Here is a 72,089-nt window from a genome sequence, read left to right as displayed (position 1 = left end):
CGGCACTAGGAAACACACTGAGAAACCAGAGTAAAATTTACTCCTGCAACCCGTTCCTTTTCTGCTTGCTGAACGAACGTCTCTCCACATGCTCAGTTCAGAGAGATAAGTGTGTGTGAAAGCCGTCCTTCACCTAGCTTGTTGGGAACACAAAGTATCTTTTCAGTTGCAAACTGCACTCCATACATATATATGGTGAGGTAATAGCTCCAACTCGATTTTACAGTGAAAACTGCAGGAACTTCAAACCGGCACTGGGAAACAGACTGAGAAAAAAGAGTAAAACTTTCTCCTGCAATCCTTTCCCTATGTGCCTGCTGAAAAACGTCTCTCCACATGCTCAGTTCTGAGAGATAAGTGTGTGTGAAAGCCGTCCTTCACCTAGCTTGTTGGGAACACAAAGATTCTTTTCAGTTGCAAACTACAATCCGTACATATATATGGGGAAGTACTAGCTCCAACTCGATTTTACAGTGAAAACTGCAGGAACTTCAAACCGGCACTAGGAAACAGAATGAGAAACCAGAGTAAAAGTTTCTCCTGCTACCCGTTCCATTTATGCTAAGTGAACGAACGTCTCTCCACATGCTCAGTTCTGAGAGATAAGTGTGTGTGAAAGCCTTCCTTCACCTAGCTTGTTGGGAAAACAAAGTTTCTTTTCAGTTGCATAAAACACTCCATAAATATCTATGGGGAGGTAGTAGCTCCAACTCGGTTTTACAGTGAAAACTGCAGGAACTTCCACCCGGCATTAGGAAACACACTGAGAAACCAGAGTAAAAGTTTCTCCTGCAACCCGTTCCGTTTGACCTAACTGAACGAACGTCTCTCCACATGCTCAGTTCTGAGAGATAAGTGTGTCTGAAATCCGCCCTTCACCTAGCTTGTTGGGAACACAACGTTTCTTTTCAGTTGCAAACGGCACTCCGTACATATATATGGGAAGGTACTAGCTCCAACTCGGTTTTACAGTGAAAACTGCAGGAACTTCAAACCGGCCCTAGGAAACACACTGAGAAACCAGAGTAAAATTTACTCCTGCAACCCGTTCCTTTTCTGCTTGCTGAACGAACGTCTCTCCACATGCTCAGTTCAGAGAGATAAGTGTGTGTGAAAGCCGTCCTTCACCTAGCTTGTTGGGAACACAAAGTATCTTTTCAGTTGCAAACTGCACTCCATACATATATATGGTGAGGTAATAGCTCCAACTCGATTTTACAGTGAAAACTGCAGGAACTTCAAACCGGCACTGGGAAACAGACTGAGAAAAAAGAGTAAAACTTTCTCCTGCAATCCTTTCCCTATGTGCCTGCTGAAAAACGTCTCTCCACATGCTCAGTTCTGAGAGATAAGTGTGTGTGAAAGCCGTCCTTCACCTAGCTTGTTGGGAACACAAAGATTCTTTTCAGTTGCAAACTACAATCCGTACATATATATGGGGAAGTACTAGCTCCAACTCGATTTTACAGTGAAAACTGCAGGAACTTCAGACCGGCACTAGGAAACAGAATGAGAAACCAGAGTAAAAGTTTCTCCTGCTACCCGTTCCATTTTTGCTAAGTGAACGAACGTCTCTCCACATGCTCAGTTCTGAGAGATAAGTGTGTGTGAAAGCCGTCCTTCACCTAGCTTGTTGGGAACGCAAACTTTCTTTTCAGTTGCAAACTGCACTCCATACATATATATGGGGAGGTACTAGCTCCAACTCGGTTTTACAGTGAAAACTGCAGGAACTTCAAACCGGCACTAGGAAACACACTGAGAAACCAGAGTAAAAGTTTCTCCTGCAACCCGTTCCTTTTGTGCTAGCTGAACGAATGTCTCTCCACATGCTCAGTTCAGAGTGATAAGTGTGTGTGAAAGCTGTCCTTCACCTAGCTTGTTGGGAACACAAAGTTTCTTTTCAGTTGCAAACTACACTCCATATATATTTATGGGGAGGTTCTAGCTCCAACTCGGTTTTACAGTGAAAAGTGTAGGATATTCAAACCGGCACTAGGAAACAGACAGAGAAACCAGAGTAAATGTTTCTCCTGCAAACCGTTCCTTTTGTGCTAGCTAAACGAACGTCTCACCACATGCTCAGTTCTGAGAGATAAGTGTGTGTGAAAGCCTTCCTTCACCTAGCTTGTTGGGAAAACAAAGTTTCTTTTCAGTTGCATAAAACACTCCATAAATATCTATGGGGAGGTAGTAGCTCCAACTCGGTTTTACAGTGAAAACTGCAGGAACTTCCACCCGGCATTAGGAAACACACTGAGAAACCAGAGTAAAAGTTTCTCCTGAATCCCGTTCCATTTGTGCTAGCTGAACGAACGTCTCTCCACATGCTCAGTTCTGAGAGATAAGTGTGTGTGAAAGCCGTCCTTCACTAAGCTTGTTGGGAACACAAAGTTTCTTTTCAGTTGCAAACTGCACTCCATACATATATATGGGGAGGTACTAGCTCCAACACGGTTTTACAGTGAAAACTGCAGGAACTTCAAACCGGCACTAGGAAACACACTGAGAAACCAGAGTAAAAGTTTCTCCTGCAACCCGTTCCTTTTGTGCTAGCTGAACGAATGTCTCTCCACATGCTCAGTTCTGAGTGATAAGTGTGTGTGAAAGCTGTCCTTCACCTAGCTTGTTGGGAACACAAAGTTTCTTTTCAGTTGCAAACTACACTCCATATATATTTATGGGGAGGTTCTAGCTCCAACTCGGTTTTACAGTGAAAACTGTAGGATATTCAAACCGGCACTAGGAAACAGACAGAGAAACCAGAGTAAATGTTTCTCCTGCAAACCGTTCCTTTTGTGCTAGCTAAACGAACGTCTCACCACATGCTCAGTTCTGAGAGATAAGTGTGTGTGAAAGCCTTCCTTAACCTAGCTTGTTGGGAAAACAAAGTTTCTTTTCAGTTGCATAAAACACTCCATAAATATCTATGGGGAGGTAGTAGCTCCAAATCGGTTTTACAGTGAAAACTGCAGGAACTTCCACCCGGCATTAGGAAACACACTGAGAAACCAGAGTAAAAGTTTCTCCTGCAACCCGTTCCGTTTGACCTAACTGAACGAACGTCTCTCCACATGCTCATTTCTGAGAGATAAGTGTGTCTGAAAGCCGCCCTTCACCTAGCTTGTTGGGAACACAACGTTTCTTTTCAGTTGCAAACTGCACTCCGTACATATATATGGGAAGGTACTAGCTCCAGCTCGGTTTTACAGTGAAAACTGCAGGAACTTCAAACCGGCACTAGGAAACACACTGAGAAACCAGAGTAAAATTTACTCCTGCAAACCGTTCCTTTTCTGCTTGCTGAACGAACGTCTCTCCACATGCTCAGTTCAGAGAGATAAGTGTGTGTGAAAGCCGTCCTTCACCTATCTTGTTGGGAACAGAAAGTTTCTTTTCAGTTGCCAACTACACTCCATACATATATATGGGGAGGTACTAGCTCCAACTCGGTTTTACAGTGAAAACTGCAGGAACTTCAAACCGGCACTAGGAAACACACTGAGAAACCAGAGTAAAAGTTTCTCCTGCAACCTGTTCCTTTTGTGCTAGCTGAACGAACGTCTCTCCACATGCTCAGTTCTGAGAGATAAGTGTGTCTGAAAGCTGTCCTTCACCTAGCTTGTTGGGAACACAAAGTTTCTTTTCAGTTGCAAACTGCACTCCATACCTATCTATGGGGAGGTACTAGCTCCAACTCGGTTTTACAGTGAAAACTGCAGGAACTTCAAACCGGCACTAGGAAACACACTGAGAAACCACAGTAAAAGTTTCTCCTGCAACCCGATCCTTTTGTGCTTGCTGAACGAACGTCTCTCCACATGCTCAGTTCAGAGAGATAAGTGTGTGTGAAAGCCGTCCTTCACCTAGCTTGTTGGGAACACAAAGTTTCTTTTCAGTTGTCAACTACACTCCATACATATATATGGGGAGGTACTAGCTCCAACTCGGTTTTACAGTGAAAACTGCAGGAACTTCAAACCGGCACTAGGAAACACACTGAAAACCAGAGTAAAAGTTTCTCCTGCAAACCGTTCCTTTTCTGCTAGCTGAACGAACGTTTCTCCTCATGCTCAGTTCTGAGAGATAAGTGTGACTGAAAGCCGTCCTTCACCTAGCTTGTTGGGAACACAAAGTTTCTTTTCAGTTGCAAAATGCACTCCATAAATATATATGGGGAGGTGCTAGCTCCAAATCGGTTTTACAGTTAAATCTGCAGGAACTTCAAACCGGCACTTGGAAACAGACTGAGAAGCCAGAGTAAATGTTTCTAATGCAAACCGTTCCCTTTGTGCTAGCTGAACGAATGTCTCTACCCATGCTCATTTCTGAGAGGTAAGTGTGTGTGAAAGCCTTCTTTACCTAGCTTGTTGAGAACACAAGTTTGTTTTCAGTTGCATACTACACTCCATACATATATATGGGGAGTTACTAATTCCAACTCTGTTTTACAGTGAAAAGTGCAGGAACTTCAAACCGGCACTAAGAAACAGACTGAGATCCAGAGTAAAAGTTTCTCCTGCAACCCGTTCCCTTTGTGCCAGCTGAAAGAATGTCTCTCCACATGCTCAGTTCTGAGAGATAAGTGTGTGTGAAAGCCATCCTTCAACTATCTTGTTGGGAACACTAAGATTCTTTTCAGTTGCAAACTGCACTCCATACATATATATGGGGAGGTACTAGCTCCAAATCGGTTTTACAGTGAAAACTGCAGGAACTTCAAACCGGCACTAGGAAACACACTGAGAAACCACAGTAAAAGTTTCTCCTGCAACCCGTTCCGTTTGAGCTAGCTGAAAGAACGTCTCTCCACATGCTCAGTTCTGGGAGATAAGTGTGTGTGAAATCCGTACTTCACCTAGCTTGTTGGGAACACAAAGTTTCTTTTCAGTTGCCAACTACACTCCGTAAATATATATGGGGAGTTACTAGCTCCAACTCGGTTTTACAGTGAAAACTGCAGGAACTTCAAACCGGCACTAGGAAACACACTGAGAAACCACAGTAAAAGTTCCTCCTGAATCCCGTTCCATATGTGCTAGCTGAACGAACGTCTCTCCACATGCTCAGTTCTGAGAGATAAGTGTGTGTGAAAGCCGTTCTTCACATAGCTTGTTGGGAACACAAAGTTTCTTTTCAGTTGCAAACTACACTCCATACAAATATATGGGGAGGTACTAGCTCCAACTAGGTTTTAAAGTGAAAACTGCAGGAACTTCAAACCGGCACTAGGAAACACACTGAGAAACCAGAGTAAAAGTTTCTCCTGCAAACCGTTCCTTTTCTGCTAGTTGAACGAAAGTCTCTCCACATGCTTTGTTCTGAGAGATAAGTGTGTCTGAAAGCCGTCCTTCACCTAGCTTGTTGGGAACACAAAGTTTCTTTTCAGTTGCAAACTGCACTCCATACCTATATATGGGGAGGTACTAGCTCCAACTCGGTTTTACAGTGAAAACTGCAGGAATTTCAAACCGGCACTAGGAAACACAGTGAGAAACCAGAGTAAAAGTTTCTCCTGAATCCCGTTCCCTTTGTGCTAGCTGACCGAACGTCTCTCCACATGCTTAGTTCTGAGAGATAAGTGTGTGTGAAAGCCGTCCTTCACCTAGCTTGTTGGGAACACAAAGTTTCTTTTCAGTTGCAAACTGCACTCCATACATATATATTGGGAGGTACTAGCTCTAACTCGATTTTACAGTGAAAACTGCAGGAACTTCAAACCGGCACTAGGAAACACACTGAGAAACCAGAGAAAAAGATTCTCCTGCAAACCGTTCCCTTTGTGCTAGCTGACCAAACGTCTCTCCACATGCTTTGTTCTGAGAGATAAGTGTGTGTGAAAGCCGTCCTTCACCTAGCTTGTTGGGAACACAAAGTTTCTTTTCAGTTGCAAACTACACTCCATACATATATATTGGGAGGTACTAGCTCCAACTCGGTTTTACAGTGAAAACTGCATTAACTTCAAACCGGCACTAGGAAACACACTGAGAAACCAGAGTAAAAGTTTCTCCTGCAACCCGTTAATTTTGTGCTTGCTGAACGAACGTCTCTCCACATGCTCAGTTCTGAGAGATAAGTGTGTCTGAAAGCCGTCCTTCACCTAGCTTGTTGGGAACACAAAGATTCTTTTCAGTTGCCAAATGCACTCCATACCTATATATGGGGAAGTACTAGCTCCAACTCGGTTTTACAGTGAAAACTGCAGGAACTTCAAACCGGCACTAGGAAACACACTGAGAAACCAGAGTAAAAGTTTCTCCTGAATCCCGTTCCCTTTGTGCTAGCTGACCGAACGTCTCTCCACATGCTTATTTCTGAGAGATAAGTGTGTGTGAAAGCCGTCCTTCACCTAGCTTGTTGGGAAAACAAAGTTTCTTTTCAGTTGCATAAAACACTCCATAAATATCTATGGGGAGGTAGTAGCTCCAACTCGGTTTTACAGTGAAAACTGCAGGAACTTCCACCCGGCATTAGGAAACACACTGAGAAACCAGAGTAAAAGTTTCTACTGCAACCCGTTCCGTTTGACCTAACTGAACGAACGTCTCTCCACATGCTCAGTTCTGAGAGATAAGTGTGTCTGAAAGCCGCCCTTCACCTAACTTGTTGGGAACACAACGTTTCTTTTCAGTTGCAAACGGCACTCCGTACATATATATGGGAAGGTACTAGCTCCAACTCGGTTTTACAGTGAAAACTGCAGGAACTTCAAACCGGCACTAGGAAACACACTGAGAAACCAGAGTAAAATTTACTCCTGCAACCCGTTCCTTTTCTGCTTGCTGAACGAACGTCTCTCCACATGCTCAGTTCAGAGAGATAAGTGTGTGTGAAAGCCGTCCTTCACCTAGCTTGTTGGGAACACAAAGTATCTTTTCAGTTGCAAACTGCACTCCATACATATATATGGTGAGGTAATAGCTCCAACTCGATTTTACAGTGAAAACTGCAGGAACTTCAAACCGGCACTGGGAAACAGAATGAGAAAAAAGAGTAAAACTTTCTCCTGCAATCCTTTCCCTATGTGCCTGCTGAAAAACGTCTCTCCACATGCTCAGTTCTGAGAGATAAGTGTGTGTGAAAGCCGTCCTTCACCTAGCTTGTTGGGAACACAAAGATTCTTTTCAGTTGCAAACTACAATCCGTACATATATATCGGGAAGTACTAGTTCCAACTCGATTTTACAGTGAAAACTGCAGGAACTTCAAACCGGCACTAGGAAACAGAATGAGAAACCAGAGTAATATTTTCTCCTGCAACCCGTTCCATTTTTGCTAAGTGAACGAACGTCTCTCCACATGCTCAGTTCTGAGAGATAAGTGTGTGTGAAAGCCGTCCTTCACCTAGCTTGTTGGGAACGCAAACTTTCTTTTCAGTTGCAAACTGCACTCCATACATATATATGCGGAGGTACTAGCTCCAACTCGGTTTTACAGTGAAAACTGCAGGAACTTCAAACCGGCACTAGGAAACACACTGAGAAACCAGAGTAAAAGTTTCTCCTGCAACCCGTTCCTTTTGTGCTAGCTGAACGAATGTCTCTCCACATGCTCAGTTCTGAGTGATAAGTGTGTGTGAAAGCTGTCCTTCACCTAGCTTGTTGGGAACACAAAGTTTCTTTTCAGTTGCAAACTACACTCCATATATATTTATGGGGAGGTTCTAGCTCCAACTCTGTTTTACAGTGAAAACTGTAGGATATTCAAACCGGCACTAGGAAACAGACAGAGAAACCAGAGTAAATGTTTCTCCTGCAAACCGTTCCTTTTGTGCTAGCTAAACGAACGTCTCACCACATGCTCAGTTCTGAGAGATAAGTGTGTGTGTAAGCCTTCCTTCACCTAGCTTGTTGGGAAAACAAAGTTTCTTTTCAGTTGCATAAAACACTCCATAAATATCTATGGGGAGGTAGTAGCTCCAACTCGGTTTTACAGTGAAAACTGCAGGAACTTCCACCCGGCATTAGGAAACACACTGAGAAACCAGAGTAAAAGTTTCTCCTGAATCCCGTTCCATTTGTGCTAGCTGAACGAACGTCTCTCCACATGCTCAGTTCTGAGAGATAAGTGTGTTTGAAAGCCGTACTTCACTAAGCTTGTTGGGAACACAAAGTTTCTTTTCAGTTGCAAACTGCACTCCATACATATATATGGGGAGGTACTAGCTCCAACTCGGTTTTACAGTGAAAACTGCAGGAACTTCAAACCGGCACTAGGAAACACACTGAGAAACCAGAGTAAAAGTTTCTCCTGCAACCCGTTCCTTTTGTGCTAGCTGAACGAATGTCTCTCCACATGCTCAGTTCTGAGTGATAAGTGTGTGTGAAAGCTGTCCTTCACATAGCTTGTTGGGAACACAAAGTTTCTTTTCAGTTGCAAACTACACTCCATATATATTTATGGGGAGGTTCTAGCTCCAACTCGGTTTTACAGTGAAAACTGTAGGATATTCAAACCGGCACTAGGAAACAGACAGAGAAACCAGAGTAAATGTTTCTCCTGCAAACCGTTCCTTTTGTGCTAGCTAAACGAACGTCTCACCACATGCTCAGTTCTGAGAGATAAGTGTGTGTGAAAGCCTTCCTTCACCTAGCTTGTTGGGAAAACAAAGTTTCTTTTCAGTTGCATAAAACACTCCATAAATATCTATGGGGAGGTAGTAGCTCCAAATCGGTTTTACAGTGAAAACTGCAGGAACTTCCACCCGGCATTAGGAAACACACTGAGAAACCAGAGTAAAAGTTTCTCCTGCAAACCGTTCCGTTTGACCTAACTGAACGAACGTCTCTCCACATGCTCAGTTCTGAGAGATAAGTGTGTCTGAAAGCCGCCCTTCACCTAGCTTGTTGGGAAAACAAAGTTTCTTTTCAGTTGCATAAAACACTCCATAAAAATCTATGGGGAGGTAGTAGCTCCAACTCGGTTTTACAGTGAAAACTGCAGGAACTTCAAACCGGCACTAGGAAACACACTGAGAAACCAGAGTAAAAGTTTCTCCTGCAACCCGTTCCTTTTGTGCTAGCTGAACGAATGTCTCTCCACATGCTCAGTTCTGAGTGATAAGTGTGTGTGAAAGCTGTCCTTCACCTAGCTTGTTGGGAACACAAAGTTTCTTTTCAGTTGCAAACTACACTCCATATATATTTATGGGGAGGTTCTAGCTCCAACTCGGTTTTACAGTGAAAACTGTAGGATATTCAAACCGGCACTAGGAAACAGACAGAGAAACCAGAGTAAATGTTTCTCCTGCAAACCGTTCCTTTTGTGCTAGCTAAACGAACGTCTCACCACATGCTCAGTTCTGAGAGATAAGTGTGTGTGAAAGCCTTCCTTCACCTAGCTTGTTGGGAAAACAAAGTTTCTTTTCAGTTGCATAAAACACTCCATAAATATCTATGGGGAGGTAGTAGCTCCAAATCGGTTTTACAGTGAAAACTGCAGGAACTTCCACCCGGCATTAGGAAACACACTGAGAAACCAGAGTAAAAGTTTCTCCTGCAACCCGTTCCGTTTGACCTAACTGAACGAACGTCTCTCCACATGCTCAGTTCTGAGAGATAAGTGTGTCTGAAAGCCGCCCTTCACCTAGCTTGTTGGGAACACAACGTTTCTTTTCAGTTGCAAACTGCACTCCGTACATATATATGGGAAGGTACTAGCTCCAGCTCGGTTTTACAGTGAAAACTGCAGGAACTTCAAACCGGCACTAGGAAACACACTGAGAAACCAGAGTAAAATTTACTCCTGCAAACCGTTCCTTTTCTGCTTGCTGAACGAACGTCTCTCCACATGCTCAGTTCAGAGAGATAAGTGTGTGTGAAAGCCGTCCTTCACCTATCTTGTTGGGAACAGAAAGTTTCTTTTCAGTTGCCAACTACACTCCATACATATATATGGGGAGGTACTACCTCCAACTCGGTTTTACAGTGAAAACTGCAGGAACTTCAAACCGGCACTAGGAAACACACTGAGAAAACAGAGTAAAAGTTTCTCCTGCAACCTGTTCCTTTTGTGCTAGCTGAACGAACGTCTCTCCACATGCTCAGTTCTGAGAGATAAGTGTGTCTGAAAGCTGTCCTTCACCTAGCTTGTTGGGAACACAAAGTTTCTTTTCAGTTGCAAACTGCACTCCATACCTATCTATGGGGAGGTACTAGCTCCAACTCGGTTTTACAGTGAAAACTGCAGGAACTTCAAACCGGCACTAGGAAACACACTGAGAAACCAGAGTAAAAGTTTCTCCTGCAACCCGATCCTTTTGTGCTTGCTGAACGAACGTCTCTCCACATGCTCAGTTCAGAGAGATAAGTGTGTGTGAAAGCCGTCCTTCACCTAGCTTGTTGGGAACACAAAGTTTCTTTTCAGTTGTCAACTACACTCCATACATATATATGGGGAGGTACTAGCTCCAACTCGGTTTTACAGTGAAAACTGCAGGAACTTCAAACCGGCACTAGGAAACACACTGAAAACCAGAGTAAAAGTTTCTCCTGCAAACCGTTCCTTTTCTGCTAGCTGAACGAACGTTTCTCCTCATGCTCAGTTCTGAGAGATAAGTGTGACTGAAAGCCGTCCTTCACCTAGCTTGTTGGGAACACAAAGTTTCTTTTCAGTTGCAAAATGCACTCCATAAATATATATGGGGAGGTGCTAGCTCCAAATCGGTTTTACAGTTAAATCTGCAGGAACTTCAAACCGGCACTTGGAAACAGACTGAGAAGCCAGAGTAAATGTTTCTAATGCAAACCGTTCCCTTTGTGCTAGCTGAACGAATGTCTCTACCCATGCTCATTTCTGAGATGTAAGTGTGTGTGAAAGCCTTCTTTACCTAGCTTGTTGAGAACACAAGTTTGTTTTCAGTTGCATACTACACTCCATACATATATATGGGGAGTTACTAACTCCAACTCTGTTTTACAGTGAAAAGTGCAGGAACTTCAAAACGGCACTAAGAAACAGACTGAGATCCAGAGTAAAAGTTTCTCCTGCAACCCGTTCCCTTTGTGCCAGCTGAAAGAATGTCTCTCCACATGCTCAGTTCTGAGAGATAAGTGTGTGTGAAAGCCATCCTTCAACTATCTTGTTGGGAACACTAAGATTCTTTTCAGTTGCAAACTGCACTCCATACATATATATGGGGAGGTACTATCTCCAAATCGGTTTTACAGTGAAAACTGCAGGAACTTCAAACCGGCACTAGGAAACACACTGAGAAACCAGAGTAAAAGTTTCTCCTGCAACCCGTTCCGTTTGAGCTAGCTGAAAGAACGTCTCTCCACATGCTCAGTTCTGGGAGATAAGTGTGTGTGAAATCCGTACTTCACCTAGCTTGTTGGGAACACAAAGTTGCTTTTCAGTTGCCAACTACACTCCATACATATATATGGGGAGGTACTAGCTCCAACTCGGTTTTACAGTGAAAACTGCAGGAACTTTAAACCGGCACTAGGAAACACACTGAGAAACCACAGTAAAAGTTTCTCCTGCAAACCTTTCCTTTTCGGCTAGCTGAACGAACGTCTCTCCACATGCTCAGTTCTGAGAGATAAGTGTGTCTGAAAGCCGTCGTTCACCTAGCTTGTTGGGAACACAAAGTTTCTTCTCAGTTGCAAACTGCGCTCCATACCTATATATGGGGAGGTACTAGCTCCAACTCGGTTTTACAGTGAAAACTGCAGGAACTTCAAACCGGCACTAGGAAACACACTGACAAACCAGAGTAAAAGTTTCTCCTGCAACCCGTTCCGTTTGTGCTAGCTGAACGAACGTCTCTCCACCTGCTCAGTTCTGAGAGATAATTGTGTGTGAAAGCCGTCCTTCACCTAGCTTGTTGGGAACACAAAGTTTCTTTTCAGTTGCAAACTACACTCCATAAATATATATGGGGATTTACTAGCTCCAACTCGATTTTACAGTGAAAACTGCAGGAACTTCAAACCGGCACTAGGAAACACACTGAGAAACCAGAATAAATTTTCCCCTGCAACCAGTTCCATTTGTGCTAGCTGAACGAACGTCCCTCCACATGCTCAGTTCTGAGAGATAATTGTGTGTGAAAGCCGTCCTTCACCTAACTTGTTGGGATCACAAAGTTTCTTTTGAGTTGCAAACTACAATCCATACATATATATGGGGAGGTACTAGCTCCAACCCGGTTTTACAGTGAAAACTGCAGGAATTTCAAAACGGCACTAGGAAACACACTGAGAAACCAGAGTAAAAGTTTCTCCTGAATCCCGTTCCCTTTGTGCTAGCTGACCGAACGTCTCTCCACATGCTTAGTTCTGAGAGATAAGTGTGTGTGAAAGCCGTCCTTCACCTAGCTTGTTGGGAACACAAAGTTTCTTTTCAGTTGCAAACTACACTCAATACATATATATGGGGAGGTACTAGCTCCAACTCGGTTTTACAGTGAAAACTGCAGGAACATCAAACCGGCACTAAGAAACACACTGAGAAACCAGAGTAATAGTTTGTCCTGCATTCCGTTCCGTTTCAGCTAGCTGAACGAACGTCTCTACACATGCTCAGTTCTGAGAGAAAAGTGTGTGTGAAAGCCGTCCTTCACCTAGCTTGTTGGGAACACAAAGTATCTTTTCAGTTGCAAACTGCACTCCATACATATATATGGTGAGGTAATAGCTCCAACTCGATTTTACAGTGAAAACTGCAGGAACTTCAAACCGGCACTGGGAAACAGACTGAGAAAAAAGTGTAAAACTTTCTCCTGCAACCCTTTCCCTTTGTGCCTGCTGAAAGAACGTCTCTCCACATGCTCAGTTCTGAGAGATAAGTGTGTGTGAAAGCCGTCATTCACCTAGCTTGTTGGGAACACAAAGTTTCTTTTCAGTTGCAAACTACACTCCATACATATATATGGGGATTTACTAGCTCCAACATGGTTTTACAGTGAAAACTGCAGGAAATTCAAACCGGCACTAGGAAACACACTGAGAAACCAGAATAAATTTTCCCCTGCAACCCGTTCCTTTTGTGCTAGCTGAACGAAAATCTCTACACATGCTCAGTTCTGAGAGATAAGTGTGTGTGAAAGCCGTCCTTCACCTAGCTTGTTGGGAACACAAAGTATCTTTTCAGTTGCAAACTGCACTCCATACATATATATGGTGAGGTAATAGCTCCAACTCGATTTTACAGTGAAAACTGCAGGAACTTCAAACCGGCACTGGGAAACAGACTGAGAAAAAAGAGTAAAACTTTCTCCTGCAATCCTTTCCCTTTGTGCCTGCTGAAAAAAGTCTCTCCACATGCTCAGTTCTGAGAGATAAGTGTGTGTGAAAGCCGTCCTTCACCTAGCTTGTTGGGAACACAAAGATTCTTTTCAGTTGCAAACTACAATCCGTACACATATATGGGGAAGTACTAGCTCCAACTCGATTTTACAGTGAAAACTGCAGGAACTTAAAACCGGCACTAGGAAACACAATGAGAAACCAGAGTAAAAGTTTCTCCTGCTACCCGTTCCATTTTTGCTAAGTGAACGAACGTCTCTCCACATGCTCAGTTCTGAGAGATAAGTGTGTGTGAAAGCCGTCCTTCACCTAGCTTGTTGGGAACGCAAACTTTCTTTTCAGTTGCAAACTGCACTCCATACATATATATGGGGAGGTACTAGCTCCAACTCGGTTTTACAGTGAAAACTGCAGGAAATTCAAACCGGCACTAGGAAACACACTGAGAAACCAGAGTAAAAGTTTCTCCTGCAACCCGTTCCTTTTGTGCTAGCTGAACGAACGTCTCTCCACATGCTCAGTTCTGAGAGATAAGTGTGTCTGAAAGCCGTCCTTCACCTAGCTTGTTGGGAACACAAAGTTTCTTTTCAGTTGCAAACTGCACTCCATAACTATCTATGGGGAGGTACTAGCTCCAAATCGGTTTTACAGTGAAAACTGCAGGAACTTCAAACCGGCACTAGGAAACACACTGACAAACCAGAGTAAAAGTTTCTCCTGCAACCTGTTCCGTTTGTGCTAGCTAAACGAACGTCTCTCCACATGCTCAGTTCTGAGAGGTAATTGTGTGTGAAAGCCGTCCTTCACCTTGCTTGTTGGGAACACAAAGTTTCTTTTCAGTTGCAAACTACACTCCATACATATATACGGGGAGGTACTAGCTCCAACTCGGTTTTACTGTGAAAACTGCAGGAACTTCAAACCGGCACTAGGAAACACACTGAGAAACCAGAATAAAAGTTTCCCCTGCAACCCGTTCCTTTTGTGCTAGCTGAACGAACGTCTCTCCACATGCTCAGTTCTGAGAGATAATTGTGTGTGAAAGCCGTCCTTCACCTAGTTTGTTGGGATCACAAAGTTTCTTTTGAGTTGCAAACTACAATCCATACATATATATGGGGAGGTACTAGCTCCAACCCGGTTTTACAGTGAAAACTGCAGGAATTTCAAAACGGCACTAGGAAACACACTGAGAAACCAGAGTAAAGTTTCTCCTGAATCCCGTTCCCTTTGTGCTAGCTGACCGAACGTCTCTCCACATGCTCAGTTCTCAGATATAAGTGTGTGTGATAGCCGTCCTTCACCTAGCTTGTTGGGAACGCAAACTTTCTTTTCAGTTGCAAACTGCACTCCATACATATATATGGGGAGGTACTAGCTCAAACTCGGTTTTACAGTGAAAACTGCAGGAACTTCAAAACGGCACTAGGAAACACACTGAGAAACCAGAGTAAAAGTTTCTCCGGCAACCCGTTCCTTTTGTGCTAGCTGAACGAATTTCTCTCCACATGCTCAGTTCTGAGTGATAAGTGTGTGTGAAAGCTGTCCTTCACCTAACTTGTTGGGAACACAAAGTTTCTTTTCAGTTGCAAACTACACTCCATATATATTTATGGGGAGGTTCTAGCACCAACTCGGTTTTACAGTGAAAACTGTAGGATATTCAAACCGGCACTAGGAAACAGACAGAGAAACCAGAGTAAATGTTTCTCCTGCAAACCGTTCCTTTTGTTCTAGCTAAACGAACGTCTCACCACATGCTCAGTTCTGAGAGATAAGTGTGTGTGAAAGCCTTCCTTCACCTAGCTTGTTGGGAAAACAAAGTTTCTTTTCAGTTGCATAAAACACTCCATAAATATCTATGGGGAGGTACTAGCTCCAACTCGGTATTACAGTGAAAACTGCAGGAACTTCCACCCGGCATTAGGAAACACACTGAGAAACCAGAGTAAAAGTTTCTCCTGCAACCCGTTCCGTTTGACCTAACTGAACGAACGTCTCTCCACATGCTCAGTTCTGAGAGATAAGTGTGTCTGAAAGCCGCCCTTCACCTAGCTTGTTGGGAACACAACGTTTCTTTTCAGTTGCAAACGGCACTCCGTACATATATATGGGAAGGTACTAGCTCCAACTCGGTTTTACAGTGAAAACTGCAGGAACTTCAAACCGGCACTAGGAAACACACTGAGAAACCAGAGTAAAATTTACTCCTGCAACCCGTTCCTTTTCTGCTTGCTGAACGAACGTCTCTCCACATGCTCAGTTCAGAGAGATAAGTGTGTGTGAAAGCCGTCCTTCACCTAGCTTGTTGGGAACACAAAGTTTCTTTTCAGTTGCCAACTACACTCCATATATATATATGGGGAGGTACTAGCTCCAACTCGGTTTTACAGTGAAAACTGCAGGAACTTCAAACCGGCACTAGGAAACACACTGAGAAACCAGAGTAAAAGTTTCTCCTGCAACCCGTTCCTTTTGTGCTAGCTGAACGAACGTCTCTCCACATGTTCAGTTCTGAGAGATAAGTGTGTCTGAAAGCCGTCCTTCACCTAGCTTGTTGGGAACACAAAGTTTCTTTTCAGTTGCAAACTGCACTCCATACCTATCTATGGGGAGGTACTAGCTCCAAATCGGTTTTACAGTGAAAACTGCAGGAACTTCAAACCGGCACTAGGAAACACACTGACAAACCAGAGTAAAAGTTTCTCCTGCAACCCGTTCCGTTTGTGCTAGCTGAACGAACGTCTCTCCACATGCTCAGTTCTGAGAGGTAATTGTGTGTGAAAGCCGTCCTTCACCTTGCTTGTTGGGAACACAAAGTTTCTTTTCAGTTGCAAAATACACTCCATACATATATATGGGGAGGTACTAGCTCCAACTCGGTTTTACTGTGAAAACTGCAGGAACTTCAAACCGGCACTAGGAAACACACTGAGAAACCAGAGTAAAAGTTTCCCCTGCAACCCGTTCCTTTTGTGCTAGCTGAACAAACGTCTCTCCACATGCTCAGTTCTGAGAGATAATTGTGTGTGAAAGCCGTCCTTCACCTAGTTTGTTGGGATCACAAAGTTTCTTTTGAGTTGCAAACTACAATCCATACATATATATGGGGCGGTACTAGCTCCAACCCGGTTTTACAGTGAAAACTGCAGGAACTTCAAACCGGCACTAGGAAACACACTGAGAAACCAGAGTATAAGTTTCTCCTGAATCCCGTTCCTTTTCTGCTAGCTGAACGAACGTTTCTCCTCATGCTCAGTTCTGAGAGATAAGTGTGACTGAAAGCCATCCTTCACCTAGCTTGTTTGGAACACAAAGTTTCTTTTCAGTTACAAACTGCACTCCATACCTATATATGGGGAGGTACTAGCTCCAACTCGGTTTTACAGTGAAAACTGCAGGAACTTCAAACCGGCACTAGGAAACACAATGAGAAACCAGAGTAAAAGTTTATCATGAATCCCGTTCCCTTTGTGCTAGCTGACCGAACGTCTCTCCACATGCTTAGTTCTGAGAGATAAGTGTGTGTGAAAGCCGTTCTTCAACTAGCTTGTTGGGAACACAAAGTTTCTTTTCAGTTGCATACTGCACTCCATACATATATATGGGGAGGTACTAGCTCCAACTCGGTTTTACAGTGAAAACTGCAGGAACTTCAAACCGGCACTAGGAAACACACTGTGAAACCAGAGTAAAACTTTCTCCTGCAAACCGTTCATTTTGTGCTAGCTGAACGAACTTTTCTCCACATGCTCAGTTCAGAGAGATAAGTGTGTGTGAAAGCCGTCCTTCACCTAGCTTGTTGGGAACACAAAGTTTCTTTTCAGTTGCAAACTACACTCCATACATATATATGGGGAGGTACTAGCTCCAACTATGTTTTACAGTGAAAACTGCAGGAACTTCAAACCGGCACTAGGAAACACACTGAGAAACCAGAGTAAAAGTTTCTCCTGCAACCCGTTCCGTTTGACTTAACTGAACGAAAGTCTCTCCACATTCTCAGTTCTGAGAGATAATTGTGTGTGAAAGCCGTCCTTCGCCTAGCTTGTTGGGAACACAAAGTTTCTTTTCAGTTGCAAACTACACTCCATACATATATATGGGGAGGTACTAGCTCCAACTATGTTTTACAGTGAAAACTGCAGGAACTTCAAACCGGCACTAGGAAACACACTGAGAAACCAGAGTAAAAGTTTCTCCTGAATCCCGTTCCCTATGTGCTAGCTAAACGAACGTCTCTCCACATGCTCAGTTCTGAGAGATAAGTGTTTGTGAATGCCGTTCTTCACATAGCTTGTTGGGAACACAAAGTTTCTTTTCAGTTGCAAACTGCACTCCATACATATATATGGGGAGGTACAAGCTCTAACTCGATTTTACAGTGAAAACTGCAGGAACTTCAAACCGGCACTAGGAAACACACTGAGAAAACAGAGTAAAATTTTCTCCTGCTACCCATTCCCTTTGTGCTTTTTGAACGAACGTCTCTCCACATGCTCAGTTCTGAGAGATAAGTGTGTGTGAAAGCCGTCCTTCACCTAGCTTGTTGGGAACACATAGTTTCTTTTCAGTTGCAAACTGCACTCCATACATATATATGGGGAGGTACTAGCTCCAACTCGGTTTTACAGTGAAAACTGCAGGAACTTCAAACCGGCACTAGGAAACACACTGAGAAACCAGAGTAAAAATTTCTCCTGCAACCCGTTCCTTTTGTGCTAGCTCAATGAAAGTCTCTCCACATGCTCAGTTCAGAGAGAAAAGTGTGTGTGAAAGCCGTCCTTCACCTAGCTTGTTGGGAACACAAAGTTTCTTTTCAGTTGCAAACTACACTCCATACATATATATGGGGTGGTACAAGCTCCAACTCGGTTTTACAGTGAAAACAACAGGAACTTCAAACCGGCACTAGGAAACACACTGAGAAACCAGAGTAAAAGTTTCTCTTGCTACCCGTTCCCTTTGTGCTTTTTGAACGAACGTCTCTCCACATGCTCAGTTCTGAGAGATAAGTGTGTGTGAAAGCCGTCCATCAACTAGCTTGTTGGGATCACAAAGTTTCTTTTGAGTTGCAAACTACAATCCATACATATATATGGGGAGGTACTAGCTCCAACCCGGTTTTACAGTGAAAACTGCAGGATTTCAAAACGGCACTAGGAAAAACACTGAGAAACCAGAGTAAAAGTTTCTCCTGAAACCCGTTCCCTTTGTGCTAGCTGACCGAACGTCTCTCCACATGCTTAGTTCTGAGAGATAAGTGTGTGTGAAAGCCGTCCTTCACCTAGCTTGTTGGGAACACAAAGTTTCTTTTCAGTTGCAAACTACACTCCATACATATATATGGGGAGGTACTAGCTCCAACTCGATTTTACAGTGAAAACTGCAGGAACTTCAAACCGGCACTAGGAAACACACTGAGAAACCAGAGTAAAAGTTGCTCCTGCAAACCGTTCCTTTTGTGCTTGCTGAACGAACGTCTCTCCACATGCTCAGTTCTGAGAGATAAGTGTGTCTGAAAGCCGTCCTTCACCTAGCTTGTTGGGAACACAAAGTTTCTTTTCAGTTGCAAACTGCACTCCGTACATTTATATGGGGAGGTACTAGCTCCAACGTGGTTTTACAGTGAAAACTGCAGGAACTTCAAACCGGCACTAGGAAACACACTGAGAAACCAGAGTAAAAGTTTCTCCTGCAACTCGTTCCGTTTGAGTTAGCTGAACGTACGTCTCTCCACATGCTCAGTTCTGAGAGATAAGTGTGTGTGAAAGCCGTCCTTCACCTAGCTTGTTGGGAACACAAAGTTTCTTTTCAGTTGCAAACTACACTTCTTACATATATATGGGGAGGTACTAGCACCTACTCGGTTTTACTGTGAAAACTGCAGGAACTTCAAACCGGCACTAAGAAACAGACTGAGAAAGAAGAGTAAAACTTTCTCCTGCAACCCGTTCCCTTTGTTCCAGCTGAAAGAACGTCTCTCCACATGCTCAGTTCTGAGAGGTAAGTGTGTGTGAAAGACGTCCTTCAACTAGCTTGTTGGGAACACAAAGTTTCTTTTCAGTTGCAAACTACACTCCATACATTTATATGGGGAGGTATTAGCTCCAACTCGATTTTACAGTGAAAACTGCAGGAACTTAAACCCGGCACTAAGAAACAGACTGAGAATCCAGTGTAAAAGTTTCTCCTGAATCCCGTTCCGTTTGTGCCAGCTGACCGAACGTCTCTCCACGTGCTCAGTTCTGAGAGATAATTGTGTGTGAAAGCCGTCCTTCACCTAGCTTGTTGGGAACACAAAGTTTCTTTTCAGTTGCAAACTGAACTCCATACATTTATATGGGGAGGTACTAGCTCCAACGCGGTTTTACAGTGAAAACTGCAGGAACTTCAAACCGGCACTAGGAAACACACTGAGAAACCAGAGTAAAAGTTTCTCCTGCAACCCGTTTCCTTTGTGCTAGCTGAACGAACGTCTCTCCACATGATCAGTTCTGAGAGATAATTGTGTGTAAAAGCCGTCCTTCACCTAGCTTGTTGGGAACACAAAGTTTCTTTTCAGTTGCAAAATACACTCCATACATATACATGGGGAGGTACTAGCTCCAACTCGGTTTTACAGTGAAAACTGCAGGAACTTCAAACCGGCCCTTGGAAACAGACTGAGAAACCTACAGTAAAAGTTTCTCCTGAATCCCGTTCCCTTTGTGCTAGCTGAACGAACGTCTCTCCACATGCTCATCTCTGAGAGATAAGTGTGTCTGAAAGCCGTCCTTCACCTAGCTTGTTGGGAACACAAAATTTCTTTTCAGTTGCAAACTGCACTCCATACATATATATGGGGAGGTAGTAGCTCCAACTCGGTTTTACAGTGAAAACTGCAGGAACTTCAAACCGGCACTAGGAAACACACTGAGAAACCAGAGAAAAAGTTTCTCCTGCTACCCGTTCCGTTTGAGCTAGCTGAATGAACGTCTCTCCACATACTCAGTTCTGGGAGATAAGTGTGTGTGAAAGCCGTACTTCACCTAGCTTGTTGGGAACACAATGTTTCTTTTCAGTTGCAAACTACACTCCATAAATATATATGGGGAGGTACTAGATCCAACTAAGATTTACAGTGAAAACTGCAGGAACTTCAAACCGGCACTAAGAAACAGACTGAGAAACCAGTGTAAAAGTTTCTCCTGAATCCCGTTCCGTTTGTGCCAGCTGACCGAACGTCTCTCCACATGCTCAGTTCTGAGAGATAAGTGTGTGTGAAAGCCGTCCTTCACCTAGCTTGTTGGGAACACAAAGATTCTTTTCAGTTGCAAACTGCACTCCATACATATATATGGGGAATTACTAGCTCCAACACGGTTTTACAGTGAAAACTGCAGGAACCTCAAACCGGCACTAGGAAAAAGACTGAGAAACCACAGTAAAAGTTTCTCCTGAATCCCGTTCCCTTTGTGCTAGCTGAACGAACGTCTCTCCACATGCTCAGTTCTGAGAGATAAGGGTGTGTGAAAGCTGTACTTCACCTAGCTTGTTGGGAACACAAAGTTTCTTTTCAGTTGCAAACTGCACTCCATACATTTATATGGGGAGGTACTAGCTCCAACGTGGTTTTATAGTGAAAACTGCAGGAACTTCAAACCGGCACTAGGAAACACACTGAGAAACCAGAGTAAAAGTTTCTCCTGCAACTCGTTCCGTTTGAGTTAGCTGAACGTACGTCTCTCCACATGCTCAGTTCTGAGAGATAAGTGTGTGTGAAAGCCGTCCTTCACCTAGCTTGTTGGGAACACAAAGTTTCTTTTCAGTTGCAAACTACACTTCTTACATATATATGGGGAGGTACTAGCACCTACTCGGTTTTACTGTGAAAACTGCAGGAACTTAAAACCGGCACTAAGAAACAGACTGAGAAAGAAGAGTAAAACTTTCTCCTGCAACCCGTTCCCTTTGTTCCAGCTGAAAGACGTCTCTCCACATGCTCAGTTCTGAGAGGTAAGTGTGTGTGAAAGCCGTCCTTCAACTAGCTTGTTGGGAACACAAAGTTTCTTTTCAGTTGCAAACTACACTCCATACATTTATATGGGGAGGTACTAGCTCCAACTCGATTTTACAGTGAAAACTGCAGGAACTTAAACCCGGCACTAAGAAACAGACTGAGAATCCAGTGTAAAAGTTTCTCCTGAATCCCGTTCCGTTTGTGCCAGCTGACCGAACGTCTCTCCACGTGCTCAGTTCTGAGAGATAATTGTGTGTGAAAGCCGTCCTTCACCTAGCTTGTTGGGAACACAAAGTTTCTTTTCAGTTGCAAACTGAACTCCATACATTTATATGGGGAGGTACTAGCTCCAACGCGGTTTTACAGTGAAAACTGCAGGAACTTCAAACCGGCACTAGGAAACACACTGAGAAACCAGAGTAAAAGTTTCTCCTGCAACCCGTTCCGTTTGAGTTAGCTGAACGTACGTCTCTCCACATGCTCAGTTCTGAGAGATAAGTGTGTGTGGAAGCCGTCCTTCACCTAGCTTGTTGGGAACACAAAGTTTCTTTTCAGTTGCAAACTACAATCCTTACATATATATGGGGAGGTACTAGCACCAAATCGGTTTTACTGTGAAAACTGCAGGAACTTCAAACAGGCACTAAGAAACAGACTGAGAAAGAATAGTAAAACTTTCTCCTGTAACCCGTTCCCTTTGTGCCAGCTGAAAGAACGTCTCTCCACATGCTCAGTTCTGAGAGATAAGTGTGTGTGAAAGCCGTCCTTCACCTAGCTTGTTGGTAACACAAAGTTTCTTTTCAGTTGCAAACTGCATTCCATACATATATATGTGGAGGTACCAGCTCCAACTCGGTTTTACAGTGAAAACTGCAGGAACTTCAAACCGGCACTAGGAAACACACTGAGAAACCAGAGTAAAAGTTTCTCCTGCAACCCGTTCCTTTTGTGCTAACTGAACCAAAGTCTCTCCACATGCTCAGTTCTGAGAGATAAGTGTGTGTGAAAGCCGTCCTTCAACTAGCTTGTTGGGAACACAAAGTTCCTTTTCAGTTGCAAACTGCAATCCATACATATATATGGGGAGGTACCAGCACCAACTCGGTTTTACTGTGGAAACTGCAGGAACTTCAAACCGGCACTAAGAAACAGACTGAGAAAGAAGAGTAAAAGTTTCTCCTGCAAACCGTTCCCTTTGTGCCAGCTGAAAGAACGTCTCTCCACATGCTCAGTTCTGAGAGGTAAGTGTGTGTGAAAGCCGTCCTTCACCTAGCTTGTTGGGAACACAAAGTTTCTTTTCAGTTGCAAACTACACTCCATACATTTATATGGGGAGGTACTAGCTCCAACTCGATTTTACAGTGAAATCTGCAGGAACTTATAACCGGCACTAAGAAACAGACTGAGAATCCAGTGTAAAAGTTTCTCCTGTATCCCGTTCCGTTTGTGCAAGCTGACCGAACGTCTCTCCACATGCTCAGTTCTGAGACATAAGTGTGTGTGGAAGCCGTCCTTCACCAAGCTTGTTGGGAACCCAAAGTATCTTTTCAGTTGCAAACTACAATCCTTACATATATATGGGGAAGTACTAGCACCAACTCGGTTTTACTGTGAAAACTGCAGGAACTTCAAACCGGCACTAAGAAACAGACTGAGAAAGAAGAGTAAAACTTTCTCCTGCAAACCGTTCCCTTTGTGCCAGCTGAAAGAACGTCTCTCCACATGCTCAGTTCTGAGAGGTAAGTGTGTGTGAAAGCCGTCCTTCACCTAGCTTGTTGGGAACACAAAGTTTCTTTTCAGTTGCAAACTACACTCCATACATTTATATGGGGAGGTACTAGCTCCAACTCGATTTTACAGTGAAATCTGCAGGAACTTATAACCGGCACTAAGAAACAGACTGAGAATCCAGTGTAAAAGTTTCTCCTGTATCCCGTTCCGTTTGTGCAAGCTGACCGAACGTCTCTCCACATGCTCAGTTCTGAGACATAAGTGTGTGTGGAAGCCGTCCTTCACCAAGCTTGTTGGGAACCCAAAGTATCTTTTCAGTTGCAAACTACAATCCTTACATATATATGGGGAAGTACTAGCACCAACTCGGTTTTACTGTGAAAACTGCAGGAACTTCAAACCGGCACTAAGAAACAGACTGAGAAAGAAGAGTAAAACTTTCTCCTGCAACCCGTTCCCTTTGTGCCAGCTGAAAGAACGTCTCTCCACATGCTCAGTTCTGAGAGATAAGTGTGTGTGAAAGCCGTCCTTCACCTAGCTTGTTGGTAACACAAATTTCTTTTCAGTTGCAAACTGCATTCCATACATATATATGTGGAGGTACCAGCTCCAACTCGGTTTTACAGTGAAAACTGCAGGAACTTCAAACCGGCACTAAGAAACAGACTGAGAAACCAGTGTAAAAGTTTCTCCTGCAACCCGTTCCCTTTGTGCCAGCTGAAAGAACGTCTCTCCACATGCTCAATTCTGAGAGATAAGTGTGTGTGAAAGCCGTCCTTCACCTAGCTTGTTGGGAACACAAAGTTTCTTTTCAGTTGCAAACTACACTCCATATATATATATATGGGGAAGTACTAGCTCCAACTCGGTTTTACAGTGAAAACTGCAGGAATTTCAAACCGGCACTAGGAAACACATTGAGAAACGATTGTAAAAGTTTCTCCTGCAACCCGTTCCTTTTGTGCTTGCTGAACGAACGTCTCTCCACATGCTCAGTTCAGAGAGATAAGTGTGTGTGAAAGCCGTCCTTCACCTAGCTTGTTGGGAACACAAAGTTTCTTTTCAGTTGCAAACTACCCTCCATACATATATATGGGGAGGTATTAGCTCCAACTCGATTTTACAGTGAAAACTGCAGTAACTTAAAACCGGCACTAAGAAACACACTGAGAAACCAGTGTAAAAGTTTCTCCTGCATCCCGTTCCCGTTGTGCCAGCTGAAAGAACGTCTCTCCACATGCTCATTTCTGAGAGATAAGTGTGTGTGAAAGCCGTCCTTCACCTAGCTTGTTGGGAACACAAAATTTCTTTTCAGTTGCAAACTGCACTCCATACAAATATATGGGGAGGTAGTAGCTCCAACTCGGTTTTACAGTGAAAACTGCAGGAACTTCAAACCGGCACTAGGAAACACACTGAGAAACCAGAGAAAAAGTTTCTCCTGCTACCCGTTCCGTTTGAGCTAGCTGAATGAACGTCTCTCCACATACTCATTTCTGGGAGATAAGTGTGTGTGAAAGCCGTCCTTCACCTAGCTTGTTGGGAACACAAAGTTTCTTTTCAGTTGCAAACTACACTCCATAAATATATATGGGGAGGTACTAGATCCAACTAACATTTACAGTGAAAACGGCAGGAAATTCAAACCGGCACTAAGAAACAGACTGAGAAACCAGTGTAAAAGTTTCTCCTGAATCCCGTTCCGTTTGTGCCAGCTGACCGAACGTCTCTCCACATGCTCAGTTCTGAGAGATAAGTGTGTGTGAAAGCCGTACTTCACCTAGCTTGTTGGGAACACAAAGTTTCTTTTCATTTGCAAACTGCACTCCATACATATATATGGGGAATTACTAGCTCCAACACGGTTTTACAGTGAAAACTGCAGGAACCTCAAACCGGCACTAGGAAAAAGACTGAGAAACCACAGTAAAAGTTTCTCCTGAATCCCGTTCCCTTTGTGCTAGCTGAACGAACGTCTCTCCACATGCTCAGTTCTGAGAGATAAGGGTGTGTGAAAGCTGTACTTCACCTAGCTTGTTGGGAACACAAAGTTTCTTTTCAGTTGCAAACTGCACTCCATACATTTATATGGGGAGGTACTAGCTCCAACGCGGTTTTACAGAGAAAACTGCAGGAACTTCAAACCGGCACTAAGAAACAGACTGAGAAAGCAGAGTAAAACTTTCTCCTGCAACCCGTTCCCTTTGTTCCAGCTGAAAGAACGTCTCTCCACATGCTCAGTTCTGAGAGGTAAGTGTGTGTGAAAGCCGTCCTTCACCTAGCTTGTTGGGAACACAAAGTTTCTTTTCAGTTGCAAACTACACTCCATACATTTATATGGGGAGGTACTAGCTCCAACTCGATTTTACAGTGAAAACTGCAGGAACTTAAAACCGGCACTTAGAAACAGACTGAGAATCCAGTGTAAAAGTTTCTCCTGAATCCCGTTCCGTTTGTGCCAGCTGACCGAACGTCTCTCCACGTGCTCAGTTCTGAGAGATAATTGTGTGTGAAAGCCGTCCTTCACCTAGCTTGTTGGGAACACAAAGTTTCTTTTCAATTGCAAACTGAACTCCATACATTTATATGGGGAGGAACTAGCTCCAACTCGGTTTTACAGTGAAAACTGCAGGAACTTCAAACCGGCCCTTGGAAACAGACTGAGAAACCACAGTAAAAGTTTCTCCTGAATCCCGTTCCCTTTGTGCTAGCTGAACGAACGTCTCTCCACATGCTCAGTTCTGAGAGATAAGTGTGTGTGAAAGCCGTACTTCACCCAGCTTGTTGGGAAAACAAAGTTTCTTTTCAGTTGCAAACTGCACTCCATACATTTATATGGGGAGGTACTAGCTCCAAAGCGGTTTTACAGTGAAAACTGCAGGAACTTCAAACCGGCACTAGGAAACACACTGAGAAACCAGAGTAAAAGTTTCTCCTGCAACCCGTTCCGTTTGATCTAGCTGAACGTACGTCTCTCCACATGCTCAGTTCTGAGAGATAAGTGTGTGTGGAAGCCGTCCTTCACCTAGCTTGTTGGGAACACAAAGTTTCTTTTCAGTTGCAAACTGAACTCCATACATTTATATGGGGAGGTACTAGCACCAAATCGGTTTTACTGTGAAAACTGCAGGAACTTCAAACCGGCACTAAGAAACAGACTGAGAAAGAAGAGTAAAACTTTCTCCTGCAACCCGTTCCCTTTGTGCCAGCTGAAAGAACGTCTCTCCACATGCTCAGTTCTGAGAGATAAGTGTGTGTGAAAGCCGTCCTTCACCTAGCTTGTTGGTAACACAGTTTCTTTTCAGTTGCAAACTGCATTCCATACATATATATGTGGAGGTACCAGCTCCAACTCGGTTTTACAGTGAAAACTGCAGGAACATCAAACCGGCACTAGGAAACACACTGAGAAACCAGAGTAAAAGTTTCTCCTGCAACCCGTTCCTTTTGTGATAACTGAACGAAAGTCTCTCCACATGCTCAGTTCTGAGATATAAGTGTGTGTGAAAGCCGTCCTTCAACTAGCTTGTTGGGAACACAAAGTTCCTTTTCAGTTGCAAACTCCAATCCATACATATATATGGGGAGGTACCAGCACCAACTCGGTTTTACCTTGGAAACTGCAGGAACTTCAAACCGGTACTAAGAAACAGACTGAGAAAGAAGAGTAAAAGTTTCTCCTGCAAACCGTTCCCTTTGTGCCAGCTGAAAGAACGTCTCTCCACATGCTCAGTTCTGAGAGGTAAGTGTGTGTGAAAGCCGTCCTTCACCTAGCTTGTTGGGAACACAAAGTTTCTTTTCAGTTGCAAACTACACTCCATACATTTATATGGGGAGGTACTAGCTCCAATTCTATTTTACAGTGAAAACTGCAGGAACTTATAACCGGCACTAAGAAACAGACTGAGAATCCAGTGTAAAAGTTTCTCCTGAATCCCGTTCCGTTTGTGCCAGCTGACCGAACGTCTCTCCACATGCTCAGTTCTGAGAGATAAGTGTGTGTGGAAGCCGTCCTTCACCAAGCTTGTTGGGAACACAAAGTTTCTTTTCAGTTGCAAACTACAATCCTTACATATATATGGGGAGGTACTAGCACCAACTCGGTTTTACTGTGAAAACTGCAGGAACTTCAAACCGGCACTAAGAAACAGACTGAGAAAGAAGAGTAAAATTTTCTCCTGCAACCCGTTCCCTTTGTGCCAGCTGAAAGGACGTCTCTCCACATGCTCAGTTCTGAGAGATAAGTGTGTGTGAAAGCCGTCCTTCACCTAGCTTGTTGGTAACACAAATTTCTTTTCAGTTGCAAACTGCATTCCATACATATATATGTGGAGGTACCAGCTCCAACTCGGTTTTACAGTGAAAACTGCAGGAACTTCAAACCGGCACTAAGAAACAGACTGAGAAACCAGTGTAAAAGTTTCTCCTGCAACCCGTTCCCTTTGTGCCAGCTGAAAGAACGTCTCTCCACATGCTCAATTCTGAGAGATAAGTGTGTGTGAAAGCCGTCCTTCACCTAGCTTGTTGGGAACACAAAGTTTCTTTTCAGTTGCAAACTACACTCCATATATATATATATCTGGAAGTACTAGCTTCAACTCGGTTTTACAGTGAAAACTGCAGGAATTTCAAACCGGCACTAGGAAACACATTGAGAAACGATTGTAAACGTTTCTCCTGCAACCCGTTCCTTTTGTGCTTGCTGAACGAACGTCTCTCCACATGCTCAGTTCAGAGAGATAAGTGTGTGTGAAAGCCGACCTTCACCTAGCTTGTTGGGAACACAAAGTTTCTTTTCAGTTGCAAACTACACTCCATACATATATATGGGGAGGAATTAGCTCCAACTCGATTTTACAGTGAAAACTGCAGTAACTTAAAACCGGCACTAAGAAACACACTGAGAAACCAGTGTAAAAGTTTCTCCTGCAACCCGTTCCCTTTGTGCCAGCTGAAAGAACGTCTCTCCACATGCTCATTTCTGAGAGATAAGTGTGTGTGAAAGCCGTCCTTCACCTAGCTTGTTGGGAACACAAAGTTTCTTTTCAGTTGCAAACTACACTCCATATATATATATATGGGGAAGTACTAGCTCCAACTCGGTTTTACAGTGAAAACTGCAGGAACTTCAAACCGGCACTAGGAAACACACTGAGAAACGATTGTTAAAATTTCTCCTGAAACCCGTTCCTGTTGTGCTTGCTGAACGAACGTCTTCCACATGCTCAATTCAGAGAGATATGTGTGTGTGAAAGCCGTCCTTCAACTAGCTTGTTGGGAACACAAAGTTTCTTTTAAGTTGCAAACTACACTCCATACGTATATATGGGGAGGTACTAGCTCCAACTCGGTTTTACAGTGAAAACTGCCGGAACTTCAAACCGACACTAGGAAACACACTGAGAAACCAGAGTAAAAGTTTCTCCTGCAACCCGTTCCCTTTGTGCCAGCTGAAAGAACGTCTCTCCACATGCTCAGTTCAGAGAGATAAGTGTGTGTGAAAGCCGTTCTTCACCTAGCTTGTTGGGAACACAAAGTTTCTTTTCAGTTGCAAACTACACTCCATATATATATATATGGGGAGGTACTAGCCCCAACTCGGTTTTACAGTGAAAACTGCAGGAAATTCAAACCGGCACTAGGAAACACACTGAGAAACCAGAGTAAAAGTTTCCCCTGCAACCCGTTCCTTTTGTGCTATCTAAACAAACGTGTCTCCACATGATCAGTTCTGGGAGATAAGTGTGTGTGAAAGCCGTCCTTCACCTAGCTTGTTGGGAACACAAAGTTTCTTTTCAGTTGCAAACTGCACTCCATACATATATATGGGGAGGTACTTGCTCCAACTCGGTTTTACAGTGAAAACTGCAGGAACTTCAAACCGGCACTAGGAAACACACTGAGAAACCAGAGTAAAAGTTTCTCCTGAATTCCGTTCCCTTTGTGCTAGCTGAACGAACGTCTCTCCACATGCTCAGTTCTGAGATATAAATGTGTGTGAAAGCCGTCTTTCACCTAGCTTGTTCGGAACACAAAGTTTCTTTTCTGTTGCAAACTGCACTCCATACATATATATGGGGTGGTACTAGCTCCAACTCGGTTTTACAGTGAAAACTGCAGGAACTTCAAACCGGCACTAGGAAACACACTGAGAAACCAGAGTAAAAGTTTCTCCTGCAACCCGTTCCCTTTGTGCCAGCTGAAAGAACGTCTCTCCACATGCTCAGTTCTGAGAGATAAGTGTGTGTGAAACCGTTCTTCACCTAGCTTGTTGGGAACACAAAGTTTCTTTTCAGTTGCAAACTACACTCCATACATATATATGGGGAGGTACTAGACCCAACTCGGTTTTACAGTGAAAACTGCAGGAACTTCAAACCGGCAGTAGGAAACACAATGAGAACCAGTGTAAAAGTTTCTCCTGCAAACCGTTACCTTTGTGCCAGCTGAAAGAACGTCTCTCCACATGCTCAGTTTTGAGATAAGTGTGTGTGAAAGCCGTCCTTCACCTAGATTGTTGGGAACACAAAGTTTCTTTTCAGTTGCAAACTACACTCCATATATATATATATGGGGAGGTACTAGCTCCAACTCTGTTTTACAGTGAAAACTGCACTAACTTCAAACCGGCACAAGGAAACACACTGAGAAAACAGAGTAAAAGTTTCTCCTGAATCCCGTTCCCTATGTGCTAGCTGAACGAACGTCTCTCCACATGCTCATTTCTGAGAGATAAGTGTGTGTGAAAGCCGTCCTTCACCTAGATTGTTGGGAACACAAAATTACTTTTCAGTTGCAAACTACACTCCATATATATATATATGCGGAGGTACTAGCCCCAACTCGGTTTTACAGTGAAAACTGCAGGAACTTCAAACCGGCACTAAGAAACAGACTGATAACAAGTGTAAAAGTTTCTCCTGCAGCACGTTCCCTTTGTGCAAGCTGAAAGAACGTCTCTCCACATGCTCAGTTCTGAGAGATAACTGTTTGTGAAAGCCGTCCTTCATCTATCTTGTTGGGAACACAAAGTTTCTTTTCAGTTGAAACTACACTCCTTACATATATATGGGGAGGTGCAAGCTCCAACTCGGTTTTAAGTGAAAACTGCAGGAACTTCATACCGGCACTAGGAAACACACTGAGAAACCAGAGTAAAAGTTTCCCCTGCAACCCGTTCCTTTTGTGCTATCTGAACAAACGTCTCTCCACATGATCAGTTCTGGGAGATAAGTGTGTGTGAAAGCCGTCCTACACCTAGCTTGTTGGGAACACAAAGTTTCTTTTCAGTTGCAAACTGCACTCCATACATATATATGGGGAGGTACTTGCTCCAACTCGGTTTTACAGTGAAAACTGCAGGAACTTCAAACGGGCACTAGGAAACACACTGAGAAACCAGAGTAAAAGTTTCTCCTGAATCCCGTTCCCTTTGTGCTAGCTGAACGAACGTCTCTCCACATGCTCAGTTCTGAGATATAAATGTGTGTGAAAGCCGTCTTTCACCTAGCTTGTTGGGAACACAAAGTTTCTTTTCAGTTGCAAACTGCACTCCATACATATATATGGGGTGGTACTAGCTCCAACTCGGTTTTACAGTGAAAACTGCAGGAACTTCAAACCGGCACTAGGAAACGCACTGAGAAACGAGAGTAAAAGTTTCTCCTGCAACCTGTTCCCTTTGTGCCAGCTGAAAGAACGTCTCTCCACATGCTCAGTTCTGAGAGATAAGTGTGTGTGAAAGCCGTTCTTCACCTAGCTTGTTGGGAACACAAAGTTTCTTTTCAGTTGCAAACTACACTCCATACATATATATGCGGAGGTACTAGACCCAACTCGGTTTTACAGTGAAAACTGCAGGAACTTCAAACCGGCAGTAGGAAACACACTGAGAACCAGTGTAAAAGTTTCTCCTGCAAACCGTTCCCTTTGTGCCAGCTGAAAGAACGTCTCTCCACATGCTCAGATTTGAGTTAAGTGTGTGTGAAAGCCGTCCTTCACCTAGATTGTTGGGAACACAAAGTTTCTTTTCAGTTGCAAACTACACTCCATATATATATATATGGGGAGGTACTAGCTCCAACTCTGTTTTACAGTGAAAACTGCAGGAACTTCAAACCGGCACAAGGAAACACACTGAGAAAACAGAGTAAAAGTTTCTCCTGTATCCCGTTCCCTATGTGCTAGCTGATAGAACGTCTCTCCACATGCTCATTTCTGAGAGATAAGTGTGTGTGAAAGCCGTCCTTCACCTAGCTTATTGGGAACACAAAATTACTTTTCAGTTGCAAACTACACTCCATATATATACATATGTGGAGGTACTAGCCCCAACTCGGTTTTACAGTGAAAACTGCAGCAACTTCTAACCGGCACTAAGAAACAGACTGATAACAAGTGTAAAAGTTTCTCCTGCAGCACGTTCCCTTTGTGCAAGCTGAAAGAACGTCTCTCCACATGCTCAGTTCTGAGAGATAACTGTGTGTGAAAGCCGTCCTTCATCTATCTTGTTGGGAACACAAAGTTTCTTTCAGTTGAAACTACACTCCGTACATATATATGGGGAGGTGCAAGCTCCAACTCGGTTTTAAGTGAAAACTGCAGGAACTTCATACCGGCACTAGGAAACACAATGAGAAACCAGAGTAAAAATTTCTCCTGCAACCAGTTCCGTTTGAGCTAGCTGAACGAACGTCTCTCCACATGCTCAGTTCTGAGAGGTAAGTGTGTGTGAAAGCCGTCCTTCACCTAGCTTGTTGGGAACACAAAGTTTCTTTTCAGTTGCAAACTACACTCCATACATTTATATGGGGAGGTACTAGCTCCAACTCGATTTTACAGTGAAAACTGCAGGAACTTAAACCCGGCACTAAGAAACAGACTGAGAATCCAGTGTAAAAGTTTCTCCTGAATCCCGTTCCGTTTGTGCCAGCTGACCGAACGTCTCTCCACGTGCTCAGTTCTGAGAGATAATTGTGTGTGAAAGCCGTCCTTCACCTAGCTTGTTGGGAACACAAAGTTTCTTTTCAGTTGCAAACTGAACTCCATACATTTATATGGGGAGGTACTAGCTCCAACGCGGTTTTACAGTGAAAACTGCAGGAACTTCAAACCGGCACTAGGAAACACACTGAGAAACCAGAGTAAAAGTTTCTCCTGCAACCCGTTCCGTTTGAGTTAGCTGAACGTACGTCTCTCCACATGCTCAGTTCTGAGAGATAAGTGTGTGTGGAAGCCGTCCTTCACCTAGCTTGTTGGGAACACAAAGTTTCTTTTCAGTTGCAAACTACAATCCTTACATATATATGGGGAGGTACTAGCACCAAATCGATTTTACTGTGAAAACTGCAGGAACTTCAAACCGGCACTAAGAAACAGACTGAGAAAGAATTGTAAAACTTTCTCCTGCAACCCGTTCCCTTTGTGCCAGCTGAAAGAACGTCTCTCCACATGCTCAGTTCTGAGAGATATGTGTGTGTGAAAGCCGTCCTTCACCTAGCTTGTTGGTAACACAAAGTTTCTTTTCAGTTGCAAACTGCATTCCATACATATATATGTGGAAGTACCAGCTCCAACTCGGTTTTACAGTGAAAACTGCAGGAACTTCAAACCGGCACTAGGAAACACACTGAGAAACCAGAGTAAAAGTTTCTCCTGCAACCCGTTCCTTTTGTGCTAACTGAACGAAAGTCTCTCCACATGCTCAGTTCTGAGAGTTAAGTGTGTGTGAAAGCCGTCCTTCAACTAGCTTGTTGGGAACACAAAGTTCCTTTTCAGTTGCAAACTGCAATCCATACATATATATGGGGAGGTACCAGCACCAACTCGGTTTTACTGTGGAAACTGCAGGAACTTCAAACCGGCACTAAGAAACAGACTGAGAAAGAAGAGTAAAAGTTTCTCCTGCAAACCGTTCCCTTTGTGCCAGCTGAAAGAACGTCTCTCCACATGCTCAGTTCTGAGAGGTAAGTGTGTGTGAAAGCCGTCCTTCACCTAGCTTGTTGGGAACACAAAGTTTCTTTTCAGTTGCAAACTACACTCCATACATTTATATGGGGAGGTACTAGCTCCAACTCGATTTTACAGTGAAAACTGCAGGAACTTATAACCGGCACTAAGAAACAGACTGAGAATCCAGTGTAAAAGTTTCTCCTGTATCCCGTTCCGTTTGTGCAAGCTGACCGAACGTCTCTCCACATGCTCAGTTCTGAGACATAAGTGTGTGTGGAAGCCGTCCTTCACCAAGCTTGTTGGGAACCCAAAGTTTCTTTTCAGTTGCAAACTACAATCCTTACATATATATGGGGAGGTACTAGCACCAACTCGGTTTTACTGTGAAAACTGCAGGAACTTCAAACCGGCACTAAGAAACAGACTGAGAAAGAAGAGTAAAACTTTCTCCTGCAACCCGTTCCCTTTGTGCCAGCTGAAAGAACGTCTCTCCACATGCTCAGTTCTGAGAGATAAGTGTGTGTGAAAGCCGTCCTTCACCTAGCTTGTTGGTAACACAAATTTCTTTTCAGTTGCAAACTGCATTCCATACATATATATGTGGAGGTACCAGCTCCAACTCGGTTTTACAGTGAAAACTGCAGGAACTTCAAACCGGCACTAAGAAACAGACTGAGAAACCAGTGTAAAAGTTTCTCCTGCAACCCGTTCCCTTTGTGCCAGCTGAAAGAACGTCTCTCCACATGCTCAATTCTGAGAGATAAGTGTGTGTGAAAGCCGTCCTTCACCTAGCTTGTTGGGAACACAAAGTTTCTTTTCAGTTGCAAAATACACTCCATATATATATATATGGGGAAGTACTAGCTCCAACTCGGTTTTACAGTGAAAACTGCAGGAATTTCAAACCGGCACTAGGAAACACATTGAGAAACGATTGTAAAAGTTTCTCCTGCAACCCGTTCCTTTTGTGCTTGCTGAACGAACGTCTCTCCACATGCTCAGTTCAGAGAGATAAGTGTGTGTGAAAGCCGTCCTTCACCTAGCTTGTTGGGAACACAAAGTTTCTTTTCAGTTGCAAACTACCCTCCATACATATATATGGGGAGGTATTAGCTCCAACTCGATTTTACAGTGAAAACTGCAGTAACTTAAAACCGGCACTAAGAAACACACTGAGAAACCAGTGTAAAAGTTTCTCCTGCAACCCGTTCCCGTTGTGCCAGCTGAAAGAACGTCTCTCCACATGCTCATTTCTGAGAGATAAGTGTGTGTGAAAGCCGTCCTTCACCTAGCTTGTTGGGAACACAAAATTTCTTTTCAGTTGCAAACTGCACTCCATACAAATATATGGGGAGGTAGTAGCTCCAACTCGGTTTTACAGTGAAAACTGCAGGAACTTCAAACCGGCACTAGGAAACACACTGAGAAACCAGAGAAAAAGTTTCTCCTGCTACCCGTTCCGTTTGAGCTAGCTGAATGAACGTCTCTCCACATACTCATTTCTGGGAGATAATTGTGTGTGAAAGCCGTCCTTCACCTAGCTTGTTGGGAACACAAAGTTTCTTTTCAGTTGCAAACTACACTCCATAAATATATATGGGGAGGTACTTGATCCAACTAACATTTACAGTGAAAACGGCAGGAAATTCAAACCGGCACTAAGAAACAGACTGAGAAACCAGTGTAAAAGTTTCTCCTGAATCCCGTTCCGTTTGTGCCAGCTGACCGAACGTCTCTCCACATGCTCAGTTCTGAGAGATAAGTGTGTGTGAAAGCCGTCCTTCACCTAGCTTGTTGGGAACACAGTTTCTTTTCATTTGCAAACTGCACTCCATACATATATATGGGGAATTACTAGCTCCAACACGGTTTTACAGTGAAAACTGCAGGAACCTCAAACCGGCACTAGGAAAAAGACTGAGAAACCACAGTAAAAGTTTCTCCTGAATCCCGTTCCCTTTGTGATAGCTGAACGAACGTCTCTACACATGCTCAGTTCTGAGAGATAAGGGTGTGTGAAAGCTGTACTTCACCTAGCTTGTTGGGAACACAAAGTTTCTTTTCAGTTGCAAACTGCACTCCATACATTTATATGGGGAGGTACTAGCTCCAACGCGGTTTTACAGAGAAAACTGCAGGAACTTCAAACCGGCACTAAGAAACAGACTGAGAAAGCAGAGTAAAACTTTCTCCTGCAACCCGTTCCCTTTGTTGCAGCTGAAAGAACGTCTCTCCACATGCTCAGTTCTGAGAGGTAAGTGTGTGTGAAAGCCGTCCTTCACCTAGCTTGTTGGGAACACAAAGTTTCTTTTCAGTTGCAAACTACACTCCATACATTTATATGGGGAGGTACTAGCTCCAACTCGATTTTACAGTGAAAACTGCAGGAACTTAAAACCGGCACTTAGAAACAGACTGAGAATCCAGTGTAAAAGTTTCTCCTGAATCCCGTTCCGTTTGTGCCAGCTGACCGAACGTCTCTCCACGTGCTCAGTTCTGAGAGATAATTGTGTGTGAAAGCCGTCCTTCACCTAGCTTGTTGGGAACACAAAGTTTCTTTTCAATTGCAAACTGAACTCCATACATTTATATGGGGAGGAACTAGCTCCAACTCGGTTTTACAGTGAAAACTGCAGGAACTTCAAACCGGCCCTTGGAAACAGACTGAGAAACCACAGTAAAAGTTTCTCCTGAATCCCGTTCCCTTTGTGCTAGCTGAACGAACGTCTCTCCACATGCTCAGTTCTGAGAGATAAGTGTGTGTGAAAGCCGTACTTCACCCAGCTTGTTGGGAAAACAAAGTTTCTTTTCAGTTGCAAACTGCACTCCATACATTTATATGGGGAGGTACTAGCTCCAAAGCGGTTTTACAGTGAAAACTGCAGGAACTTCAAACCGGCACTAGGAAACACACTGAGAAACCAGAGTAAAAGTTTCTCCTGCAACCCGTTCCGTTTGATCTAGCTGAACGTACGTCTCTCCACATGCTCAGTTCTGAGAGATAAGTGTGTGTGGAAGCCGTCCTTCACCTAGCTTGTTGGGAACACAAAGTTTCTTTTCAGTTGCAAACTACAATCCTTACATATATATGGGGAGGTACTAGCACCAAATCGGTTTTACTGTGAAAACTGCAGGAACTTCAAACCGGCACTAAGAAACAGACTGAGAAAGAAGAGTAAAACTTTCTCCTGCAACCCGTTCCCTTTGTGCCAGCTGAAAGAACGTCTCTCCACATGCTCAGTTCTGAGAGATAAGTGTGTGTGAAAGCCGTCTTCACCTAGCTTGTTGGTAACACAGTTTCTTTTCAGTTGCAAACTGCATTCCATACATATATATGTGGAGGTACCAGCTCCAACTCGGTTTTACAGTGAAAACTGCAGGAACATCAAACCGGCACTAGGAAACACACTGAGAAACCAGAGTAAAAGTTTCTCCTGCAACCCGTTCCTTTTGTGATAACTGAACGAAAGTCTCTCCACATGCTCAGTTCTGAGATATAAGTGTGTGTGAAAGCCGTCCTTCAACTAGCTTGTTGGGAACACAAAGTTCCTTTTCAGTTGCAAACTGCAATCCATACATATATATGGGGAGGTACCAGCACCAACTCGGTTTTACCTTGGAAACTGCAGGAACTTCAAACCGGTACTAAGAAACAGACTGAGAAAGAAGAGTAAAAGTTTCTCCTGCAAACCGTTCCCTTTGTGCCAGCTGAAAGAACGTCTCTCCACATGCTCAGTTCTGAGAGGTAAGTGTGTGTGAAAGCCGTCCTTCACCTAGCTTGTTGGGAACACAAAGTTTCTTTTCAGTTGCAAACTACACTCCATACATTTATATGGGGAGGTACTAGCTCCAATTCTATTTTACAGTGAAAACTGCAGGAACTTATAACCGGCACTAAGAAACAGACTGAGAATCCAGTGTAAAAGTTTCTCCTGAATCCCGTTCCGTTTGTGCCAGCTGACCGAACGTCTCTCCACATGCTCAGTTCTGAGAGATAAGTGTGTGTGGAAGCCGTCCTTCACCAAGCTTGTTGGGAACACAAAGTTTCTTTTCAGTTGCAAACTACAATCCTTACATATATATGGGGAGGTACTAGCACCAACTCGGTTTTACTGTGAAAACTGCAGGAACTTCAAACCGGCACTAAGAAACAGACTGAGAAAGAAGAGTAAAACTTTCTCCTGCAACCCGTTCCCTTTGTGCCAGCTGAAAGGACGTCTCTCCACATGCTCAGTTCTGAGAGATAAGTGTGTGTGAAAGCCGTCCTTCACCTAGCTTGTTGGTAACACAAATTTCTTTTCAGTTGCAAACTGCATTCCATACATATATATGTGGAGGTACCAGCTCCAACTCGGTTTTACAGTGAAAACTGCAGGAACTTCAAACCGGCACTAAGAAACAGACTGAGAAACCAGTGTAAAAGTTTCTCCTGCAACCCGTTCCCTTTGTGCCAGCTGAAAGAACGTCTCTCCACATGCTCAATTCTGAGAGATAAGTGTGTGTGAAAGCCGTCCTTCACCTAGCTTGTTGGGAACACAAAGTTTCTTTTCAGTTGCAAACTACACTCCATATATATATATATATGGGGAAGTACTAGCTTCAACTCGGTTTTACAGTGAAAACTGCAGGAATTTCAAACCGGCACTAGGAAACACATTGAGAAACGATTGTAAACGTTTCTCCTGCAACCCGTTCCTTTTGTGCTTGCTGAACGAACGTCTCTCCACATGCTCAGTTCAGAGAGATAAGTGTGTGTGAAAGCCGTCCTTCACCTAGCTTGTTGGGAACACAAAGTTTCTTTTCAGTTGCAAACTACACTCCATACATATATATGGGGAGGAATTAGCTCCAACTCGATTTTACAGTGAAAACTGCAGTAACTTAAAACCGGCACTAAGAAACACACTGAGAAACCAGTGTAAAAGTTTCTCCTGCAACCCGTTCCCTTTGTGCCAGCTGAAAGAACGTCTCTCCACATGCTCATTTCTGAGAGATAAGTGTGTGTGAAAGCCGTCCTTCACCTAGCTTGTTGGGAACACAAAGTTTCTTTTCAGTTGCAAACTACACTCCATATATATATATATGGGGAAGTACTAGCTCCAACTCGGTTTTACAGTGAAAACTGCAGGAACTTCAAACCGGCACTAGGAAACACACTGAGAAACGATTGTTAAAGTTTCTCCTGAAACCCGTTCCTTTTGTGCTTGCTGAACGAACGTCTCTCCACATGCTCAATTCAGAGAGATATGTGTGTGTGAAAGCCGTCCTTCAACTAGCTTGTTGGGAACACAAAGTTTCTTTTCAGTTGCAAACTACACTCCATACATATATATGGGGAGGTACTAGCTCCAACTCGGTTTTACAGTGAAAACTGCCGGAACTTCAAACCGACACTAGGAAACACACTGAGAAACCAGAGTAAAAGTTTCTCCTGCAACCCGTTCCCTTTGTGCCAGCTGAAAGAACGTCTCTCCACATGCTCAGTTCAGAGAGATAAGTGTGTGTGAAAGCCGTTCTTCACCTAGCTTGTTGGGAACACAAAGTTTCTTTTCAGTTGCAAACTACACTCCATATATATATATATGGGGAGGTACTAGCCCCAACTCGGTTTTACAGTGAAAACTGCAGGAAATTCAAACCGGCACTAGGAAACACACTGAGAAACCAGAGTAAAAGTTTCCCCTGCAACCCGTTCCTTTTGTGCTATCTAAACAAACGTGTCTCCACATGATCAGTTCTGGGAGATAAGTGTGTGTGAAAGCCGTCCTTCACCTAGCTTGTTGGGAACACAAAGTTTCTTTTCAGTTGCAAACTGCACTCCATACATATATATGGGGAGGTACTTGCTCCAACTCGGTTTTACAGTGAAAACTGCAGGAACTTCAAACCGGCACTAGGAAACACACTGAGAAACCAGAGTAAAAGTTTCTCCTGAATTCCGTTCCCTTTGTGCTAGCTGAACGAACGTCTCTCCACATGCTCAGTTCTGAGATATAAATGTGTGTGAAAGCCGTCTTTCACCTAGCTTGTTCGGAACACAAAGTTTCTTTTCTGTTGCAAACTGCACTCCATACATATATATGGGGAGGTACTAGCTCCAACTCGGTTTTACAGTGAAAACTGCAGGAACTTCAAACCGGCACTAGGAAACACACTGAGAATCCAGAGTAAAAGTTTCTCCTGCAACCCGTTCCCTTTGTGCCAGCTGAAAGAACGTCTCTCCACATGCTCAGTTCTGAGAGATAAGTGTGTGTGAAAGCCGTTCTTCACCTAGCTTGTTGGGAACACAAAGTTTCTTTTCAGTTGCAAACTACACTCCATACATATATATGGGGAGGTACTAGACCCAACTCGGTTTTACAGTGAAAACTGCAGGAACTTCAAACCGGCAGTAGGAAACACAATGAGAACCAGTGTAAAAGTTTCTCCTGCAAACCGTTCCCTTTGTGCCAGCTGAAAGAACGTCTCTCCACATGCTCAGTTTTGAGATAAGTGTGTGTGAAAGCCGTCCTTCACCTAGATTGTTGGGAACACAAAGTTTCTTTTCAGTTGCAAACTACACTCCATATATATATATATGGGGAGGTACTAGCTCCAACTCTGTTTTACAGTGAAAACTGCAGGAACTTCAAACCGGCACAAGGAAACACACTGAGAAAACAGAGTAAAAGTTTCTCCTGAATCCCGTTCCCTATGTGCTAGCTGAACGAACGTCTCTCCACATGCTCATTTCTGAGAGATAAGTGTGTGTGAAAGCCGTCCTTCACCTAGATTGTTGGGAACACAAAATTACTTTTCAGTTGCAAACTACACTCCATATATATATATATGCGGAGGTACTAGCCCCAACTCGGTTTTACAGTGAAAACTGCAGGAACTTCAAACCGGCACTAAGAAACAGACTGATAACAAGTGTAAAAGTTTCTCCTGCAGCACGTTCCCTTTGTGCAAGCTGAAAGAACGTCTCTCCACATGCTCAGTTCTGAGAGATAACTGTGTGTGAAAGCCGTCCTTCATCTATCTTGTTGGGAACACAAAGTTTCTTTTCAGTTGAAACTACACTCCTTACATATATATGGGGAGGTGCAAGCTCCAACTCGGTTTTAAGTGAAAACTGCAGGAACTTCATACCGGCACTAGGAAACACACTGAGAAACGAGAGTAAAAGTTTCTCCTGCAAACCGTTCCCTTTGTGCCAGCTGAAAGAACGTCTCTCCACATGCTCAGATTTGAGTTAAGTGTGTGTGAAAGCCGCCTTCACCTAGATTGTTGGGAACACAAAGTTTCTTTTCAGTTGCAAACTACACTCCATATATATATATATGGGGAGGTACTAGCTCCAACTCTGTTTTACAGTGAAAACTGCAGGAACTCCAAACCGGCACTAGGAAACACACTGAGAAACCAGTGTAAAACTTTCTCCTGATTCCCGTTCCCTTTGTGCCAGCTGAAAGAACGTCACTCCACATGCTCAGTTCTGAGAGATAAGTGTGTGTGAAACCCGTCCTTCAACTAGTTTGTTGGGAACACAAAGTTTCTTTTCAGTTGCAAACTACACTCCATATATATATATATGGGGAGGTACTAGCCCCAACTCGGTTTTACAGTGAAAACTGCAAGTACTTCAAACCGGCACTACGAAACAGACTGAGAAACCAGTGTAAAAGTTTCTCCTGCAACACGTTCCCTTTGTGCCAGCTGAAAGAACGTCTCTCCACATGCTCAGTTCTGAGAGATAAGTGAGCGTGAAAGCCGTCCTTCACCTAGCTTGTTGGGAACACAAAGTTTCTTTTCAGTTGCAAACTACACTCCATACATATATATGGGGAGGTACTAGCTCAAACTCGGTTTTACAGTGAAAACTGCAGGAAATTCAAACCGGCACTAGGAAACACACTGAGAAACCAGAGTAAAAGTTTCCCCTGCAACCCGTTCGTTTTGTGCTATCTGAACAAACGTGTCTCCACATGATCAGTTCTGGGAGATAAGTGTGTGTGAAAGCCGTCCTTCACCTAGCTTGTTGGGAACACAAAGTTTCTTTTCAGTTGCAAACTGCACTCCATACATATATATGGGGAGTTACTTGCTCCAACTCGGTTTTACAGTGAAAACTGCAGGAACTTCAAACCGGCACTAGGAAACAAACTGAGAAACCAGAGTAAAAGTTTCCCTGCAACCCGTTCCTTTTGTGCTAGCTGAACGAACGTCTCTCCACATGCTCAGTTCAGAGAGATATGTGTGTGTGAAAGCCGTATTTCACCTATCTTGTTGGGAACACGAAGTTCCTTTTCAGTTGCAAACTACAATCCATACATATATATGGGGAGGTACTAGCTCCAACTCGGTTTTACTGTGAAAACTGCCTGAACTTCAAACCGACACTAGGAAACACACTGAGAAACCAGAGTAAAAGATTCTCCTGCAACCCGTTCCCTTTGTGCCAGCTGAAAGAACGTCTCTCCACATGCTCAGTTCAGAGAGATAAGTGTGTGTGAAAGCCGTTCTTCACCTAGCTTGTTGGGAACACAAAGTTTCTTTTCAGTTGCAATCTACACTCCATACATATATATGGGGAGGTACTAGCTCCAACTCGGTTTTACAGTGAAAACTGCAGGAACTCCAAACCGGCACTAGGAAACACACTGAGAAACCAGTGTAAAACTTTCTCCTGATTCCCGTTCCCTTTGTGCCAGCTGAAAGAACGTCACTCCACATGCTCAGTTCTGAGAGATAAGTGTGTGTGAAACCCGTCCTTCAACTAGTTTGTTGGGAACACAAAGTTTCTTTTCAGTTGCAAACTACACTCCATATATATATATATGGGGAGGTACTAGCCCCAACTCGGTTTTACAGTGAAAATTGCAAGTACTTCAAACCGGCACTACGAAACAGACTGAGAAACAAGTGTAAAAGTTTCTCCTGCAACACGTTCCCTTTGTGCCAGCTGAAAGAACGTCTCTCCACATGCTCAGTTCTGAGAGATATGTGAGCGTGAAAGCCGTCCTTCACCTAGCTTGTTGGGAAAACAAAGTTTCTTTTCAGTTGCAAACTACACTCCATACATATATATGGGGAGGTACTAGCTCAAACTCGGTTTTACAGTGAAAACTGCAGGAAATTCAAACCGGCACTAGGAAACACACTGAGAAACCAGAGTAAAAGTTTCCCCTGCAAACCGTTCGTTTTGTGCTATCTGAACAAACGTGTCTCCACATGATCAGTTCTGGGAGATAAGTGTGTGTGAAAGCCGTCCTTCACCTAGCTTGTTGGGAACACAAAGTTTCTTTTCAGTTGCAAACTGCACTCCATACATATATATGGGGAGGTACTTGCTCCAACTCGGTTTTACAGTGAAAACTGCAGGAACTTCAAACGGGCACTAGGAAACACACTGAGAAACCAGAGTAAAAGTTTCTCCTGAATCCCGTTCCCTTTTTGCTAGCTGAACGAACGTCTCTCCACATGCTCAGTTCTGAGATATAAATGTGTGTGAAAGCCGTCCTTCACCTAGCTTGTTGGGAACACAAAGTTTCTTTTCAGTTGCAAACTGCACTCCATACATATATATGGGGTGGTACTAGCTCCAACTCGGTTTTACAGTGAAAACTGCAGGAACTTCAAACCGGCACTAGGAAACACACTGAGAAACCAGAGTAAAAGTTTCTCCTGCAACCCGTTCCCTTTGTGCCAGGTGAAAGAACTTCTCTCCACATGCTCAGTTCTGAGAGATAATTGTGTGTGAAAGCCGTTCTTCACCTAGCTTGTTGGGAACACAAAGCTTCTTTTCAGTTGCAAACTACACTCCATACATATATATGGGGAGGTACTAGACCCAACTCGGTTTACTGTGAAAACTGCAGGAACTTCAAACCGGCAGTAGGAAACACACTGAGAACCAGTGTAAAAGTTTCTCCTGCAAACCGTTCCATTTGTGCCAGCTGAAAGAACGTCTCTCCACATGCTCAGATTTGAGATAAGTGTGTGTGAAAGCAGTCCTTCACCTAGATTGTTGGGAACACAAAGTTTCTTTTCAGTTGCAAGCTACACTCCATATATATATATATGGGGAGTTACTAGCTCCAACTCTGTTTTACAGTGAAAACTGCAGGAACTTCAAACCGGCAAGGAAACACACTGAGAAAACAGAGTAAAAGTTTCTCCTGAATCCCGTTCCCTATGTGCTAGCTGAAAGAACGTCTCTCCACATGCTCATTTCTGAGAGATAAGTGTGTGTGAAAGCCGTCCTTCACCTAGCTTGTTGGGAACACAAAATTTCTTTTCAGTTGCAAACTACACTCCATATATATATATATGGGGAGGTACTAGCCCCAACTCGGTTTTACAGTGAAAACTGCAGGAACTTCAAACCGGCACTAAGAAACAGACTGATAACAAGTGTAAAAGTTTCTCCTGCAGCACTTTCCCTTTGTGCAAGCTGAAAGAACGTCTCTCCACATGCTCAGTTCTGAGAGATAACTGTGTGTGAAAGCCGTCCTTCATCTATCTTGTTGGGAACACAAAGTTTCTTTTCAGTTGAAACTACACTCCTTACATATATATGGGGAGGTACTAGCTACAACTCGGTTTTACAGTGAAAACTGCAGGAACTTCAAACCGGCACTAAGAAACACACTGAGAAACCAGAGTAAAAGTTTGTCCTGCAAACCGTTCCGTTTCAGCTAGCTGAAAGAACGTCTCTCCACATGCTCAGTTCTGAGGGATAAGTGTGTGTGAAAGCCGTCCTTCACCTAGCTTGTTGGGAACACAAAGTTTCTTTTCAGTTGCAAACTACACTCCATACATATATATGGGGAGGTACTACCTCCAACTCGGTTTTACAGTGAAAACTGCAGGAACTTCAAACCGGCACTAGGAAACACACTGAGAAACCAGAGAAAAAGTTTCTCCTGGAACGCGTTCCGTTTGAGCTAGATGTACGAACGTCTCTCCACATACTCAGTTCTGGGAGCTATGTGTGTGTGAAAGCCGACCTTCATCTAGCTTGTTGGGAACACAAAGTTTCTTTTCAGTTGCAAACTACACTCCATACATATATATGGGGAGGTACTAGCTCCAACTCGGTTTTACAGTGAAAATTGCAGGAACCTCAAACCGGCACTAGGAAACACACTGAGAAACCAGAGTAAAAGTTGCTCCTGCAAACCGTTCCTTTTGTGCTATCTGCACGAACGTCTCTCCACATGCTCAGTTCTGAGAGATAAGTGTGTGTGAAAGCCGTCCTTCACCTAGCTTGTTGGGAACACAAAGTTTCTTTTCAGTTGCAAACTACACTCCATATATATATATATGGGGAGGTACTAGCCCCAACTCGGTTTTACAGTGAAAACTGCAAGTACTTCAAACCGGCACTACGAAACAGACTGAGAAACCAGTGTAAAAATTTCTCCTGCAACACGTTCCCTTTGTGCCAGCTGAAAGAACGTCTCTCCACATGCTCAGTTCTGAGAGATAAGTGTGCGTGAAAGCCGTCCTTCACCTAGCTTGTTGGGAACCCAAAGTTTCTTTTCAGTTGCAAACTACACTCCATACATATATATGGGGAGGTACTAGCTCCAAATCGGTTTTACAGTGAAAACTGCAGGAACTTCAAACCGGCACTAGGAAACACACTGAGAAACCAGAGTAAAAGTTTCCCCTGCAACCCGTTCCTTTTGTGCTATCTGAACGAACGTGTCTCCACATGATCAGTTCTGGGAGATAAGTGTGTGTGAAAGCCGTCCTTCACCTAGCTTGTTGGGAACACAAAGTTTCTTTTCAGTTGCAAACTGCACTCCATACATATATAAGGGGAGGTCCTTGCTCCAACTCGGTTTTACAGTGAAAACTGCAGGAACTTCAAACGGGCACTAGGAAACACACTGAGAAACCAGAGTAAAAGTTTCTCCTGAATCCCGTTCCCTTTGTGCTAGCTGAACGAACGTCTCTCCAGATGCTCAGTTCTGAGATATAAATGTGTGTGAAAGTCGTCCTTCACCTAGCTTGTTGGGAACACAAAGTTTCTTTTCAGTTGCAAACTGCACTCCATACATATATATGGGGAGGTACTAGCTCCAACTCGGTTTTACAGTGAAAACTGCAGGAACTTCAAACCGGCACTAGGAAACACACTGAGATATCAGAGTAAAAGTTTCTCCTGGAACGCGTTCCGTTTGAGCTAGATGAACGAACGTCTCTCCACATACTCAGTTCTGGGAGCTATGTGTGTGTGAAAGCCGTCCTTCATCTAGCTTGTTGGGAACACAAAGTTTCTTTTCAGTTGCAAAATACACTCCATACATATATATGGGGAGGTACTAGCTCCAACTCGGTTTTACAGTGAAAACTGCAGGAACTTCAAACCGGCACTAGGAAACACACTGAGAAACCAGAGTAAAAGTTGCTCCTGCAAACCGTTCCTTTTGTGCTATCTGAACGAACGTCTCTCCACATGCTCAGTTCAAAGAGATAAGTGTGTGTGAAAGCCGTCCTTCACCTAGCTTGTTGGGAACACAAAGTTTCTTTTCAGTTGCAAAGTACACTCCATATATATATATATTTGGAGGTACTAGCCCCAACTCGGTTTTACAGTGAAAACTGCAGGAACTTCAAACGGGCACTAGGAAACACACTGAGAAACCAGAGTAAAAGTTTCTCCTGAATCCCGTTCCCTTTGTGCTAGCTGAACGAACGTCTCTCCACATGCTCAGTTCTGAGATATAAATGTGTGTGAAAGCCGTCCTTCACCTAGCTTGTTGGGAACACAAAGTTTCTTTCCAGTTGCAAACTACACTCCATACATATATATGGGGATGTACTAGCTCAACTCGGTTTTACAGTGAAAACTGCAGGAACTTCAAACCGGCACTAGGAGACACACTGAGAATCCAGAGTAAAAGTTTCTCCTGCAACCCGTTCCCTTTGTGCTAGCTGAAAGAACGTCTCTCCACATGCTCAGTTCTGAGAGATAAGTGTGTGTGAAAGCCGTCCTTCACATAGCTTGTGGGAACACAAAGTTTCTTTTCAGTTGCAAACTGCACTCCATAAATATATATGGGGAGGTACTAGACCCAACTCGGTTTTACAGTGCAAACTGCAGGAACTTCAAACCGGCACTAGGAAACACACTGAGATATCAGAGTAAAAGTTTCTCCTGGAACGCGTTCCGTTTGAGCTAGATGAACGAACGTCTCTCCACATACTCAGTTCTGGGAGCTATGTGTGTGTGAAAGCCGTCCTTCATCTAGCTTGTTGGGAACACAAAGTTTCTTTTCAGTTGCAAAATACACTCCATACATATATATGGGGAGGTACTAGCTCCAACTCGGTTTTACAGTGAAAACTGCAGGAACTTCAAACCGGCACTAGGAAACACACTGAGAAACCAGAGTAAAAGTTGCTCCTGCAAACCGTTCTTTTGTGCTATCTGAACGAACGTCTCTCCACATGCTCAGTTCAAAGAGATAAGTGTGTGTGAAAGCCGTCCTTCACCTAGCTTGTTGGGAACACAAAGTTTCTTTTCAGTTGCAAAGTACACTCCATATATATATATATGGGGAGGTACTAGCCCCAACTCGGTTTTACAGTGAAAACTGCAGGAACTTCAAACGGGCACTAGGAAACACACTGAGAAACCAGAGTAAAAGTTTCTCCTGAATCCCGTTCCCTTTGTGCTAGCTGAACGAACGTCTCTCCACATGCTCAGTTCTGAGATATAAATGTGTGTGAAAGCCGTCCTTCACCTAGCTTGTTGGGAACACAAAGTTTCTTTCCAGTTGCAAACTACACTCCATACATATATATGGGGATGTACTAGCTCAACTCGGTTTTACAGTGAAAACTGCAGGAACTTCAAACCGGCATTAGGAGACACACTGAGAATCCAGAGTAAAAGTTTCTCCTGCAACCCGTTCCCTTTGTGCTAGCTGAAAGAACGTCTCTCCACATGCTCAGTTCTGAGAGATAAGTGTGTGTGAAAGCCGTCCTTCACATAGCTTGTGGGAACACAAAGTTTCTTTTCAGTTGCAAACTACACTCCATACATATATATGGGGAGGTACTAGACCCAACTCGGTTTTACAGTGCAAACTGCAGGAACTTCAAACCGGCACTAGGAAACACACTGAGAAATCAGATTAAAAGTTTCTCCTGGAACGCGTTCCGTTTGAGCTAGATGAACGAACGTCTCTCCACATACTCAGTTCTGGGAGCTATGTGTGTGTGAAAGCCGTCCTTCATCTAGCTTGTTGGGAACACAAAGTTTCTTTTCAGTTGCAAACTACACTCCATACATATATATGGGGAGGTACTAGCTCCAACTCGGTTTTACAGTGAAAACTGCAGGAACTTCAAACCGGCACTAGGAAACACACTGAGAAACCAGAGTAAAAGTTGCTCCTGCAAACCGTTCCTTTTGTGCTATCTGAACGAAAGTCTCTCCACATGCTCAGTTCTGAGAGATAAGTGTGTGTGAAAGCCGTCCTTCACCTAGCTTGTTGGGAACACAAAGTTTCTTTTCAGTTGCAAACTACACTCCATATATATATATATGGGGAGGTACTAGCCCCAACTCGGTTTTACAGTGAAAACTGCAAGTACTTCAAACCGGCACTACGAAACAGACTGAGAAACCAGTGTAAAAGTTTCTCCTTCAACACGTTCCCTTTGTGCCAGCTGAAAGAACGTCTCTCCACATGCTCAGTTCTGAGAGATAAGTGTGCGTGAAAGCCGTCCTTCACCTAGCTTGTTGGGAACACAAAGTTTCTTTTCAGTTGCAAACTACACTCCATACATATATATGGGGAGGTACTAGCTCCAACTCGATTATACAGTGAAAACTGCAGGAACTTCAAACCGGCACTAGGAAACACACTGAGAAACCAGAGTAAAGTTTCCCCTGCAAACCGTTCCTTTTGTGCTATCTGAACGAACGTGTCTCCACATGATCAGTTCTGGGAGATATGTGTTTGTGAAAGCCGTCCTTCACCTAGCTTGTTGGGAACACAAAGTTTCTTTTCAGTTGCAAACTGCACTCCATACATATATATGGGGAGGTACTTGATCCAACTCGGTTTTACAGTGAAAACTGCAGGAACTTCAAACCGGCACTAGGAAACACACTGAGAAACCAGAGTAAAAGTTTCTCCTGAATCCCGTTCCCTTTGTGCTAGCTGAACGAACGTCTCTCCACATGCTCAGTTCTGAGATATAAATGTGTGTGAAAGCCGTCCTTCACCTAGCTTGTTGGGAACACAAAGTTTCTTTCCAGTTGCAAACTACACTCCATACATATATATGGGGAAGTACTAGCTCAACTCGGTTTTACAGTGAAAACTGCAGGAACTTCAAACCGGCACTAGGAGACACACTGAGAATCCAGAGTAAAAGTTTCTCCTGCAACCCGTTCCCTTTGTGCCAGCTGAAAGAACGTCTCTCCACATGCTCAGTTCTGAGAGATAAGTGTGTGTGAAAGCCGTCCTTCACATAGCTTGTGGGAACACAAAGTTTCTTTTCAGTTGCAAACTACACTCCATACATATATATGGGGAGGTACTAGACCCAACTCGGTTTTACAGTGAAAACTGCAGGAACTTCAAACCGGCACAAGGAAACACACTGAGAACCAGTGTAAAAGTTTCTCCTGCAAACCGTTCCTTTTGTGCCAGCTGAAAGAACGTCTCTCCACATGCTCAGTTTTGAGATAAGTGTGTGTGAATGCAGTCCTTCACCTAGATTGTTGGGAACACAAAGTTTTTTTCAGTTGCAAACTACACTCCATATATATATATATGGGGAGGTACTAGCTCCAACTCTGTTTTACAGTGAAAACTGCAGGAACTTCAAACCGGCACAAGGAAACACACTGAGAAAATAGAGTAAAAGTTTCTCTTGAATCCCTTTCCCTATGTGCTAGCTGAACGAACGTGTCTCCACATGCTCAGTTCTGAGAGATAAGTGTGTGTGAAAGCCGTCCTTCACCTAGCTTGTTGGGAACACAAAGTTTCTTTTCAGTGCAAACTACACTCCATATATATATATATGGGGAGGTACTAGCCCCAACTCAGTTTTACAGTGAAAACAGCAGGAACTTCAAACCGGCACTAAGAAACAGACTGATAACAAGTGTAAAAGTTTCTCCTGCAGCACGTTCCCTTTGTGCAAGCTGAAAGAACATCTCTCCACATGCTCAGTTCTGAGAGATAACTGTGTGTGAAAGCCGTCCTTCATCTATCTTGTTGGGAACACAAAGTTTCTTTTCAGTTGAAACTACACTCCTTAAATATATATGGGGAGGTGCAAGCTCCAACTCGGTTTTACAGTGAAAACTGCAGGAACTTCAAACCGGCACTAGGAAACACACTCAGAAGCCAGAGAAAAATTTCACCTGCAAACCGTTCCGTTTGAGCTAGCTGAACGATCGTCTCTCCACATGCTCAGTTCTGAGAGATAAGTGTGTGTGAAAGCCGTCCTTCACCTAGCTTGTTGGGAACACAAAGTTTCTTTTCAGTTGCAAACTGCACTCCATAAAAATATATGGGGAGGTACTAGCTCCAACTCGGTTTTACAGTGAAAACTGCAGGAACTTCAAACCGGCACTAGGAAACACACTGAGAAACCAGAGTAAAAGTTTCCCTGCAATCCGTTCCTTTTGTGCTAGCTGAACGAACGTCTCTCCACATGCTCAATTCAGAGAGATAAGTGTGTGTGAAAGCCGCCCTTCACCTAGCTTGTAGGGAACACAAAGTTTTTTTCAGTTGCAAACTACACTCCATACATAAATATGGGGAGGTACTAGCTCCACCTCGGTTTTACAGTGAAAACTGCAGGAACTTCCAACCGGCACTAGGAAACACAGTGGGAAACCAGAGTAAATGTTTCTCCTGAATCCCATTCCCTATGTGCTAGCTGAACGAACGTCTCTCCACATGCTCAGTTCTGAGAGATAAGTGTGTGTGAAAGCCGTCCTTCACCTAGCTTGTTGGGAACACAAAGTTTCTTTTCAGTTGCAAACTACACTCCATACATATATATGGGGAGGTAGTAGCTCCAACTCGGTTTTACAGTGATAACTGCAGGAACTTCAAACCGGCACTAAGAAACACACTGAGAAACCAGAGTAAAAGTTTGTCCTGCAACCCGTTCTGTTTCAGCTAGCTGAAAGAACGTCTCTCCACATGCTCAGTTCTGGGAGATAAGTGTGTGTGAAAGCCATCCTTCACCTAGCTTGTTGGGAACACAAAGTTTCTTTTCCGTTGCAAACTGCACTCCATACATATATATGGGGAGGTACTTGCTCCAACTCGGTTTTACAGTGAAAACTGCAGGAACTTTAAACGGGAACTAGGAAACACACTGAGAAACCAGAGTAAAAGTTTCTCCTAAATCCCGTTCCCTTTGTGCTAGCTGAACGAACATCTCACCACATGCTCAGTTCTGAGATATAAATGTGTGTGAAAGCCGTCCTTCACCTAGTTTGTTGGGAACTCAAAGTTTCTTTTCAGTTGCAAACTGCACTCCATACAATTATATGGTGAGGTACTAGCTCCAACTCGGTTTTACAGTGAAAACTGCAGGAACTTCAAACCGGCACTAGGAAACACACTGAGAAAACAGAGTAAAAGTTTCTCCTGCAACACGTTCCCTTTGTGCCAGCTGAAAGAACGTCTCTCCACATGCTCAGTTCTGAGAGATAAGTGTGCGTGAAAGCCGTCCTTCACCTAGCTTGTTGGGAACACAAAGTTTCTTTTCAGTTGCAAACTACACTCCATACATATATATGGGGAGGTACTAGACCCAACTCGGGTTTACAGTGAAAACTGCAGGAACTTAAAACCGGCACTAGGAAACACACTGAGAACCAGTGTAAAAGTTTATACTGCAAACCGTTCCCTTTGTGCCAGCTGAAAGAACGTCTCTCCACATGCTCAGTTTTGAGATAAGTGTGTGTGAAAGCAGTCCTTCACCTAGATTGTTGGGAACACAAAGTTTCTTTTCAGTTGCAAACTACACTCCATATATTTATATATGGGTAGGTACTAGCTCCAAATCTGTTTTACAGTGAAAACTGCAGGAACTTCAAACCGGCACAAAGAAACACACTGAGAAAATAGAGTAAAAGTTTCTCCTGAATCCCGTTCCCTATGTGCTAGGTGAACGAACGTGTCTCCACATGCTCATTTCTGAGAGATAAGTGTGTGTGAAAGCCGTCCTTCACCTAGCTTGTTGGGAACTCAAAGTTTCTTTTCAGTTGCAAACTACACTCCATATATATATATATGGGGAGGTACTAGCTCCAAATCTGTTTTACAGTGAAAACTGCAGGAACTTCAAACCGGCACAAGGAAACACACTGAGAAAATAGAGTAAAAGTTTCTCCAAAATCCCTTTCCCTATGTGCTAGCTGAACGAACGTCTCTCCACATGCTCACTTCTGAGAGATAAGTGTGTGTGAAAGCCGTCCTTCACCTAGCTTGTTGGGAACACAAAGTTTCTTTTCAGTTGCAAACTACACTCCATATATATATATATGGGGAGGTACTAGCCCCAACTCAGTTTTACAGTGAAAACTGCAGGAACTTTAAACCGGCACTAAGAAACAGACTGATAACAAGTGTAAAAGTTTCTCCTGCAGCACGTTCCCTTTGTGCAAGCTGAAAGAACGTCTCTCCACATGCCCAGTTCTGAGAGATAACTGTGTGTGAAAGCCGTCCTTCATCTATCTTGTTGGGAACACAAAGTTTCTTTTCAGTTGAAACTACACTCCTTACATATATATGGGGAGGTGCAAGCTCCAACTCGGTTTTACAGTGAAAACTGCAGGAACTTCAAACCGGCACTAGGAAACACACTCAGAAACCAGAGTAAAAATTTCACCTGCAACCCGTTCCGTTTGAGCTAGCTGAACGAACGTCTCTCCACATTCTCAGTTCTGAGAGATAAGTGTGTGTGAAAGCCGTCCTTCACCTAGCTTGTTGGGAACACAAAGTTTCTTTTCAGTTGCAAACTGCACTCCATAAATATATATGGGGAGGTACTAGCTCCAACTCGGTTTTACAGTGAAAACTGCAGGAACTTCAAACCGGCACTAGGAAACACACTGAGAAACCAGAGTAAAAGTTTCCCTGCAACCCGTTCCTTTTGTGCTAGCTGAACGAACGTCTCTCCACATGCTCAATTCAGAGAGATAAGTGTGTGTGAAAGCCGCCCTTCACCTAGCTTGTAGGGAACACAAAGTTTTTTTCAGTTGCAAACTACACTCCATACATATATATGTGGAGGTACTAGCTCCACCTCGGTTTTACAGTGAAAACTGCAGGAACTTCCAACCGGCACTAGGAAACACAGTGGGAAACCAGAGTAAATGTTTCTCCTGAATCCCATTCCCTATGTGCTAGCTGAACGAACGTCTCTCCACATGCTCAGTTCTGAGAGATAAGTGTGTGTGAAAGCCGTCCTTCACCTAGCTTGTTGGGAACACAAAGTTTCTTTTCAGTTGCAAACTACACTCCATACATATATATGGGGAGGTAGTAGCTCCAACTCGGTTTTACAGTGATAACTGCAGGAACTTCAAACCGGCACTAAGAAACACACTGAGAAACCAGAGTAAAAGTTTGTCCTGCAACCCGTTCTGTTTCAGCTAGCTGAAAGAACGTCTCTCCACATGCTCAGTTCTGAGAGATTAGTGTGTGTGAAAGCCGCCCTTCATCTAGCTTGTTGGGAACCCAAAGTTTCTTTTCAGTTGCAAACTACACTCCATACATATATATGGGGAGGTACTAGCTCCAACTCGGTTTTACAGTGAAAACTGCAGGAACTTCAAACCGGCACTAGGAAACACACTGAGAAACCAGAGTAAAAGTATCCCCTGCAACCCGTTCCTTTTGTGCTATCTGAACGAACGTGTCTCCACATGATCAGTTCTGGGAGATAAGTGTGTGTGAAAGCCGTCCTTCACCTAGCTTGTTGGGAACACAAAGTTTCTTTTCCGTTGCAAACTGCACTCCATACATATATATGGGGAGGTACTTGCTCCAACTCGGTTTTACATTGAAAACTGCAGGAACTTCAATCGGGAACTAGGAAACACACTGAGAAACCAGAGTAAAAGTTTCTCCTAAATCCCGTTCCATTTGTGCTAGCTGAACGAACGTCTCTCCACATGCTCAGTTCTGAGATATAAATGTGTGTGAAAGCCGTCCTTCACATATCTTGTTGGGAACTCAAAGTTTCTTTTCAGTTGCAAACTGCACTCCATAAAATTATATGGTGAGGTACTAGCTCCAACTCGGTTTTACAGTGAAAACTAAAGGAACTTCAAACCGGCACTAGGAAACACACTGAGAACCAGTGTAAAAGTTTATCCTGCAAACCGTTCCCTTTGTGCCAGCTGAAAGAACGTCTCTCCACATGCTCAGTTTTGAGATAAGTGTGTGTGAAAGCAGTCCTTCACCTAGCTTGTTGGGAACACAAAGTTTTTTTCAGTTGCAAACTACACTCCATACATACATATGGGGAGGTACTAGCTCCACCTCGGTTTTACAGTGAAAACTGCAGGAACTTCAAACCAGCACTAGGAAACACACTGAGAAACCAGAGTAAAAGTTTCTCCTGGAACGCGTTCCGTTTGAGCTAGATGAACGAACGTCTCTTCACATACTCAGTTCTGGGAGCTATGTGTGTGTGAAAGCCGTCCTTCATCTAGCTTGTTGGGAACACAAAGTTTCTTTTCAGTTGCAAACTACACTCCATACATATATATGGGGAGGTACAAGCTCCAACTCGGTTTTACAGTGAAAACTGCAGGAACTTCAAACCGGCACTAGGAAACACACTGAGAAACCAGAGTAAAAGTTGCTCCTGCAAACCGTTCCTTTTGTGCTATCTGAACGAACGTCTCCCCACATGCTCAGTTCTGAGAGATAAGTGTGTGTGAAAGCCGTCCTTCACCTAGCTTGTTGGGAACACAAAGTTTCTTTTCAGTTGCAAACTACACTCCATATATATATATATGGGGAGGTACTAGCCCCAACTCGGTTTTACAGTGAAAACTGCAGGAACTTCAAACCGGCACTACGAAACAGACTGAGAAACCAGTGTAAAAGTTTCTCCTTCAACACGTTCCCTTTGTGCCAGCTGAAAGAACGTCTCTCCACATGCTCAGTTCTGAGAGATAAGTGTGCGTGAAAGCCGTCCTTCACCTAGCTTGTTGGGAACACAATGTTTCTTTTCAGTTGCAAACTACACTCCATACATATATATGGGGAGGTACTAGCTCCAACTCGGTTATACAGTGAAAACTGCAGGAACTTCAAACCGGCACTAGGAAACACACTGAGAAACCAGAGTAAAGTTTCCCCTGCAAACCGTTCCTTTTGTGCTATCTGAACGAACGTGTCTCCACATGATCAGTTCTGGGAGATATGTGTTTGTGAAAGCCGTCCTTCACCTAGCTTGTTGGGAACACAAAGTTTCTTTTCAGTTGCAAACTGCACTCCATACATATATATGGGGAGGTACTTGATCCAACTCGGTTTTACAGTGAAAACTGCAGGAACTTCAAACCGGCACTAGGAAACACACTGAGAAACCAGAGTAAAAGTTTCTCCTGAATCCCGTTCCCTTTGTGCTAGCTGAACGAACGTCTCTCCACATGCTCAGTTCTGAGATATAAATGTGTGTGAAAGCCGTCCTTCACCTAGCTTGTTGGGAACACAAAGTTTCTTTCCAGTTGCAAACTACACTCCATACATATATATGGGGAAGTACTAGCTCAACTCGGTTTTACAGTGAAAACTGCAGGAACTTCAAACCGGCACTAGGAGACACACTGAGAATCCAGAGTAAAAGTTTCTCCTGCAACCCGTTCCCTTTGTGCCAGCTGAAAGAACGTCTCTCCACATGCTCTGTTCTGAGAGATAAGTGTGTGTGAAAGCCGTCCTTCACATAGCTTGTGGGAACACAAAGTTTCTTTTCAGTTGCAAACTACACTCCATACATATATATGGGGAGGTACTAGACCCAACTCGGTTTTACAGTGAAAACTGCAGGAACTTCAAACCGGCACAAGGAAACACACTGAGAACCAGTGTAAAAGTTTCTCCTGCAAACCGTTCCTTTTGTGCTATCTGAACGAACGTCTCCCCACATGCTCAGTTCTGAGAGATAAGTGTGTGTGAAAGCCGTCCTTCACCTAGCTTGTTGGGAACACAAAGTTTCTTTTCAGTGCAAACTACACTCCATATATATATATATGGGGAGGTACTAGCCCCAACTCAGTTTTACAGTGAAAACAGCAGGAACTTCAAACCGGCACTAAGAAACAGACTGATAACAAGTGTAAAAGTTTCTCCTGCAGCACGTTCCCTTTGTGCAAGCTGAAAGAACATCTCTCCACATGCTCAGTTCTGAGAGATAACTGTGTGTGAAAGCCGTCCTTCATCTATCTTGTTGGGAACACAAAGTTTCTTTTCAGTTGAAACTACACTCCTTAAATATATATGGGGAGGTGCAAGCTCCAACTCGGTTTTACAGTGAAAACTGCAGGAACTTCAAACCGGCACTAGGAAACACACTCAGAAGCCAGAGAAAAATTTCACCTGCAAACCGTTCCGTTTGAGCTAGCTGAACGATCGTCTCTCCACATGCTCAGTTCTGAGAGATAAGTGTGTGTGAAAGCCGTCCTTCACCTAGCTTGTTGGGAACACAAAGTTTCTTTTCAGTTGCAAACTGCACTCCATAAAAATATATGGGGAGGTACTAGCTCCAACTCGGTTTTACAGTGAAAACTGCAGGAACTTCAAACCGGCACTAGGAAACACACTGAGAAACCAGAGTAAAAGTTTCCCTGCAATCCGTTCCTTTTGTGCTAGCTGAACGAACGTCTCTCCACATGCTCAATTCAGAGAGATAAGTGTGTGTGAAAGCCGCCCTTCACCTAGCTTGTAGGGAACACAAAGTTTTTTTCAGTTGCAAACTACACTCCATACATAAATATGGGGAGGTACTAGCTCCACCTCGGTTTTACAGTGAAAACTGCAGGAACTTCCAACCGGCACTAGGAAACACAGTGGGAAACCAGAGTAAATGTTTCTCCTGAATCCCATTCCCTATGTGCTAGCTGAACGAACGTCTCTCCACATGCTCAGTTCTGAGAGATAAGTGTGTGTGAAAGCCGTCCTTCACCTAGCTTGTTGGGAACACAAAGTTTCTTTTCAGTTGCAAACTACACTCCATACATATATATGGGGAGGTAGTAGCTCCAACTCGGTTTTACAGTGATAACTGCAGGAACTTCAAACCGGCACTAAGAAACACACTGAGAAACCAGAGTAAAAGTTTGTCCTGCAACCCGTTCTGTTTCAGCTAGCTGAAAGAACGTCTCTCCACATGCTCAGTTCTGGGAGATAAGTGTGTGTGAAAGCCATCCTTCACCTAGCTTGTTGGGAACACAAAGTTTCTTTTCCGTTGCAAACTGCACTCCATACATATATATGGGGAGGTACTTGCTCCAACTCGGTTTTACAGTGAAAACTGCAGGAACTTTAAACGGGAACTAGGAAACACACTGAGAAACCAGAGTAAAAGTTTCTCCTAAATCCCGTTCCCTTTGTGCTAGCTGAACGAACATCTCACCACATGCTCAGTTCTGAGATATAAATGTGTGTGAAAGCCGTCCTTCACCTAGTTTGTTGGGAACTCAAAGTTTCTTTTCAGTTGCAAACTGCACTCCATACAATTATATGGTGAGGTACTAGCTCCAACTCGGTTTTACAGTGAAAACTGCAGGAACTTCAAACCGGCACTAGGAAACACACTGAGAAAACAGAGTAAAAGTTTCTCCTGCAACACGTTCCCTTTGTGCCAGCTGAAAGAACGTCTCTCCACATGCTCAGTTCTGAGAGATAAGTGTGCGTGAAAGCCGTCCTTCACCTAGCTTGTTGGGAACACAAAGTTTCTTTTCAGTTGCAAACTACACTCCATACATATATATGGGGAGGTACTAGACCCAACTCGGGTTTACAGTGAAAACTGCAGGAACTTAAAACCGGCACTAGGAAACACACTGAGAACCAGTGTAAAAGTTTATACTGCAAACCGTTCCCTTTGTGCCAGCTGAAAGAACGTCTCTCCACATGCTCAGTTTTGAGATAAGTGTGTGTGAAAGCAGTCCTTCACCTAGATTGTTGGGAACACAAAGTTTCTTTTCAGTTGCAAACTACACTCCATATATTTATATATGGGTAGGTACTAGCTCCAAATCTGTTTTACAGTGAAAACTGCAGGAACTTCAAACCGGCACAAAGAAACACACTGAGAAAATAGAGTAAAAGTTTCTCCTGAATCCCGTTCCCTATGTGCTAGGTGAACGAACGTGTCTCCACATGCTCATTTCTGAGAGATAAGTGTGTGTGAAAGCCGTCCTTCACCTAGCTTGTTGGGAACTCAAAGTTTCTTTTCAGTTGCAAACTACACTCCATATATATATATATGGGGAGGTACTAGCTCCAAATCTGTTTTACAGTGAAAACTGCAGGAACTTCAAACCGGCACAAGGAAACACACTGAGAAAATAGAGTAAAAGTTTCTCCAAAATCCCTTTCCCTATGTGCTAGCTGAACGAACGTCTCTCCACATGCTCACTTCTGAGAGATAAGTGTGTGTGAAAGCCGTCCTTCACCTAGCTTTTTGGGAACACAAAGTTTCTTTTCAGTTGCAAACTACACTCCATATATATATATATGGGGAGGTACTAGCCCCAACTCAGTTTTACAGTGAAAACTGCAGGAACTTTAAACCGGCACTAAGAAACAGACTGATAACAAGTGTAAAAGTTTCTCCTGCAGCACGTTCCCTTTGTGCAAGCTGAAAGAACGTCTCTCCACATGCCCAGTTCTGAGAGATAACTGTGTGTGAAAGCCGTCCTTCATCTATCTTGTTGGGAACACAAAGTTTCTTTTCAGTTGAAACTACACTCCTTACATATATATGGGGAGGTGCAAGCTCCAACTCGGTTTTACAGTGAAAACTGCAGGAACTTCAAACCGGCACTAGGAAACACACTCAGAAACCAGAGTAAAAATTTCACCTGCAACCCGTTCCGTTTGAGCTAGCTGAACGAACGTCTCTCCACATTCTCAGTTCTGAGAGATAAGTGTGTGTGAAAGAAGTCCTTCACCTAGCTTGTTGGGAACACAAAGTTTCTTTTCAGTTGCAAACTGCACTCCATAAATATATATGGGGAGGTACTAGCTCCAACTCGGTTTTACAGTGAAAACTGCAGGAACTTCAAACCGGCACTAGGAAACACACTGAGAAACCAGAGTAAAAGTTTCCCTGCAACCCGTTCCTTTTGTGCTAGCTGAACGAACGTCTCTCCACATGCTCAATTCAGAGAGATAAGTGTGTGTGAAAGCCGCCCTTCACCTAGCTTGTAGGGAACACAAAGTTTTTTTCAGTTGCAAACTACACTCCATACATATATATGTGGAGGTACTAGCTCCACCTCGGTTTTACAGTGAAAACTGCAGGAACTTCCAACCGGCACTAGGAAACACAGTGGGAAACCAGAGTAAATGTTTCTCCTGAATCCCATTCCCTATGTGCTAGCTGAACGAACGTCTCTCCACATGCTCAGTTCTGAGAGATAAGTGTGTGTGAAAGCCGTCCTTCACCTAGCTTGTTGGGAACACAAAGTTTCTTTTCAGTTGCAAACTACACTCCATACATATATATGGGGAGGTAGTAGCTCCAACTCGGTTTTACAGTGATAACTGCAGGAACTTCAAACCGGCACTAAGAAACACACTGAGAAACCAGAGTAAAAGTTTGTCCTGCAACCCGTTCTGTTTCAGCTAGCTGAAAGAACGTCTCTCCACATGCTCAGTTCTGAGAGATTAGTGTGTGTGAAAGCCGCCCTTCATCTAGCTTGTTGGGAACCCAAAGTTTCTTTTCAGTTGCAAACTACACTCCATACATATATATGGGGAGGTACTAGCTCCAACTCGGTTTTACAGTGAAAACTGCAGGAACTTCAAACCGGCACTAGGAAACACACTGAGAAACCAGAGTAAAAGTATCCCCTGCAACCCGTTCCTTTTGTGCTATCTGAACGAACGTGTCTCCACATGATCAGTTCTGGGAGATAAGTGTGTGTGAAAGCCGCCCTTCACCTAGCTTGTAGGGAACACAAAGTTTTTTTCAGTTGCAAACTACACTCCATACATATATATGTGGAGGTACTAGCTCCACCTCGGTTTTACAGTGAAAACTGCAGGAACTTCCAACCGGCACTAGGAAACACAGTGGGAAACCAGAGTAAATGTTTCTCCTGAATCCCATTCCCTATGTGCTAGCTGAACGAACGTCTCTCCACATGCTCAGTTCTGAGAGATAAGTGTGTGTGAAAGCCGTCCTTCACCTAGCTTGTTGGGAACACAAAGTTTCTTTTCAGTTGCAAACTACACTCCATACATATATATGGGGAGGTAGTAGCTCCAACTCGGTTTTACAGTGATAACTGCAGGAACTTCAAACCGGCACTAAGAAACACACTGAGAAACCAGAGTAAAAGTTTGTCCTGCAACCCGTTCTGTTTCAGCTAGCTGAAAGAACGTCTCTCCACATGCTCAGTTCTGAGAGATTAGTGTGTGTGAAAGCCGCCCTTCATCTAGCTTGTTGGGAACCCAAAGTTTCTTTTCAGTTGCAAACTACACTCCATACATATATATGGGGAGGTACTAGCTCCAACTCGGTTTTACAGTGAAAACTGCAGGAACTTCAAACCGGCACTAGGAAACACACTGAGAAACCAGAGTAAAAGTTTATCCTGCAAACCGTTCCCTTTGTGCCAGCTGAAAGAACGTCTCTCCACATGCTCAGTTTTGAGATAAGTGTGTGTGAAAGCAGTCCTTCACCTAGATTGTTGGGAACACAAAGTTTCTTTTCAGTTGCAAACTACACTCCATATATTTATATATGGGGAGGTACTAGCTCCAACTCGGTTTTACAGTGAAAACTGCAGGAACTTCAAACCGGCACTAGGAAACACACTGAGAAACCAGAGTAAAAGTTTCTCCTGAATCCCGTTCCCTATGTGCTAGCTGAACGAACGTGTCTCCACATGCTCAGTTCTGAGAGATAAGTGTGTCTGAAAGCCGTCCTTCACCTAGCTTGTTGGGAACACAAAGTTTTTTTCAGTTGCAAACTACACTCCATACATACATATGGGGAGGTACTAGCTCCACCTCGGTTTTACAGTGAAAACTGCAGGAACTTCAAACCAGCACTAGGAAACACACTGAGAAACCAGAGTAAAAGTTTCTCCTGGAACGCGTTCCGTTTGAGCTAGATGAACGAACGTCTCTTCACATACTCAGTTCTGGGAGCTATGTGTGTGTGAAAGCCGTCCTTCATCTAGCTTGTTGGGAACACAAAGTTTCTTTTCAGTTGCAAACTACACTCCATACATATATATGGGGAGGTACTAGCTCCAACTCGGTTTTACAGTGAAAACTGCAGGAACTTCAAACCGGCACTAGGAAACACACTGAGAAACCAGAGTAAATTTGCTCCTGCAAACCGTTCCTTTTGTGCTATCTGAACGAACGTCTCCCCACATGCTCAGTTCTGAGAGATAAGTGTGTGTGAAAGCCGTCCTTCACCTAGCTTGTTGGGAACACAAAGTTTCTTTTCAGTTGCAAACTACACTCCATACATATATATGGGGAGGTACTAGCTCCAAATCGGTTTTACAGTGAAAACTGCAGGAACTTCAAACCGGCACTAAGAAACAGACTGATAACAAGTGTAAAACTTTCTCCTGCAGCACGTTCCCTTTGTGCAAGCTGAAAGAACGTCTCTCCACATGCTCAGTTCTGAGAGATAAGTGTGTGTGAAAGCCGTCCTTCACCTAGCTTGTTGGGAACACAAAGTTTCTTTTTAGTTGCAAACTACACTCCATACATATATATGGGGCGGTACTAGCTCCAACTCGGTTTTACAGTGAAAACTGCAGGAACTTCAAACCGGCACTAGGAAACACACTGAGAAACCAGAGTAAAAGTTTCTCCTGGAACGCGTTCCGTTTGAGCTAGATGAACGAACGTCTCTTCACATACTCAGTTCTGGGAGCTATGTGTGTGTGAAAGCCGTCCTTCATCTAGCTTGTTGGGAACACAAAGTTTCTTTTCAGTTGCAAACTACACTCCATACATATATATGGGGAGGTACTAGCTCCAACTCGGTTTTACAGTGAAAACTGCAGGAACTTCAAACCGGCACTAGGAAACACACTGAGAAACCAGAGTAAAAGTTGCTCCTGCAAACCGTTCCTTTTGTGCTATCTGAACGAACGTCTCCCCACATGCTCAGTTCTGAGAGATAAGTGTGTGTGAAAGCCGTCCTTCACCTAGCTTGTTGGGAACACAAAGTTTCTTTTCAGTTGCAAACTACACTCCATACATATATATGGGGAGGTACTAGCTCCAAATCGGTTTTACAGTGAAAACTGCAGGAACTTCAAACCGGCACTAGGAAACACACTGAGAAACCAGAGTAAAAGTTTCTCCTGGAACGCGTTCCGTTTGAGCTAGATGAACGAACGTCTCTTCACATACTCAGTTCTGAGAGCTATGTGTGTGTGAAAGCCGTCCTTCATCTAGCTTGTTGGGAACACAAAGTTTCTTTTCAGTTGCAAACTACACTCCATACATATATATGGGGAGGTACTAGCTCCAACTCGGTTTTACAGTGAAAACTGCAGGAACTTCAAACCGGCACTAGGAAACACACTGAGAAACCAGAGTAAAAGTTGCTCCTGCAAACCGTTCCTTTTGTGCTATCTGAACGAACGTCTCTCCACATGCTCATTTCTGAGAGATAAGTGTGTGTGAAAGCCGTCCTTCACCTAGCTTGTTGGGAACACAAAGTTTCTTTTCAGTTGCAAACTACACTCCATACATATATATGGGGAGGTACTAGCTCCAAATCGGTTTTACAGTGAAAACTGCAGGAACTTCAAACCGGCACTAAGAAACAGACTGATAACAAGTATAAAACTTTCTCCTGCAGCACGTTCCCTTTGTGCAAGCTGAAAGAACGTCTCTCCACATGCTCAGTTCTGAGAGATAACTGTGTGTGAAAGCCGTCCTTCATCTATCTTGTTGGGAACACTAAGTTTCTTTTCAGTTAAAACTACACTCCTTACATATATATGGGGAGGTGCAAGCTCCAACTCGGTTTTACAGTGAAAACTGCAGGAACTTCAAACCGGCACTAAGAAACCGACTGAGAAAGAAGAGTAAAAGTTTCTCCTGCAACCCGTTTCCTTTCTTCCAGCTGAAAGAACGTCTCTCCACATGCTCAGTTCTGAGAGATAAGTGTGTCTGAAAGCCGTCCTTCACCTAGCTTCTTGGGAACACCAATTTCTTTTCAGTTGCAAACTACACTCCATATATATATATATGGGGAGGTACTAGCCCCAACTCGGTTTTACAGTGAAAACTGCAAGTACTTCAAACCGGCACTACGAAACAGACTGAGAAACCAGTGTAAAAGTTTCTCCTGCAACACGTTCCCTTTGTGCCAGCTGAAAGAACGTCTCTCCACATGCTCAGTTCTGAGAGATAAGTGTGCGTGAAAGCCGTCCTTCACCTAGCTTGTTGGGAACACAAAGTTTCTTTTCAGTTGCAAACTACACTCCATACATATATATGGGGAGGTACTAGACCCAACTCGGTTTACAGTGAAAACTGCAGGAACTTCAAACCGGCACTAGGAAACACACTGAGAACCAGTGTAAAAGTTTCTCCTGCAAACAGTTCCCTTTGTGCCAGCTGAAAGAACGTCTCTCCACATGCTCAGTTTTGAGATAAGTGTGTGTGAAAGCAGTCCTTCACCTAGATTGTTGGCAACACAAAGTTTCTTTTCAGTTGCAAACTACACTCCATATATATATATATGGGGAGGTACTAGCTCCAACTCTGTTTTACAGTGAAACTGCAGGAACTTCAAACCGGCACAAGGAAACACACTGAGAAAATAGAGTAAAAGTTTCTCCTGAATACCGTTCCTTATGTGCTAGCTGAACGAACGTCTCTCCACATGCTCATTTCTGAGAGATAAGTGTGTGTGAAATCCGTCCTTCACCTAGCTTGTTGGGAACACAAAATTTCTTTTCAGTTGCAAACTACACTCCATATATATATATATGGGGAGGTACTAGCTCCAACTCTGTTTTACAGTGAAACTGCAGGAACTTCAAACCGGCACAAGGAAACACACTGAGAAACCAGAGTAAAAGTTTCTCCTGGAACGCGTTCCGTTTGAGCTAGATGAACGAACGTCTCTTCACATACTCAGTTCTGGGAGCTATGTGTGTTTGAAAGCCGTCCTTCATCTAGCTTGTTGGGAACACAAAGTTTCTTTTCAGTTGCAAACTACACTCCATACATATATATGGGGAGGTACTAGCCACAATTCGGTTTTACAGTGAAAACTGCAGGAACTTCAAACCGGCACTAGGAAACACACTGAGAAACCAGAGTAAAAGTTGCTCCTGCAAACAGTTCCTTTTGTGCTAGCTGAACGAACGTGTCTCCACATGCTCATTTCTGAGAGATAAGTGTGTGTGAAAGCCGTCCTTCACCTAGCTTGTTGGGAACACAAAGTTTCTTTTCAGTTGCAAACTACACTCCATACATATATATGGGGAGGTACTAGCTCCAAATCGGTTTTACAGTGAAAACTGCAGGAACTTCAAACCGGCACTAAGAAACAGACTGATAACAAGTGTAAAACTTTCTCCTGCAGCACGTTCCCTTTGTGCAAGCTGAAAGAACGTCTCTCCACATGCTCAGTTCTGAGAGATAACTGTGTGTGAAAGCCGTCCTTCACCTAGCTTGTTGGGAACACAAAGTTTCTTTTCAGTTGCAAACTACACTCCATACCTATATATGGGGAGGTACTAGCTCCAACTCGGTTTTACAGTGAAAACTGCAGGAACTTCAAACCGGCACTAGGAAACACACTGAGAAACCAGAGTAAAAGTTTCTCCTGGAACGCGTTCCGTTTGAGCTAGATGAACGAACGTCTCTTCACATACTCAGTTCTGGGAGCTATGTGTGTGTGAAAGCCGTCCTTCATCTAGCTTGTTGGGAACACAAAGTTTCTTTTCAGTTGCAAACTACACTCCATACATATATATGGGGAGGTACTAGCTCCAACTCGGTTTTACAGTGAAAACTGCAGGAACTTCAAACCGGCACTAGGAAACACACTGAGAAACCAGAGTAAAAGTTGCTCCTGCAAACCGTTCCTTTTGTGCTATCTGAACGAACGTCTCTCCACATGCTCAGTTCTGAGAGATAAGTGTGTGTGAAAGCCGTCCTTCACCTAGCTTGTTGGGAACACAAAGTTTCTTTTCAGTTGCAAACTACACTCCATACATATATATGGGGAGGTACTAGCTCCAAATCGGTTTTACAGTGAAAACTGCAGGAACTTCAAACCGGCACTAAGAAACAGACTGATAACAAGTGTAAAACTTTCTCCTGCAGCACGTTCCCTTTGTGCAAGCTGAAAGAACGTCTCTCCACATGCTCAGTTCTGAGAGATAACTGTGTGTGAAAGCCGTCCTTCATCTATCTTGTTGGGAACACTAAGTTTCTTTTCAGTTAAAACTACACTCCTTACATATATATGGGGAGGTGCAAGCTCCAACTCGGTTTTACAGTGAAAACTGCAGGAACTTCAAACCGGCACTAAGAAACCGACTGAGAAAGAAGAGTAAAAGTTTCTCCTGCAACCCGTTTCCTTTGTTCCAGCTGAAAGAACGTCTCTCCACATGCTCAGTTCTGAGAGATAAGTGTGTCTGAAAGCCGTCCTTCACCTAGCTTCTTGGGAACACCAATTTCTTTTCAGTTGCAAACTACACTCCATATATATATATATGGGGAGGTACTAGCCCCAACTCGGTTTTACAGTGAAAACTGCAAGTACTTCAAACCGGCACTACGAAACAGACTGAGAAACCAGTGTAAAAGTTTCTCCTGCAACACGTTCCCTTTGTGCCAGCTGAAAGAACGTCTCTCCACATGCTCAGTTCTGAGAGATAAGTGTGCGTGAAAGCCGTCCTTCACCTAGCTTGTTGGGAACACAAAGTTTCTTTTCAGTTGCAAACTACACTCCATACATATATATGGGGAGGTACTAGACCCAACTCGGTTTACAGTGAAAACTGCAGGAACTTCAAACCGGCACTAGGAAACACACTGAGAACCAGTGTAAAAGTTTCTCCTGCAAACAGTTCCCTTTGTGCCAGCTGAAAGAACGTCTCTCCACATGCTCAGTTTTGAGATAAGTGTGTGTGAAAGCAGTCCTTCACCTAGATTGTTGGCAACACAAAGTTTCTTTTCAGTTGCAAACTACACTCCATATATATATATATGGGGAGGTACTAGCTCCAACTCTGTTTTACAGTGAAACTGCAGGAACTTCAAACCGGCACAAGGAAACACACTGAGAAAATAGAGTAAAAGTTTCTCCTGAATACCGTTCCTTATGTGCTAGCTGAACGAACGTCTCTCCACATGCTCATTTCTGAGAGATAAGTGTGTGTGAAATCCGTCCTTCACCTAGCTTGTTGGGAACACAAAATTTCTTTTCAGTTGCAAACTACACTCCATATATATATATATGGGGAGGTACTAGCCCCAACTCGGTTTTACAGTGAAAACTGCAGGAACTTCAAACCGGCACTAAGAAACAGACTGATAACAAGTGTAAAAGTTTCTCCTGCAGCCCGTTCCCTTTGTGCCACCTGAAAGAACGTCTCTCCACATGCTCAGTTTTGAGATAAGTGTGTGTGAAAGCAGTCCTTCACCTAGATTGTTGGGAACACAAAGTTTCTTTTCAGTTGCAAACTACACTCCATATATATATATATGGGGAGGTACTAGCTCCAAATCTGTTTTACAGTGAAAACTGCAGGAACTTCAAACCGGCACAAAGAAACACACTGAGAAAATAGAGTAAAAGTTTCTCCTGAATCCCGTTCCCTATGTGCTAGCTGAACGAACGTGTCTCCACATGCTCATTTCTGAGAGATAAGTGTGTGTGAAAGCCGTCCTTCAACTATCTTGTTGGGAACACAAAGTTTCTTTTCAGTTGAAACTACACTCCTTACATATATATGGGGAGGTGCAAGCTCCAACTCGGTTTTACAGTGAAAACTGCAGGAACTTCAAACCGGCACTAGGAAACACACTGAGAAACCAGAGTAAAAGTTTCTCCTGGAACGCGTTCCGTTTGAGCTAGATGAACGAACGTCTCTTCACATACTCAGTACTGGGAGCTATGTGTGTGTGAAAGCCGTCCTTCATCTAGCTTGTTGGGAACACAAAGTTTCTTTTCAGTTGCAAACTACACTCCATACATATATATGGGGAGGTACTAGCTCCAACTCGGTTTTACAGTGAAAACTGCAGGAACTTCAAACCGGCACTAGGAAACACACTGAGAAACCAGAGTAAAAGTTGCTCCTGCAAACCGTTCCTTTTGTGCTATCTGAACGAACGTCTATCCACATGCTCAGTTCTGAGAGATAAGTGTGTGTGAAAGCCGTCCTTCACCTAGCTTGTTGGGAACACAAAGTTTCTTTTCAGTTGCAAACTACACTCCATACATATATATGGGGAGGTACTAGCTCCAAATCGGTTTTACAGTGAAAACTGCAGGAACTTCAAACCGGCACTAAGAAACAGACTGATAACAAGTGTAAAACTTTCTCCTGCAGCACGTTCCCTTTGTGCAAGCTGAAAGAACGTCTCTCCACATGCTCAGTTCTGAGAGATAACTGTGTGTGAAAGCCGTCCTTCATCTATCTTGTTGGGAACACTAAGTTTCTTTTCAGTTAAAACTACACTCCTTACATATATATGGGGAGGTGCAAGCTCCAACTCGGTTTTACAGTGAAAACTGCAGGAACTTCAAACTGGCACTAAGAAACCGACTGAGAAAGAAGAGTAAAAGTTTCTCCTGCAACCCGTTTCCTTTGTTCCAGCTGAAAGAACGTCTCTCCACATGCTCAGTTCTGTGAGATAAGTGTGTCTGAAAGCCGTCCTTCACCTAGCTTCTTGGGAACACCAATTTCTTTTCAGTTGCAAACTACACTCCATATATATATATATGGGGAGGTACTAGCCCCAACTCGGTTTTACAGTGAAAACTGCAAGTACTTCAAACCGGCACTACGAAACAGACTGAGAAACCAGTGGAAAAGTTTCTCCTGCAACACGTTCCCTTTGTGCCAGCTGAAAGAACGTCTCTCCACATGCTCAGTTCTGAGAGATAAGTGTGCGTGAAAGCCGTCCTTCACCTAGCTTGTTGGGAACACAAAGTTTCTTTTCAGTTGCAAACTACACTCCATACATATATATGGGGAGGTACTAGACCCAACTCGGTTTACAGTGAAAACTGCAGGAACTTCAAACCGGCACTACGAAACACACTGAGAAACCAGTGTAAAAGTTTCTCCTGCAAACCGTTCCCTTTGTGCCAGCTGAAAGAACGTCTCTCCACATGCTCAGTTTTGAGATAAGTGTGTGTGAAAGCAGTCCTTCACCTAGATTGTTGGGAACACAAAGTTTCTTTTCAGTTGCAAACTACACTCCATATATATATATATGGGGAGGTACTAGCTCCAACTCTGTTTTACAGTGAAACTGCAGGAACTTCAAACCGGCACAAGGAAACACACTGAGAAAACAGAGTAAAAGTTTCTCCTGAATACCGTTCCTTATGTGCTAGCTGAACGAACGTCTCTCCACATGCTCATTTCTGAGAGATAAGTGTGTGTGAAAGCCGTCCTTCACCTAGCTTGTTGGGAACACAAAATTTCTTTTCAGTTGCAAACTACACTCCATATATATATATATGGAGAGGTACTAGCCCCAACTCGGTTTTACAGTGAAAACTGCAGGAACTTCAAACCGGCACTAAGAAACAGACTGATAACAAGTGTAAAAGTTTCTCCTGCAGCCCGTTCCCTTTGTGCCAGCTGAAAGAACGTCTCTCCACATGCTCAGTTTTGAGATAAGTGTGTGTGAAAGCAGTCCTTCACCTAGATTGTTGGGAACACAAAGTTTCTTTTCAGTTGCAAACTACACTCCATATATATATATATGGGGAGGTACTAGCTCCAAATCTGTTTTACAGTGAAAACTGCAGGAACTTCAAACAGGCACAAAGAAACACACTGAGAAAATAGAGTAAAAGTTTCTCCTGAATCCCGTTCCCTATGTGCTAGCTGAACGAACGTGTCTCCACATGCTCATTTCTGAGAGATAAGTGTGTGTGAAAGCCGTCCTTCACCTAGCTTGTTGGGAACACAAAGTTTCTTTTCAGTTGCAAACTACACTCCATATATATATATATGGGGAGGTACTAGCCCCAACTCGGTTTTACAGTGAAAACTGCAGTAACTTCAAACCGGCACTAAGAAACAGACTGATAACAAGTGTAAAACTTTCTCCTGCAGCACGTTCCCTTTGTGCAAGCTGAAAGAACGTCTCTCCACATGCTCAGTTCTGAGAGATAAATGTGTGTGAAAGCCGTCCTTCATCTATCTTGTTGGGAACACAAAGTTTCTTTTCAGTTGAAACTACACTCCTTACATATATATGGGGAGGTGCAAGCTCCAACTCGGTTTTACAGTGAAAACTGCAGGAACTTCAAACCGGCACTAGGAAACACACTGAGAAACCAGAGTAAAAGTTTCTCCTGGAACGCGTTCCGTTTGAGCTAGATGAACGAACGTCTCTTCACATAATCAGTTCTGGGAGCTATGTGTGTGTGAAAGCCGTCCTTCACCTAGCTTGTTGGGAACACAAAGTTTCTTTTCAGTTGCAAACTACACTCCATACATATATATGGGGAGGTACTAGCTCCAACTCGGTTTTACAGTGAAAACTGCAGGAACTTCAAACCGGCACTAGGAAACACACTGAGAAACCAGAGTAAAAGTTGCTCCTGCAAACCGTTCCTTTTGTGCTATCTGAACGAACGTCTCTCCACATGCTCAGTTCTGAGAGATAAGTGTGTGTGAAAGCCGTCCTTCACCTAGCTTGTTGGGAACACAAAGTTTCTTTTCAGTTGCAAACTACACTCCATACATATATATGGGGAGGTACTAGCTCCAAATCGGTTTTACAGTGAAAACTGCAGGAACTTCAATCCGGCACTAAGAAACAGACTGATAACAAGTGTAAAACTTTCTCCTGCAGCACGTTCCCTTTGTGCAAGCTGAAAGAACGTCTCTCCACATGCTCAGTTCTGAGAGATAACTGTGTGTGAAAGCCGTCCTTCACCTAGCTTGTTGGGAACACAAAGTTTCTTTTCAGTTGCAAACTACACTCCATACATATATATGGGGAGGTACTAGCTCCAACTCGGTTTTACAGTGAAAACTGCAGGAACTTCAAACCGGCACTAGGAAACACACTGAGAAACCAGAGTAAAAGTTTCTCCTGGAACGCGTTCCGTTTGAGCTAGATGAACAAACGTCTCTTCACATACTCAGTTCTGGGAGCTATGTGTGTGTGAAAGCCGTCCTTCATCTAGCTTGTTGGGAACACAAAGTTTCTTTTCAGTTGCAAACTACACTCCATACATATATATGGGGAGGTACTAGCTCCAACTCGGTTTTACAGTGAAAACTGCAGGAACTTCAAACCGGCACTAGGAAACACACTGAGAAACCAGAGTAAAAGTTGCTCCTGCAAACCGTTCCTTTTGTGCTATCTGAACGAACGTCTCTCCACATGCTCAGTTCTGAGAGATAAGTGTGTGTGAAAGCCGTCCTTCACCTAGCTTGTTGGGAACACAAAGTTTCTTTTCAGTTGCAAACTACACTCCATACATATATATGGGGAGGTACTAGCTCCAAATCGGTTTTACAGTGAAAACTGCAGGAACTTCAAACAGGCACTAAGAAACAGACTGATAACAAGTGTAAAACTTTCTCCTGCAGCACGTTCCCTTTGTGCAAGCTGAAAGAACGTCTCTCCACATGCTCAGTTCTGAGAGATAACTGTGTGTGAAAGCCGTCCTTCATCTATCTTGTTGGGAACACTAAGTTTCTTTTCAGTTAAAACTACACTCCTTACATATATATGGGGAGGTGCAAGCTCCAACTCGGTTTTACAGTGAAAACTGCAGGAACTTCAAACCGGCACTAAGAAACCGACTGAGAAAGAAGAGGAAAAGTTTCTCCTGCAACACGTTTCCTTTGTTCCAGCTGAAAGAACGTCTCTCCACATGCTCAATTCTGAGAGATAAGTGTGTCTGAAAGCCGTCCTTCACCTAGCTTCTTGGGAAAACCAATTTCTTTTCAGTTGCAAACTACACTCCATATATATATATATGGGTAGGTACTAGCCCCAACTCGGTTTTACAGTGAAAACTGCAAGTACTTCAAACCAGCACTACGAAACAGACTGAGAAACCTGTGTAAAAGTTTCTCCTGCCACACGTTCCCTTTGTGCCAGCTGAAAGAACGTCTCTCCACATGCTCAGTTCTGAGAGATAAGTGTGCGTGAAAGCCGTCCTTCACCTAGCTTGTTGGGAACACAAAGTTTCTTTTCAGTTGCAAACTACACTCCATACATATATATGGGGAGGTACTAGACCCAACTCGGTTTACAGTGAAAACTGCAGGAACTTCAAACCGGCACTACGAAACACACTGAGAACCAGTGTAAAAGTTTCTCCTGCAAACCGTTCTCTTTGTGCCAGCTGAAAGAACGTCTCTCCACATGCTCAGTTTTGAGATAGTGTGTGTGAAAGCAGTCCTTCACCTAGATTGTTGGGAACACAAAATTTCTTTTCAGTTGCAAACTACACTCCATATATATATATATGGGGAGGTACTAGCTCCAACTCTGTTTTACAGTGAAAACTGCAGGAACTTCCAACCGGCACAAGGAAACACACTGAGAAAACAGAGTAAAAGTTTCTCCTGAATACCGTTCCCTATGTGCTAGCTGAACGAACGTCTCTCCACATGCTCATTTCTGAGAGATAAGTGGTTGTGAAAGCCGTCCTTCACCTAGCTTGTTGGGAACACAAAGTTTCTTTTCAGTTGCAAACTACACTCCATACATATATATGGGGAGGTACTAGCTCCAACTCGGTTTTTAGTGAAAACTGCAGGAACTTCAAACCGGCACTAGGAAACACACTGAGAAACCAGAGTAAAAGTTTCTCCTGGAACGCGTTCCGTTTGAGCTAGATGAACGAACGTCTCTTCACATACTCAGTTCTGGGAGCTATGTGTGTGTGAAAGCCGTCCTTCATCTAGCTTGTTGGGAACACAAAGTTTCTTTTCAGTTGCAAACTACACTCCATACATATATATGGGGAGGTACTAGCTCCAACTCGGTTTTACAGTGAAAACTGCAGGAACTTCAAACCGGCACTAGGAAACACACTGAGAAACCAGAGTAAAAGTTGCTCCTGCAAACCGTTCCTTTTGTGCTATCTGAACGAACGTCTATCCACATGCTCAGTTCTGAGAGATAAGTGTGTGTGAAAGCCGTCCTTCACCTAGCTTGTTGGGAACACAAAGTTTCTTTTCAGTTGCAAACTACACTCCATACATATATATGGGGAGGTACTAGCTCCAAATCGGTTTTACAGTGAAAACTGCAGGAACTTCAAACCGGCACTAAGAAACAGACTGATAACAAGTGTAAAACTTTCTCCTGCAGCACGTTCCCTTTGTGCAAGCTGAAAGAACGTCTCTCCACATGCTCAGTTCTGAGAGATAACTGTGTGTGAAAGCCGTCCTTCATCTATCTTGTTGGGAACACTAAGTTTCTTTTCAGTTAAAACTACACTCCTTACATATATATGGGGAGGTGCAAGCTCCAACTCGGTTTTACAGTGAAAACTGCAGGAACTTCAAACCGGCACTAAGAAACCGACTGAGAAAGAAGAGTAAAAGTTTCTCCTGCAACCCGTTTCCTTTGTTCCAGCTGAAAGAACGTCTCTCCACATGCTCAGTTCTGTGAGATAAGTGTGTCTGAAAGCCGTCCTTCACCTAGCTTCTTGGGAACACCAATTTCTTTTCAGTTGCAAACTACACTCCATATATA

Source organism: Camelus dromedarius, chromosome 25 (genome assembly GCF_036321535.1).
Source record: "Camelus dromedarius isolate mCamDro1 chromosome 25, mCamDro1.pat, whole genome shotgun sequence".
Taxonomy (NCBI): Eukaryota; Metazoa; Chordata; class Mammalia; order Artiodactyla; family Camelidae; genus Camelus; species Camelus dromedarius.
The sequence above is the reverse complement of the archived record's forward strand: the minus strand, read 5'-3'. Positions refer to the sequence as shown.